Source organism: Rhamphochromis longiceps, linkage group LG15 (genome assembly GCF_057381845.1).
Source record: "Rhamphochromis longiceps isolate RC_006_pf linkage group LG15, R_longiceps_female_GT1.1, whole genome shotgun sequence".
In the NCBI taxonomy this organism is placed as follows: Eukaryota; Metazoa; Chordata; class Actinopteri; order Cichliformes; family Cichlidae; genus Rhamphochromis; species Rhamphochromis longiceps.
In genome coordinates this window covers 27,842,576-27,910,735 of record NC_140571.1, presented here as the reverse complement: position 1 = coordinate 27,910,735, position 68,160 = coordinate 27,842,576, and the positions used below count along the sequence as shown (strand labels likewise).

The window sequence follows — 68,160 nt, the reverse complement described above, 5'->3', positions numbered from 1 at the left end:
GTCCGGCCTTCGTCCCCTGTCTCCGCTGGAGGGTCCGAGGGACCGCTCCGGCCTTTGTTTCCTGTCTCCGCTGGAGGGTCCGAGGGACCGCTCCGGCCTTTGTTTCCTGTCTCCGCTGGAGGGTCCGAGGGACCGCTCCGGCCTTTGTTTCCTGTTTCCGCTGGAGGGTCCGAGGGACCGCTCCGGCCTTTGTCTCCAGTCTCCGCTGGGGGGCCCGAGGAGCCCGTTCAGCCACCTGTCTCAGCTGGAGGGCCCGAGGAGCCCGTCCAGCCTCATGCCACGTCAGCTGGAGGGCCCGAGGAGCCCGTCCAGCCTCATGCCTCGTCCGCTGGAGGGCCCGAGGAGCCCGTCCAGCAGCCTTCCTCGTCGGCTGGAGGGCCCGAGGGGCCCGTTCAGCCACCTGCTGCAGCTTCATCATCATCCTCGCCTGCTGCAGCATCATCATCATCCTCACCGGCTGCAGCATCATCATCATCATCCTCACCGGCTGCAGCATCATCATCATCATCCTCGCCTGCTGCAGCATCATCATCATCCTCACCGGCTGCAGCATTATCATCAGCCTCGTCTGGTCCAGCCTTGGAGCCTTCAGCCTCATCTGGTCCAGCCTCAGAGCCTTCAGCCTCGTCTGGTCCAGCCTCAGAGCCTTCAGCCTCGTCTGGTCCAGCTTCATCCGAGTCTTCGTCCTCGCCTGGTCCAGCTTCATCCGAGTCTTCATCCTCACCTGGTCCAGCTTCATCCGAGTCTTCATCCTCGCCTGGTCCAGCCTCTGCAGCCTCGCCTGGTCAGGATCACCATCGCCTGAGTGGCCGCCGTTGCCTTCCGCACAGCCGGCCCCCGGACCCTCTTCGCCTGAGTGGCCGCCGTTGCCTTCCGCACGGCCGGCACCCGGACCGTCATCGCCTGAGTGGCCGCCGTTGCCTTCCGCGCGGCCGGCCCCCGGACCAGCGCTGTCGTCGCCGCCGTTGCCGTCCGCACGGTCGGCCCCCTGAACTCTTTTTGTCTTGGACTCCTGTGCTGGCCGGCCCCCTGACCTCTTCTGTTTTGGACTCTGTTTTCCTGTGCTCTGGTGTGCTTTTCTTTTGGTTTTGGACTCGTGTTTTTGTTTTTGTTTTTGTCTTTTGACCTTCTGGTGCTCCTGTTTTGTTTTGCCCCGAGCCCTCCGTCCTGGACCCCGCCGCCCGCCCTGGTCGGGTTGTTTTCTGTTTTTTCTGGCTGTTTTTTGTTGGGCTGTCTGGAGCCAGCCTTTGAGGGGGGGGGGGGTCCTGTCATGGTCCAGAGTCTGCGACTCTGTGTTTATGTTTAGTCTATTAGTATTCTGTGGTTTTGGTTACCTTGGGTGTTTGTATTCTTCTGTTCATGTTCCTATGTTCTGTGTCCCCCAGTCTGTGTTTAGTTGGTGTGTTATGTCATTGCGTGTATGTGTTTCCTGTTTTATTGTGAAGGTCTGCGTCTTATGTGAGTGTTTTCAGTTTGCCTCCCTAGTCTCGTCACGATAATCACTCCCAGCTGTGTTCCCCACCTGCGTGTAATCTCCCTGTGTTCTCTGGGTGTATTTAAGTTGTGTCTTCTGTCATGGTAGTTGCTGGTTCGTCTGTGTTATTTCCCTTCCACCCTTCTGTGTTGATTCTCTGGTCATTCTCCCTGCATGTCACGTTCGTATTCCGCAGCCTGCAGTTTGGATCCATTATTATTCACACGGCTTGCCCCGGCAAACCGTGACAACGGAGGAGTTAAGAGCTCTGCCCACCTGGGGTAAGTCTTTTGACTTGTCCCCTTTTAATGAATGAAAGCTGCCTAAAAGAGTACTGACTGCCGCTGCCTCCCTTTCTTTAGCGCACCGGGGCCCAGAACGCGGAGAGGAAGGCGAGGACGCCGCCAGGTTTCCCTCCTGCACCGCTTCACTGGATTTTTAATTCTTAGTGACTCTTATACCGTGGCGGACGCCACTGGACTTTTAATGTTGTGTTTTATTGATTTTTACTGTGTTGTCCCCTGGCCAGGGTTGTTTTAATTCATTTTATATTTTTAACTATTTAAATATAATAAATTATATTTTAACTATACAGTTTTTATTCGTGTGCTTTCCCTTGGCGGCTCCACTGCTCTGTCCGTTTGGAGGAAGGTTTCCCTCCTTTAAAAAACACTGTGGAAATAAAATCACCTTCGCTCCATTACATTATGAGTACATCTGCATCTCTGTTTTCAGCTTCAGTGCAAAGACCATCAACAAGTGACATGTCTACAGCTTTCTTTTCACCTTCACTACCATCAGGCTGAAGATATTGCACATTGTACCAGTTTTTGTACTGCTCTTTTGCTTTCCCCGCTCTGCCTAATACTCTGGCTGTGTGTTGAACACTGTTGTCTCTACAAGTAAAAGTGATCAGCTGTCCTGCCCTTAACTTTACATCTGTAGAGGAGACAGGATCAGTGTATGTAGAGGGCTCATTTGCAGTTTGTGTGACAGACATGTTTTCTGTAGTGTTAGTTTCTCTGTCAAAAGTGATGTTTTCTTCCTCACTAATACTCTGTTCACCATCGGGTGCTTCTGTCTTATCATTTTTAACTGTCTTCGTTGTCAGTATCAAATCAAATCAAATCAAATGACTTTTATTGTCACATCACATGTGCAGGTACATTGGTACAGCACATGCGAGTGAAATTCTTGTGTGCGAGCTTCACAAGCAACAGAGTTGTGCAAAATACAATAACATAAACAGGCAAAATATACGAATGGCTAAATCTGAAACTAATAAATATATGTACAATATATAATAGTATATGCAAAAAAAAAAATTTTCTGGATGTGTATACTAAATGTTTTTCTACGTGTGTGTGTGTGTATACACATATTTTACAAATTAAATAGAGTCAATAAATAAAATATATAAAAATATACAGAGTTGAGACATGTGCAAAACGGTGGCATTACTGTACAGTATGGAGTGCATAATGTTGAAGTTCCAGTAGTGGAGGTGAGGTGTCTATGACGTGTTCAGCAGTCTGATGGCCTGGTGGAAGAAGCTGTCTCTCAGTCTGCTGGTACGGGACCGGATGCTGCAGAACCTCCTTCCTGATGGAAGCAGTCTGAACAGTTTATGGCTGGGGTGACTGGAGTCCTTGATGATCCTCCCCGCTTTCCTCAGGCAGCGCTTCCTGTAGATGTCTTGGAGGGAGGGAAGCTCACCTCCAATTATCCGTTCAGAGCACCGCACTACTCGCTGGAGAGCTTTGCAGTTGCAGGCGGTGCTGTTGCCGTACCAGGTGGTGATGCATCCAGTGAGGATGCTCTCAATGGCACAGTGATAGAAGGTCCTGAGGATGCGGGGGCTCATGCCAAATCTTTTCAGTCTCCTGAGAAAGAAGAGGCGCTGCTGCGCCTTCTTCACTGTTTTGTTTGTGTGTACTGACCACGTAAGATCCTCAGCCAGATGTACACCAAGGAACCGGAAGCTGCTCACTCTCTCCACAGCAGCGCCGTTGATGGTGATGGGGGTGTGTACTTCTCTGCACCTCCGGAAGTCCACTATCAACTCCTTTGTCTTTGCGACGTTGAGGGTGAGATGGTTGTCTTGACACCAGTGGGTCAGGGCGCTGACCTCCTCCCTGTAAGCCGTCTCATCACCGTTGGTGATAAGACCCACCACTGTAGTGTCGTCCGCAAACTTCACAATGATGTTGGAGTTGCTAGTGGCCATGCAGTCGTAGGTGTAGAGTGAGTACAGGAGAGGGCTCAGTACACACCCCTGTGGAGCACCAGTGTTCAGTGTGATGGGGGTCAGTTAATTGATGGTCAGAAGCTTCGTCCGGTGCGATGTCCGGCCTATCTATTGAGCAAAGTGGCTAAGAGCTATGGAAAGATTGCATATACGCTTATAATACATGTATCACATATAATCTAGAAACAGGCCTGAATAAAGACCTGAGTGTATTCAGCAACCTGCTGCGTTTGAGTTTGCTTGGTAACAGATGACTCAGAATAAGTCAGGAAGTGTACTTCTGAAATGTCTTTGTTTCCTCTGTAAAGTGTGCATTTTTTGGTGGTTATTTTGAGGAGCTGTCTGGATGAGGCTATTTGAATAACCAGGTTATTCATTGTTATCTTTTATTCTTTTATATTCTTTTATTAAGTTTTAAGTAGTATCATTTGATTAAAACATTTATTCAATATATTACACATATAGTTTCAGTTGTGTACGTGCTGGCCTTCGGTCTGGTGGAAAGGTTACAAGGTTTAGTTGGTGAGGTGAGAGGTGAAACTGAGTGCATTTCAGGTTGACACATACACACACACACCCACACACAGTAGATAGGCTCATTTATAGGTGAAAGTTTAATTATATTTTTCTTGTTACTGCAAAATTGTGCCTGCAAAAGAACAGTTTGTTGCAAAATGTGTGCCTGATGTTCCAGACAATAAGCGGGCGTCCGGCAGCGACAGGAAGCACCTGCCATGGAGACGGAGACAATGTTCTTTTTTAACTGTGTCACAAGTTGTCAACAGAACATTTGTGGTTTTGAAACTTATGCATGTGATGACGCATGAGGGGCGTTATAAATTTCCCTGATGATATAAAACAACTGATTGTGTATTGTTCGAGTGAGATCGATGCTTTCTGCATACAGTGTTCATCTCCCACACGTGTGTTCATTAAAATCCTCGTTTGACTCCACCCGGCTGGATCAGTGTTGTTATTTGGATTACCTCCTGTATCCCTCCTCAATATTTGAACCCTTAACAATCTTAATTGCTTAATTGCACTTTGGGGATAAATAAAGTCTCTCTGACTCTGACTCTGATTAGAAAGAAGGAACTTGACTTATTGATGAATGGAAAACCCACTGTAGGTGTTTAGTGGTTAGACGCCAATTGACTCTGGGCAGAGCAGACCCCAGCTGAGAAAGGGAGACTAGACACTGCTGGTGGAGTTGAGGGTGGCTTGAATGAAGCTTGAGTGCTGAGATTCGGAGATGGGGAGCAGGTGGATTGCACAAAGGAGTCTGCGAAGGAGAAAGACAAATGCAGATGAAATTTAAAGTACGAGGCATGAATGTTGATTGGCCTGGAGAAGGGCGGGAGAAGGTGATTGGACTAGACCGGTGATGACACCTTTTCTACTGTAACATTTACAACCACAAAGTTAGTTTCAGGTATGACATTAATACCATATAAAGTACTGTTGAAACACAATTATATACAGTAAATGCCTCCTGTAACTTGACTCTTATGGTTTTGGGAGGTGTTTGTTCATCTGTCTGTAAACCTGATAAACTGCATTCTGCCAAGGTAACAGCATTGGCATCATCAGCTTGCAGTCAGGTGAGATGTACAGGTTCCTTGTTTTTGAGTCAGATACAACACAGACACACCTGAGCGAGGATGTCCAATCTCTTTTTCACACTTTCTTTCCATCATTTTAAGGTGAAACAACAGTGACAGGTGAGTGAGAACAAACTCAGCAGGTTTTATTCCTGGGTATTTGTTTTTCTCATTTCTGACAAAATTAAAATTGCAGGGTACAAATGTTTATGTAATTAAAAGTGCTAAATTCAGAATCTTGTTAGTGTCAGAGTAAGGTGTTCTCATTCTGAAGAGCACGTTAAAAGTAGGAATACTGCAACTGTGTCTTTTTACTTCAGGTACGTGCTGTTGATTTTCAACAAATACAATTCACTTTCCTCCCTTAACATGTTTGTCCTTTTTAACTGGACATATGAGTGGTTCAGAGGTCAGACAAGTTTTTATCCAGCTATCATCATTATGGAAAGTAAATGAAGAAACACTTTCAGTCATGCGATCTGTCAACCAGTGGCTGAAGCTACATCATTAAGCCTTTTTCATGTTTCATTAATTTCCTTTGTGTGTGGATGAGTCGATCAGCCTCAGAAAGCTTTATTAATCTTTTCAGTGGAACAGACTATGGCAGGAGCAATGAAACAGAGCTCTGGGATTCGAAGTCTGTAGCCTCACCATCACTGAGTGAATGCAGTGAGCTGTGGTTTCAGGCTTAGCAGAGGGACCAACAACAGCTTAGACAAAGACTGCATTCCATTTAAGCAATTTTCTATTATTGTTCGTGCATGTTAATAATTTACTGGAACATAGAGATGAGTCATTGTCATGGTATTAATTCTACCTGTACATTTCCTGTTGTGACAGCTGAAATTCTTCCAGAGTAAGAGTTGTGACATTAAGCTGGCGTAACAGCAACTGGTCAAAAGAACAGTCATATTGATAACAACACTAATAAACACATTTACTAAATGAACTACAGTGGAACCCCGACTTACGAAAGTAATCCGTTCCCGAGGTAAGTCGAAGCACCCATCACGCCTTTTGAGTGAGGCGATGCTGGCTGGAGACGAAGTTCTCAGTGGCGGAGGCTGAAGAAAGCATACGTATGCATGCATACAGCACCACCACGGGGAAAACTGGCATAACATTACGGTGTAAAGTTCTTGATTTTTTTCATTCAAAGATTAATCAGGCTTTAAACATAAGGAGGTAGTGCAACAGACACTGAAGTGCATGTTAAAGACGAAAGAAAACATTATTTTTATTAACAAACATTTTTAATCCACCAACAGCCCTGGCATCTAAAAACACTACAAGTGAAAAAGAATGGCAACAAAAAACAATGTACTATTCATTCAGACATTTTTACACAATTATTAACACTTCAATTTTCTTTGTAATGTCTGCTTGTATTTTAAGAAGTATCACATCTGGGTAAAAATATTACCACTAACTCAAAATTAGAGGAATAAGTGTACATATGTGTCAGTTGTATGCATGCATGCATACATATGCTGCATGTATATAACATTCTAAACATTCTAAACATTCTAAAACATTAAAACTAAAACTTTCATATTTTTAAAACTTGTATTGTATAATTTTTTTAATTTTCTATTTTATAATTTTTTTTTATTTTATATTTTTGTGCATTTTTATGTTTTTTAACTAATCACTACTGCTACTTTCATCGCTTTTTTCACCTTCTAAGGCACACTTTCACCTGGTTGACTTGCTGCTAGCCTCTTTGTGAAAAGTTTATCTAACAACGTCTGTCTCTGTCTACTTTTCAAAATGGATATCAAGTGGGAGAGGCAGATGTCACTAAAATGCTCTATAGCACGAGTGGTAAAGTTCTTTTCAGGGTGATTTTTTTCGACAAAATCGGCCACCTTCTGAAAATCGCGGAGAATGTCCTTGATATCGCCCGATGGTATGACGGCCTCCTCCTCCTCGCCGAATTGTTGGTGTACTGATGAGTGCTGCATCGCTTCCAACTCTTGCAGCTCTGTCGTTGACAACTCCTCTTGATGTTCAAGCACAAGGTCGTTTATATTCTCCTCCTTGACCTCAAGTCCCAGGGCGGTGCCAAGATTTATGATCTCCTCAACTTTGACTTCAGGTTGAGGTTCCCCCTCCTTCCCCTCAAAGCCTTCAAAATCTCAAGGGGCAACAGCATCAGGCCACAGCTTCCTCCAAGCAGAATTTAGCGTTCAACGACTCACCTCCCGCCATGCCAATGAAATCAACTTGAGTCATGCAACGATGTCGAAATTATTTTTCCAAAACTCCCTGAGGGTGAGCTGCGTACTCTCTGTTATGTCGGAACACCGTTCGAACATGTGTTTCGTGTACAGTTTCTTAAAATTAGAGATGACTTGCTGATCCATGGGCTGGGGGAGAGGGGTTGTGTAGGGAGGGAGGAAGAGAACCTTAATGAACGAGAACTCCTCCAGGATGTCGTCCTCGAGGCCAGAGGGGTGGGCGGGGGCGTTATCGATGCTCAGCAGGCACTTCATGGGGAGATCGTTCTCCTCAAGGAACTTCTTGACAGCAGGGCCAAAGACCAAGTTGACCCATTCGACAAAGAACTGTCGGGTCACCCAGGCCTTGGGGTTGGACCTCCACATAACCTCAAGCCTCTCCTTTAAAATTTTGTGTTTCTTGAAGGCACGCGGGTTTTCTGAGTGGTACACTAGGAGTGGCTTGACCTTACAGTCCCCACTGGCATTAGCACACAGGGCGAGGGTAAGACGGTCTGTCATGGGCTTGTGGCCTGGCATCTTTTGTTCCTCCGCGGTGATGTGCATACGCTGCGGCATTTTATTCCAGAAGAGGCCGGTCTCATCACAGTTAGTACCTGCTGGGGGGGTGTAGCCTTCTTGGTTTATGAGTTCCTCAAATTTTCTAACAAATTCTTCGGCAGCCTTGTGATCGGAACTTGCTGCCTCGCCGTGACGCACAACAGAGTGGATGCCAGTCCTCTTCTTGAACCGATCAAACCACCCATGCGACGCCCTAAACTCTGGGGAGGATGGGGGTGCCTCCTGCAAGGACGTCGATGCTGTTGGCTGCTCATTGGAAGGTGCCTTGCTTACTAAATCATTATAAATTGAGGACGCCTTCTCGCAAATGATCGTCTCGGTGAGTGTATCGCCAGCCTTTCCCTTGTCTTTAATCCAAACAAGGAGAAACCTTTCCATCTCATCGTGTATGTGGCTCCTCCTTTTGGACATGATGGTGGTGCCCGTTGAAGGTTTACCTGCTTTGATGACTTCTTTTTGTTTTAGAATTATTCCTATGGTCAAAGGATTTCGGCCATTCTCACGTGCAATAGCACTAAGTTTCACACCTCACTCATATTTATGAATAATTTCTCTCTTTGTTGTCATCGAGAGCACTTTACGCTTCTTCTTTTCACTCGAATCGCTTGCAGGCCTCATTGTGAATGAACAATAGGCTATTGGCTAATTGCTAACTGCAACATCAACACAATACGAAAGCCAAGGTGGTTGGCACATAATTCGGAAGGCATTCTAGGCATTCTGGGCATTCTGGGCTCGGCCAATCAGAGCCTGCTGATTTCGGAACACAGGCATTTTGCCGTAACACGGGCAGAAATATTGCCGTTCAGTGCCTTCATAACTTGAATTTTCCGTTTAACGGGGTATTTGTAAGTCGGGGTTCCACTGTATATTTGCATTATAAATTATGTGATGGGAAATTATACTGAGCGAGTACATGATCAAGAATTTTGACTTTGTTAGGGAAACAGGGGGAGTTGTTTGAAACACTGACTTCAGTTACAAGTTGTTATTATTGTTACATTAAAACTATGTGGTGTGTATATCAAGAGTTAAACTAGATATTATTTTGACCATATGATCCATGAGCAGGCATTTCTATGCTATTACAAGGGCACTCTACTAATATACTGTACTAATGTGTCAGATCATGTTTTTCTACCAACTCTGTCTTGATCTAAACTACATTCCCTGTTAAGTGTTTGTGGCATTAAGATGCTGACAAAAGGTGTCCACAGGTACATACAGACACATCTGCCAAAGTGCTGAAAACTCCTTCGTTGTACTTCCTGTTAGAGCATGCATCCATTGGACTACATTTTACATTATGACACAACACAATACCAGCTATATTTCTTAACAGATCCGTTAGGATTTGTGGTACTACACTGTACTTTAAATATGCAAGGCATTAACAATTCATGATTGACATACTGAGTACGTAACAGTAAAGTTCAGGAAACACATACAGGTGATCACACCCACAAACTACACCCTTTTTGGCTTCTACCTCAAAGCACACTGTGTTCTGTTGATCTTATGTGCTGCACAATAATGTTTAACATTTAGTATTTACTGTCATATTCCCATATATCATTGTGATGTTGTTTATTCTATTACTCTTGTTCTCTTCTGCTTGTTTTCTTTTTTCTTTCTCAGCAGGTGATCCAGGTGATTGATATATGCATTTTTTATTTCTTTTTTTTTTTCTGCTCATTCTGTTGGTTTTTGTTTTTTGCCCTTCTCCCCCGTCCCTCTTCTCAGCTGTTTCTCTTTCCCTCTTTCTTTCTCCCCTTCTTTCCCCCAGTCAAGTCTGTCCCGTATTCAGTAAATGAAAATAAAATAAACAATAAAAGGTGAATCAAATGGACCATTACGGCAAGGCTGGGATGGTCAATTTGGTAAAGCAAATCCGTTGGGCATCTTTCTTTGCCTTTAGACAACAATTCTGATGGCAAAAGAGCCAAACGGGACAGGCAAAAAAAAAAAAAAAAAAAAAAAAGGAAACACATCCTAGCTGTGTCTCTGCTATACTGCCTTGACTTGAAGTACTAATCGCATTTTGCCCTCCAGCTCTCTTCTAATAAATCATGTTCTGTAACTAATAATATTCATGTTATGAAAGTTAAATTATACTCAATGTTTTTTTTGAGAATTTAAATCTTGCAGATTAAAAATGTAAGTCAGTTGAACGATAAAAACCTTTTTGAGCAGTAATGCGCTCACAAGGTAATGTTCAAACATGCAAGACATGTGTCACCTGTACACCTTGAACAGTTATCTTTCAAGGTGCACACACAATAACTACAATTGTAGTTGTGAACCAAGAGATCAAGATCAGAACTAGTGATGGGAAGTTCGGCTCTTTTCAGAGAGACAACTCTTGTGGCACGACTCCCAAGGAAGAGCTGGCTCTTTTGGCTCCCAAATGGCTTCTAATTTATTATCTTCAACAGCATAATATTTTAGCCTTACTTGGCAAATATGAATGCTTCGTGTGTTGATAAACCATTTTGTATTTAGTGTTTTTATGAGCAGCCTTATAACTGCCTAATTTTGTGTATTTCTTCTGTTTCAAAAGCAGGCATTCTTACTTAATTTTAATATTTTAATCAAATGTTTAATTTTAATTTGACACAAAAACAAATGAACAAAACTCTGTAAACAAATCCGCAGAGCAGGAACAGAACCAAACTCAGTAACCAAACAGTATGTCTGGAGAGCAGTTTCTCCTCTGAGTTATTATCTTTTCTGTTTTTGAGAAGACTCTTTCCGAAGGTGCAGCTGTAATGCATAGTCTCCCCTCCATCACCTTCACCAGGTGTGGAAAACTGTGACCTTGGCCTGCCACCAGCTCAGGGGGTCTTCTCCATGTTGAAAAGATAACATTTCATCTCTCAAGATAGCATTGCATCTCCAGTAGAGCATCAGCTCTTTGCAGCATCTCCTGTAGCTCTTTCGTTAAAGAGTCTCCACACAGCAGAAGTTTGTGGCTCCTCCTCCAATTGGCCCTCTAATGATGGAGCTGGGTGGCTGCTGGGGGTGCATTTTGCTGCTGAGGCAGTTATTCTCTGAAGTGCTTCATCAACAGCTCTGTTGTCACTTAATTAAGGCTTTTTAAACCTGCGATCCAGTAATGCAGTTTCTGAGAGGGTAGTGTTGAACTCCATATGCAGAAATGTTTGGTCCATGGCTGAATAAAGAGGTGCAACCAATTCCAACCAATCATGCTGTGTGTGATGTATGTGGGAGGACAGTGGCAACACAATAAACCTTGTTTAAAAAAATTGGGGAGCCGGCTCTCACTTGATGGAAGTTGGCTCTTAGAGTCGATGCTTTTGCACATGACACATCACTATTCAGAACTAATCTTATCTGTTCCACGGTCTAAATTTGGTAGGGACAGAGCCTTTCTGTGGCAAGTCCCAGACTCTGGAGTAGTCGGCCTCTAAATATTAGGTCTGCACAAATGCTGGAACATTTTCAGTCTTTACTGAAGACAAATACTTTTGACTGGCTTTTAGCACACGTCGATGCACTTTTTGCAGCATGAGATGTTTGAAATTTGCAATACAAATAAACTTGACATTGACCTTGACAATAGCTACCGTAACTACAGTTATTGTGTTCCAGTGAGTCCTGTAGACTGACAGAGTTACAGAGTTTGTCTCTCAGCTGGTTCTTTGGATGCTTTTAACCCCAGTAAGGACTCAAGACTCTCAGTGTTGGTAGTGAAATTTGTTTCTTTGATAATTGTGTGTTTTTACAGTCCATTCCACCCCCCTCCTCGGCAGCGGCGCCACGGACTACACCTCCGTCACAGTGTTGTTCTGTGTTCATCTGCAACCCAGACTACAAATCTCTCTGTAAGTCTTTCAGACCGATAGATGTCAGTGACTTTGTTCCTCAGCTCTTTCTTTAGTTGGTTGTGTGATGTGCTGCTGTTTGAGATCTGCTCCACTTTGTTACACAGCCTGAAAGTTACATGTCTGGAAGTAGTCAGGCCTGGGTGTGACAGTGAAAGTCAGCTTTCAAAAAGTTGCGGTTAAGCACAGTTAACTCATAATTTAATGGCTCTGCATGTGAGGACCCAGGAGAGCTCTATCCCTATCTCTGATGTCCAAACTTAGCCCAACATTACTCAGGTTGAGCCTTCACAATGAAACCAAAACAGACCAATCAAAACACAAAAAGTGAATATCCTGCACTAAATGCCAGCAACCGAGACAGTTTTCTTATTCTGTGTTATTCTATCCATTTTCTTCCGCTTATCCTGTGCCAGGTCACTGTGGCAGCAGCCTAAGCAGAGAAGCCCAGACCTCCCTCTCCCCAACCACCTCCTCCAGCTTGTCTGAAGGGAACACCAAGGTGTTTCCAGGCCAGCTGAGAGATATAATCTCTCCAGTGTGTCCTGGGTCTGCCCCGGGGCCTCCCCCCAGTGGGACTTTCCCAGAACAACTTACCCGTACAACGATTGTATTAGTAGGGTGGCTGCAGCTCAGGTGTCAGAGCAGGTCACTTACTAAACGGAAGGTTGGGAGTTTAATCCCATTCTGCTCCTGTCTGCATGCCAAATATCCTTGGGCAAGATACTAACCCCATGTTGCTCTCCGATGCATTCATCAGAATACGAATGCGTGTGAGTGTTAAATAGGATTGAATGGCCTCTAGCAATGGGCCAAAAACCCCATATTCCCGAAGCACCTCCCACACTCCGAAGGACAGTATTAAATGCCTTCTCCAAGTCCACAAAACACATGTAGACTAGTTCGGCAAACTCCCATGCACCCTCAAGTATCCAGTGTTCAGTGTTTCACGACCAGGACAAAAACAGCATTGTTCCTCTTTTACCCGAGGTTCGACTAACGGATGGACTCTCCTTTCCAGCATCCTGGCATAGACTTTTCCAGGGAGGGGTGTGATCCCCGTATAGTTGAAACACACCCTCTGGTCCCCCTTCTTAAAGATGGGAATCACCACCCCTGTCTGCCAATCCAGAGGTACTGCCCGTGATCTCTCCGCAACACTGCAGAGAAGTGTCAACCAAGACAGCCCTCAGGGCGGACCTCATCCACCCCAGAGCCTCTGCCACCAAGGAGTTATTTAACTGCCTCAGTCACCTCAACCCACAGCATGTCTTTATCTTGTTTTCCTTCTCTCACCCCAACCGGTCACAGCAGATGGCCGCCCCTCCCTGAGCCTGGCTCTGCCGGAGGTTTCTTCCTGTTAAAAGGGAGTTTTTCCTTCCCACTGTCGCCAAAGTGCTTGCTCATAGGGGGGTCATATGATTGTTGGGTTTTTCTCTGTATCTATTATTGTACGATCTACTGTACAGTATAAAGCACCTTGAGGCGACTGTTGTTGTGATTTGGTGCTATATAAATAAAATTGAATTGAATTGAATTGAACCCAGAGATAGGTGAGCTGTCCTCTAGCCGTCCACAGGGGATTAAGGAGGTCCTCGACGTATTCCTTCTATCAGGGCCTCAGTGCCTGCCCGCTGCGCGGCACACAATGCACCCAACCCCTACGGCGCCTCCTGCAGGTGGTGGGCCAGCAGGAGGATGGGCCTATGTCCCTTTTCTGGGCTGTGCCTGGCCGGGCCCCATGGACTAAGCCCTGGCCACCAAAAGCTCACCCTCGGGCAGCCTCCCCACTGTCCCTGATCCCTGGGACACACAAACCCCTCCAAAATGGAGGTAGTGGTAGTGATTTGCGGAGTGGTGCTGTATGTAATGTGTAATTTTAAATGTAATAAATGTCATTTTTACCTTCCAGTGTAAAGCACCTTGAGGTGGCTGTTGTTGTGATTCAGAGCTATATGAATAAAACTGAATCGATTTTGCAAATCTTCTTTTGACTGATTTATGAAATATTCCAACAAAGTATAATAAAATATTACTGAAATGTTTTACTTCACAGGAAAGTTTACTGTTACAGATTTATTGAGACCATCTAGTGTATGTGAGTTCCATTTATACTCTTTGCATGGTAACTGTGAGGTGTTTGTGCCGCAGACTGAACCTGGACCAAGAGACTAAGAATCAGGCCAACAGCTTCTCAGCTGAAGGATGCAGAGAGGACACTTTCCATCAGGACAAACCAGGATCAGAGAACCCGTGACACTCATCTCTCTTTGAAACTATGGCCGCTGCAGATCCCTCAGCTGACTCTGAACTCGAGTATTTATGTTTAGCTCATCTGAACATATGTGGTCTTAGGAATAAGCATCCTGACGTTGAGAAAATATTAACAGATTCTAACATTCATGTGCTGGCGTTAACTGAAACTCATTTAGACAACAGTGTTAAAAACTCTGAACTACATATAGAGAAATTCAGGTTTTACAGGAAGGATAGAAACAGTAATGGAGGTGGTGTCTGTTTCTATATTCACGATCACATGACAGTTATTCAGCGGTATGACTTGGATCACAAAGATCTCGAGATGATCTGGGTTGAGATTTACCTTCCAGATACCAGACCAGTGTTAGTGGGATGTTGTTACAGACCATCAGGCAGCAAAATAGATTATTTAATTAAAATCTGCAGAAAAATAGAAATGGTGTCAAATGAAGACAAAGACATTTTCCTTCTGGGAGACTTTAACTTTGACTGGTCGAAAGAGTCTACAAAAAAGACAAGGATTGATTTTGTCTCCTCTGTGTGTGGACTGACCCAGATCGTAAAAAAGCCTGCCAGGGCGCACGTGACAAATTCACGATCCACATCAAAATATATTGATCACATCTACACAAATATTCCAGCGCTCTGCTCAGAACCAGACGGTCACCAAGTTAAATCAATCAGTAATCATAAGCTCATCACTGCCACTGTACGAAGAAGAGTCCCCAGAAACAGAAACTCAGAAACAGATCCCCTCAGTGAACCCTTAAAGTCTCCTCCTGTTCTTTCTGAAGTGTCTCCATCAGAGTTTCTTATTAAAAAGAAGATCATGGAAAACAAACACTGTTCTCTTGAGTTTAGGAAAGTTGAGGATAAGGAAGTTGAGAGGTTGATGTCCGACGTTGATGCTTATGTTCTACAAGCTGCAGCTCCATCCATCTCTGCTCCCATATGTCACATCCTGAACTCGTGCATCCACCGCGGCAAGTTCCCATCAGAGAATCTTGAGAGCTGCGTATTCCGTCCTGATCCGATCCTGGAGAAAGTACTCCTCCAGCAGATGCAGGGATACTTTTATAACAATGAACTTTTCACTCATCATCAAACTCTTGGTGACATAACTGATCACTGGCTCACAGAACTGAAAAAAAAAAGAAAAGTTGGAGTTGTATTCATAGATTTCAGTTCGTCCTCTGATGTCATCAGTCCTAATCTGCTGCTTCCCAAACTGAAGTCTTACCATTTCTCAGATTCGGCCATTTCTATAATGAGAAGTTTTCTCTCTGATGGAAACAGCTGCTCATGTCGCTGGACAGACACTCACTGTGAGATGCCACGAGGAAGCTGCATGACTCACTTCCTGTTCTCTGTTTATACAAACGATCTGAAAGTTGCTTTAAAAAGTGCTCATGTTGTTGTGAGTAACAGTAAGCTGATGATGTATCACTCAGAAAAAAAGCACCAGGATTTACAGGAATTGTTGAGAGATGAATCAGAAATTGTGCGTGGCTGGCTCAGAGAAAACAGCATGGTTTTAAAGACGTTCACATCAACAGTAATCAGAACCACGACGCAGGTGAAGAAAATACAAACACTCCTCAGAGCCACACTCAGTGTAAATGTGCAAGAGTTTAACTGGATCGGAATATTAGGAGTTTTACTGCACGATGCTCCTCATCTGGTTTGGACATCTTAATGAAATCTTTCTGAAAGAAAAGCTTTGGTTTGAAAAGGAAGTGCTGTACAGTTTGCTCCTCCCCCTTTTCAATGTAAATATTTATTCTCTCATTTGAGTCTCTTCAGAAGTGGAGAATTTTGTACTCTACCAGTCTGCACCCTGGAAGTCTGTCTGGTGAGATATTTAATTATAGAGGTGATTTATTAGATTATTAAGAATGAGAAAATATTGAAAGGTTGTTGACTTTCAAAGCCAGTGTGTTTTAACTACTCTCTTCATATTTTAATGGTCATTTTATCACTTAATGTGCTTTTCTGTGGTTACATAATTTTATCACTTTCTTTATTTGTGCGCTTCGAAGAAGCAGTGACCAGCAGAGTGTGTGTGTGTGTGTGTGTGTGTGTGTGTGTGTGTGTGTGTGTGTGTGTGTGTGTGTGTGTGTGTGTGTGTGTGTGTGTGTGTGCACAGAGAATGAAATAAAATAGGAAAATGGACATTTTGGGATGGATGTGATTTTTACTGCAGTAGTCTGTTAGGGTCAGGGGTCACTGCCTCTGTTGAATCATGTTCCTTGTTTTTGTAAAAAAAAATATATGTGCTCATAAAAAATAAAAAAAAAAACAACTCCTCAAAACTTCTTCTTTTTATTGTTGTGGGTCTTCACCTTACAATTTAAACCGTCTAGGCATTATATCAATAAAATTAAATTCTTCTTCTCCCAGCCGTTCACTCCAGAGCAGGATGCTCTTCTGCAAGTGCTCAGAGCATCCTGCTCACTGAAAATCTGAACACCAGACTGTGTTGAAGAATGAAGATTTGTACAAACTTTGTTTTTGCCTCATGTGCTGTATTTACATGATGTTAGCATGTTTCAATAAACCACTGCACCTATTTCCCGCTCAACACTTTTGCATAGTACTGTATATCCATTAGTCAGGTTCATGGTCCCTGGGTATAACATGGAAGTACTCAGTAGAGAAGTGAAAACTGGAGATCAGCCTTCTGTTACTACAGTAACATCACAGCAGCCCCGTTATTGGTCACATGATGTCATTAAAATGCTCAAAAGGCCAATAGCACAGACAGGGTCCAGAGGTCCAGTTCAGCTGAAGCTAGCAGACAGATAGTAGCTACAGCTGCCTGTGTCACCATCCACGTGTCAGTCACAGAGGCCACGCCCCTAATAATGAAAAACAGTCAGAGGTTTTACAGAGAGGTGGAGGAGGCGGTGTTTTTGATTAGAGGGCAGGTTGTAAATAAATTTAAACCTGTTCATTTATTAGTGACTTTATGTTGTTTTCATGTTTAGAGTGAAATCAAACTTTGGCTGTCACAGCTTTATTTTACAGAAGTAAACAAACCCATTCATTCTTTCACATCCGAAGCGTGTCAGGTGTTTTTAAATGTATGTGCTTTAAATGATCGTGGAATCACTGAAGCCAGCGGAGATGATCTAACTAAAACATGGAAAAGAAACCGAAACCAGAGACTGAAAATCCAGAAATATCAGAGTGAGGGTTCTACATGTGACGTGAATCCAGTGTGAACACATGTGTCTGAGCTACACCACCTCCACCATTCACAGCAGCTTCGTGAGCCAACACGAAGGTGGAGGAGGGGCTACTATAATTAACTGCGGGAGTAAGAACAACTGAGCACAGCTATTGATGAGGCAGCTAACTCCCAACCCCTGACCCTTCCTGACGGTGCCGTTCTGCTGCCGCTCGTGAGCACTGTGTGTAGGAGCATACCACAGCTGGAGCTGTGTGTCAGGCCCAGATGTTTCCAGTTAATGTCTTTAAATCTCAAACAGACGGGGAAAGAAGGAGGCGCAATCATAATTGGACATTTCAGACTCATTCAAAGGACAAATGTCCTGGAGAATCATTGGAGGTGGGGGTCAGGGTGTTGGCTGGAAGGTGGAAGATGATTAAAGTTGACCTTGAGCCTGAGGGAGAGAAAACTAAGATGGATGGATGAGAACTAATGACAGAGGACCAGACAAAAGGAAATCAATAACCAGCAGATCAATAGCAGCTTAATTTTTTAAAAGCCCTGAAGGTCTGAGGTCATCTGGGTGTCACAGTTTGTACACTGTCCACTTCTTACTGGCCAGAGTTGCAGTGAATGGTATGGGTCGACCCCACAGACGGAGGCGGCTGATTCCTCCGTCCGGAGCGATGATAAGTCGGACGTGGGTGACAGGATGGCTCAGTTTCAGCTCCATCTTGCCGTAGTGATGAATGTGATGAGGGCGGAGCTGCAGAGAGGTAGGAGGCGGTGAGGAAGAGGATGAGAGGGTGAAAATGATTTAACAGGTGACAAAGGTTACCTTCTGAGGAGGGAGAAGGACCCTCCATTTCCCAGAATTCCACCTACTGCCGATACACTGAGCCTTCTCCTCAGGGGTCAAAGTGCATGCCTCGATCCTGCATGAGTCTGGGAAGTTTCCTGGAGAGGAAAGTGTCAGGCTGAAGAGCTAAGTTTGTTTTTAAAGGAAAGAAAAGCAGCACTGACGTGTCTCCACCTTTGAAGTGGTTGGTGTCGACCTCAACGCTGCTGATCAGTCCGGGATGACCGAGACGAAACACCGCCCACTCCCAGCCGGGAACCTGCAGGATCCCACGCTGGTCTGCCTGCAAGATTTGCAGCAGGGAAGCATTTAACCCACATCTATAATGTAATAATATTTATGTTCACGGTTGGAGAAACAAGAAGTTAATAATATTATATCATTATAGTACAATGAATTGTGACACTGAGGACAGCTTGAAAAGAAAGTGGAAACCTTTCTAATGAAATGAAACATTTTAGAGAGAGAGAGGACTCTCTGACAAGCAAGGAAACTGTTGGTAGTAAATGAAGTCAATCAGAAATTGATGTTTTTCACTGTGTAGACACTGCTGGAGGACATTTTGTCTTTTTTGCTATGTGAAGAGTTTTTATAAAGGTGTCAGGAGAGTGCACCACTTTTACTTCTGTGGGATTTAACCTTTATAAATGTGTAAAGGTTAGAAACTTTAAAGACTTTTCCTTATTTCCTCTCATGTTCCTCCAGTTCAGTGGTTTCACAGTTTTTTCTGCTCTTGGATCTTTATGATGTCGGAGAAACGTGCTGTCAAAAATCCTTTGGGCCAGCCAATCAGAATAAAGCTGGCTGTGAATCATGTACAGCTGCTTTAACGTATAGAGCCGGAGATGTGACATTAGTGTTGTCAGCGTGCACACCTGCAGTTTTTTGGGTCGGTCCAGTCTGCGGGCCGTTTCCCATCCATCGGCCATGTTGGCAGCTCGACCAAGTCCTGCAAACACAGCACACCAGTTTGACCAGAGCTCCCAGCTCACTCACAACAGAGACATTCAACCCAATATTATCAATATATATATTATATTGAAATACAGATTATTGTACTATCTGATGTTAACCAATCATATTGCGTGGATGCCCAAAGTGGGCGTCACTGTAGCCGAGGCAGACTCCTCCATTGGTCAGAGCCACTAGGTCAACATCCTGATTAGTGGAGACAGATGACCAGTCCCTCAGCCCAACACCGTACACCCGCAGTCTGGCTATGCCTCCATCTGAAACACAGTATATTGTAGATGCATATAAAGTTGCACAGAGCATATGTGTGTGTGTGTGTGTGTGTGTGTGTGTGTGTGTGTGTACCTGGGTACATGTTGAGGCGCAGGTGTGTCACTCTCCTGCTGAAGCTGACTTTGAAGTAGTTATGGCAGCAGTCCGAGTATCCAGGCTGCAGCTGCGACACACTAACCAGCTCTGGCCACACCTCTGATCCCAGCTGTCAATCAAACATAGTAAATGACATCATTCAGTGAACGTCCAGGTCAGACACGCCCACATGGCACAGGTGTTCACCTAATCAGCAGCCACACCAGGGGCGATTTTAGCCCATTTTTGAATCAATGAATCAAAGCACCCCCAAAGATTATTTACTGTTTGTGTGACACACTACTAAAAATATAAAAAGCATTCAGTACTTGTTTGAGACATAACATTTTAACAACAAAAGTATAGATAACACCCCCCAAATGGTTTGTTCCAGCTCTCCCCTCTAGCGCCCTGATGGTGGCTGAGACACAGCGGAGCGGAGGTGTAAGTGCCTGGCTTAAAACAGGACATATTAGCTGCATTTAACCTTCAGTTACTCTTTATATAGTTAGGTAGGAGTCAGACCATGTTTCTTTTTAGCTGAAAAACATTACACCAGGTAGCCTGCAGTGTTGGAAATGTGTTTTCCAACGATGTTTGCTACCCTACAATCCGTCCTGCTCTGTAGTAAAATCAGCGGCATTTGACTGTCCTGTTGCTCCCATTGAAATTTATATAGCCTATTTAAAATCTAAAACTTAAAATTATCTGTAGTCTACTGTTGTTGCCACTGTCCTGTTTGAAATGGAGAAGTTGGTTATTTTGTCATATGTGCATGTGCCAAGATTAAACCCAGGAGCAACATTCAGGTAAAAGTGTAAGATCAAAAGATCCGTCAATCAAGAATAATGTTGGATCAGTGTTTCAATATTTATATCTTTTATTAGATGTTCATGTGGTTTGGTTATTTGCCTTTTGGTTGAAAGTACACTGAGAGAGGACTTTTTTTTTATTAGTGGTCTTAATAGTATTTGTTTTTTAATATTAATGTAATTTTTTACATCTAATTAATACAATCTATTTGTGTATGATTGTCAGTCCAAAGAGGGAGAGAAGAAAGAGGGGAACGTGAGAAGAAAGTACAAGGTCAGGAAGAACCAGATAAGAAAACAGACAGGGAACAGTGACAGGCAAAACAGAAACTGTTAAACTGCTTGAGAGAGTTAATGACAAAAAGTGATAGACAGATTTGCCAACCTCAAGGTGAGGCGACATAGGTTAAAATAAAACAAAAAATCTGCAGAGCCTGCAGTAAAGATCTTTTCATACATTGAATACATTGTACCATAGGCAAAGTTGCCTCCATTTTTATAATTTTATTTATCAATATTTTGTACATTTGTACATTTCAAGGACTCTATTTTTGGAGTGTATTTTTATGTATCTGTATTATATTATACATACACATTAAAAGTGAATCTCTGTCCAAAAAATGCACTCTGTTTACATCTTACTCACTATGATCATCATTCATCATTTTCCCCCAGTAATTAAGGTTAGGATATGTTTTTTTTTTATTCCAATCTATTCTTCGTTTGCAGCATTTAAATAACCTTTATCTGATTTGATGATTTTGTTACTGACTTTTAAAATAGTGTTTTGCTTTTCTTTCTCAAAAATGGGGATTCAATTGTGTTAAAATGTACAAAACAGTGATGTCATGTTTTGTGACGAGGACCCAGGCACAGGGAGACTTGATGAATTTAAGAATCTTATGATTTAATAAAGAAATTTGCAGACTTACTCAGAGATGGTAAAATTATGATGACTGATAACGGAGACGAAGACAACAGACGATGAGGACAGGGAGGAACAGGGGTTTAAATGCACCAAGGAGACAGTCATAGAGAACTTGGGACAACTGGAGACATTTAAGGATGCAGGGACTGACAGACACGGGGAAGACGTCTCATCGTGACGAGTAAAGTCTATCTTGCCTGGCTGGGCAGCTCTCTAGGTGCTCAGCACCCCCAAAGCTCTGATCCTAGAATCGCCCCTGAGCCATACATATAGTCATGTGAAAAAGACATTCTACTCAGGTCTTTATGGTATCCTGACGATGAATTAATGACTGATTGACGATTAGGAGCTCTCCGCTTTTCACATGGCTGCAGATAAACCGACCATAGCTGTCAATTCAGCACATCACTCTTGTTTTAAATATTTGTTCAGCTGGGGCTGACTACAGTGTCGGTGATCACATGAAGCGCCTTGAGGCGACTTTTGTTGTGATTTGGCGCTATATAAATAAAATTGAATTGAATTGAATTGAATCACATGAAGGTCACTGTTACCTTGGCAACAGCTGCCATCTGACTATCGGAGGCAGCCATGCCAGTTCGGTCTCCTTCCAGGGTGAAAGGAGACTCCTGGTCTGGGAGAACAACAGGAAGTGTTTCATTGAAGCTATTTAGATATGGAAAAGTTTAAAGTACGTTATTGGGCAATGCGATGATGATGACGATGATGACATACCCAGACAGCCGGCCTGGATGGAGATGTAGGGTGAGTGGTTTCCTGTGAAGAAGGACGTGTCGACATCAAAGCCATGGATCAAACCTGGGACTCCCAGCTGGATAATGCACCAGTCGTGACCTTCAACCAAGCAACAAGCAAACACAATGATGATTGGTTCACTTCTCAGTAAAAAAGGAAAAAAGGAAAAGAATGGATGGATGAAACACAGACACAAATAACAGGGGGAAATGATTGAGGAAGATGAGACGGGAAATACAGAGGGAACAGTTAAACTCTAACACAATCACAGATCAAACTAAGAAAACTAAAATAAACAAAATGTTAAAAGTAAAAAAAACAAAAACAAAACCCAAGTGTAAGAAATGTTGGAGCTTAGGCTCAGAAAACCCAGAAGAGAGTAAAAGAAAGCACCGCGTCAGAAAACGGGTCCGCTTGTGAAAATTCAGGGTACTAACCAGGTGTTCTCTTCCTCCTCGTCTCCCATCCGTCCATCCACTTTCCAAACTCGGTGAAGGCAGATGTGATGAACTGTGGCGGCTCTCTCTGTACACTCAAAAAATGAATGAGGTGGATTGTTCAGTGTATATTAATTATTTATTTTCATTTTACTTAAAATATATGTTTTTGTTAAGTTAAAATATGTTTTTTTAATCAAGTCTACGTAATTTTGTCTATTATTGTCTGTACAGAATACTAACGTGTTACTTGATGGCATAACATTTAAGTTAATTAGGATCAATATACTTCGTATATTCACAAGGTGGCAGTAATGCAAAAACAGTTGTAATAAAACCGCGAAGAACAACAAGGTTTCACGGCAAGACTTCAAATTTAACTTAAAAACATTGTTTTTGGCGGCAAGCTGCTGTTTCTTTTTTGAGATGTAAGACCACGTTTTTCTTTGACTATGTTGTGTAGTATCTACATGTTGAGCGTGGTTATATTTTGCGTTTGTCTTACAAGAGATGTTATATAGTTTGCGTGCCCCAGTTTTACTGGGTCCTGGATAAGTTAGATATGTCTGCTTTCATCCTGCCAAGCCTTGTTATTGTAACACGGAACCGTGAGACCACTGGGCAGGTGGTGTGTATAGGTTTACATGGTAACAGATGAAGTATCCCCCTCACAGAGCAAACCTGGGCTTAAGATGAAATATAATATTACAAGGGATGAAATTTAGTGTGCCTGTTTATCTCAGGCTATTGCAAACAACTATATTAACTGCTTACATGTTAACATGTTATTTTGTGTGTATTTTAGCTGATGATGGTTGTATAGTGTATAATATAAAGACAGCATAAACAGTGTACTGTCAGTGTAGAGATTAAATCAGGCAGGACAACTCAGGAAACATTTGCTCACATCAGGTTGAATCCACATGTATACATCCACAAAGAGCAGCAGGCCAGCTGATCACAGCCCGTACACTAAGAAAATCTGGTGAAGCTTTCAATAGAAATTATTGAGAGATATGATGATTTTCCCCACACTGAGATCCCCCCACCGCTCCTCCCCTGGCCACTTCCACGCCACCTCCACTTTAACCCCTGACTGTACAAATTTTCCTGTTTAGAGGTAGAGGTAAAGTCACCCTCTACAATGAAGGAAACAGAAAATAGAAATATATTTTTCTTTTCCTTCTGATTCATGATTTAATTCAATTAGGATTAAAGGTTAGAGTAAAGTCTGTTTTTCCATCTACTGATATTATTTTATTATTATATTAATATAGCACAGTTCAGTTAGCTTTGCACAAAAATAGAAACGTCCTTCAAAGAGCTGCTTTTACTTTCTTACTTTGAGTGTATTTCAGAGCCAGTACTTTTTAATTTTACTTGGGTAAAGAGGCTGAATCAGTACTTTTACTGCAGTATTTTTAACAATAGTATCTGTACTTCTACTTTAGTACAGAATGTGTGTACTTTTGCCACCTCTGAATGCCTTTAAAAGCTTTAAAAAATATTTAAAGATAACTCTGTTAATGTCTTATAATTATCCAGCTCATTTTGAGTCACCTGCATAAAGAACTTTATCATTAGAAAGAATCGTGCCATACACCTGCTGCTATGTCCAGTTCATCACTGTGTGAATATGCTGTCCTCCATCCTAATGTGGATTCTTCCACTGCTAAAAATAGTGCCTTAGAAACTGTTTTCTAAACATTTTAGACTGGAAAGAACAGGCATAAGCTGTTAAACAAATATTCAACTCTTTTAAATAAAGCTGGGTGTGAGGTGTTTTTAATGATGTGAAATATGAATCACTGGGCTCAGAGCTTCAGGCAGGGGAAGAAACAGTGGACTGCTCCTTTAACGTGAATGTCACTGATGCTGATGAGTGGAGTTATTTTACCTTCAGCAGGTTTTTCGCTGGGGCAAACCATTCGTCTGTGGCAAAAATTACCTGAAAGAAAAAAATTGTTTTGCTAACACAAACAGCTTCAATGTGATAACACAGAGAACTGAACAGAGTTAAAGCGGTGATTAAACATTACGCTAACAGAAACTGAGTGAACAGCTAGCTGGCCTCTTTCCTGAGCAGCAGGAGAGAAAATATTTAGACGGTTAACTGAGTTAAAGTCAATGTACGTAAAAATTATTTTAAAAAATGCATTAGACCTGTTTGTGATCATTTTATGTATTTTTGTGTTTTAAGGCCATTAAAACTCTTTTTGTGTCTTCTTCTATGTCTGTTGTCATATTATACTGAACAAATGTTAGGAGCCCTGATTTTATTCACAATTTATTAATTTACTATAAATTACATACTATAATGAAAGATTACAAACTGCAATATAATTCATGTGTTTTCATTGTGTCTTTCGCTTTCGTATATTATATTACTGACTTTACATTGTTTTCATATCAGGCTGTGGTTTCAAACAGTTGTAATGAGTGGAGTGAGTGAACCTGCCCACAGCAGCAGCGTGAACATACTCGTGGTGACTCACCTTCCCTCCGACCGTCTCACAGCCCAGATCGTTGAACTGCAGGAAGTCGGGCTCTGCACACGCCTTTCTTGCCATCCTCCTCTCCGCCATACTGACCTTTCCTTGACTTTCCACTAAGACAAGAACACAAAACTTGATGCAGCCGCTGTCTGCCAACCTACTTGCGCAGCCGCTGCCCTGCAGCACAAAGTTCAGCGTTTGCTCGGCCAGACAGCAGCTGTTTGCTCACACTGTCACTCATTTACCTGCATATCTACAGCTTTGTTAACTCACCTGAAACAGACACAGTTTGACCAGTGCAGTCAGTTTGGCCGACACAAACACACAACTACAGGTGAACAGAAACCTATAAAGACAAATTCCTACCTACAAAATCATGAGCAAAACACACTGCAGCAGTTCTCCAATCACACTGGAGCTGATAAAGTAAAGAGAGCTGACCCAGGAGTTTGTGGAAGTGCCTCCAGATCGGTGCTGGGGAAACCAAAGGACTGGTGGTGAACTTCCACAACGGTGATCAATCTCAAACAGTGTTGGTCAAGTTACTTGAAAAAAGTAATCAGTAACTAATTACTGATTACTTCCCCAAAAAAGTAATCCCGTTACTTTACTGATTACTTATTTTCAAAAGTAATTAATTACTTAGTTACTTAGTTACTTTTTAAAAACACGATTTACAACCTGAAGAGGTGATAAAGCGATAGATCTTTCAGCCCAATTCTACTTTTTCTACATAATCTATCATACAAAATGTAATCAAATGGAAAAGTCTATTTTTTTAACTTGTTTTATTAGTTTTAATCTTTTAACTTTATGCATCAAGCAAAAATTTAATTATATGCAACATTCTCTGACTTGAATAAATTAGTTTAACATTTAAACCTATTTTCTACACATTCCAGCACATAAAATAAAATATTTTTTGTGTTTACACTCACTCTTTCAAATAGATGCAAGTAAAACACAGCAGAAAATAAATAAAGTCAAAGACTCAGCGGTCCTGTTGCTCTATTTTCACCTGTAAAGCAGGAGTGGGGTAGGCGGAGGTTTACCCTGGTGCAGGTGTGCCGCGGTCAGTTGAAGAATCCGCGACTTTCTCTGTGAGTTTCCCATTACGTCGTTGCGCACTCGGTGCTTGCTTGGAAGTTTAGGGGTTTTTTTCGCTGTAAAAAGAAGTTTTCTTCCCACGCACAATGGACGCTAATGTTTTTGTCACTTTTTATGGAATCAAACTCAAAGTAAGGTCAGTACTTCCACGCTTTAAACGCTGCACGCTGCACTCTCTCCCACAATCGATATGTGATTCATTGTTGATCTGCACACAGCACGACTCCAGATACTATAGCTCCTCTGAAAAAGAGACCCTCAAATCAGAAGTACTTGGTAACCTATATCTGTAATCTGTTGAAAAAATAGATTGTGTACTGTAGTGGTACAATACACAGTGAAGACAACATTCCTCCAAGACCATAGTGCTTCATATAACAGACATATAACAGGGCTAAACAGAAACCTAGGGTTGTTCCTCTTCAGCACTGTTCCTCTTCAGAACTTCAGGTTCTGTCAAGTCAGGTTCTGTCAAGTCATATTTTGTCCACCCAACCACAAAGACTGTAAAAACTGTTCGTCAAGGTGGCAAAGGGCTTAAATCTATTTTTGCTGACACTGTTTTTTCAGAGACTGTTCCTCTGCCTCTCTGTGCCCCCTGTTCTCAGGGTGACTGCGGTCCAGACATCCCCTGCACTTGTATCAGTTTCTCGAGTGAGGGGGCCCAGGGCCCGGTTGGTTCCTGCTCCGGTTTCCAGGCCAGCTGAGGCTCTGCTAGTCTCTACACCTGTACCAGCTGGGGACAGCAGCTGCGCAGCCATTGCCAGTGCCTGTTCCGGCTCCCAGGGTGAGGGTGGCCATTAACCAGTTACCTCCTGCACCCATAACCACCCCTCGGGTGGCAGTGACTGGTGCCCAGTTTGCCCCGGCACCCATACAGGTCCCCAGGGTGAGGCCAACCAGGAAACAGCCCACCTCTGCACCAGTACCTGCTCCTCGGGTGGGAGCAGCTGGTGTCCAGCAGGTGCCTGCACCCATTCCGGCCGTTTCCTTTGTTTTCTTAGGAGAACAAGTAAAGCCGCCTGCTAATCCACCACTTCATCCACCATTACACCCTCTACTTCTGTCACTAGTTCAGTCGCTAGGTCAGTTATTAGCCCAGTCATCTGCTCAGACACCTGCTCAGCTGTCTGGTCAGCCAGAAGTCTGCACCTGCTGGTCCTGCATCTGTTCCAGCTGGGGCCTCTGGAGAGCCGCGCCAGCCATCTGTGCCCGCTGGCGGCTCTGAAGAGTTCATCCAGCTGTCCAATGTTTTGACGCCATCTGCTGGCGACTCTCTGCAGTGTCTACCCAGCTGACTCTGGGGAGTCTGCCCAGCTGTCGTTTGCCTCTGCTGAGGACTCTGGAGAGTCTGTCCAGCCATCAGCTCCACCAACTACTCAACCATCAGATCCACCATCTGCAACAGCCATGATGCCAGCCATCCAACCGCCTATGGCTGCTACGCCGCCATCTGGTCTTGTGCCTTCTGGTCCTGCTCATCCACGGCCTGCACGGCCTGCTCGTCCACGTCCAGCACTACACTGTTGACGGCCACTTTCCAGGCCATTGGCTGAGCATCTTTGCTGTCATTCGCAGCCTCCTTAACTATGTTGCCACCCCCGTTTCCCAAGCGGTGGGCATCTGGACTTCACCTGCCGCTGCTTTACTCACGGCCAGCACCCTGGACTGTCTCATCACTGCCGCTGCCTCCGCAGTCGGCCTTCAGAACTGCTTCGTTGCCACCAATGGCTCCTGAACTGTGTCTGCTTTCCGCGCAGTTGGCACCCTTTATTGTATAGGCCTGGATTCCTGTAATGTCGACAGACAGTGGCACTTGTAGGTTGCTTTGCTTTCACTCTTCTGTCCAGTTCATCCCAAACCAGCTTGATGGGGTTTAAGTCTGGAGACTGTGCTGGCCACTCCATGTTTTCAAGGTTACCATCTTGCTCTTTTTTTCCTGGGGTATCCTGGCATAGCTTGGACTTATGTTTTGGGTCATAATCTTGAAACCCTGACCAACTAGATGCATACAAGAGGGTATTGCATGGCACTACAGAATGCTGGAGTAGCTATTTTGGTTCAGGCCCTGGATACAGCAAAACAGCCCCAGACCATCACACATCCTTCTCTATGTTTGACTGTTGATCCAACAAACCTACTCGATGGCGTGCAAAGATCCTGCATGAACCAAAGATTTCAAATTTGGATTCATCAGTCCATGATACCTTCTTCCAGTCTCCAGTAGTCCAGTGGTGGTGTTTCACGGCCCAGGCAGGCCTCTTTGTCTTATTCTGATGTTTTAGCAATGGCTTTCCTGTCAAACCTGCAGCTCGAAGTCTTCTCTTAACAGTTGAAACTGAGAGTTGCTTACTATGACCACTATTAAACTGTGCTTGAAGCTGTTGTCCTGCGAGCCGCCTATCACGCAAGCTGTTAACTTTCAGTAACTTGTCCTGTGATTCAGTTGTGGTTTTGGGTATGCCAGACCTCTTCCTGTCAGAGTTTGCCCCAGTTTCTGAGTGCCTTTTGATGGTGAAGGAAACTGTACTCACTGACACCTGGACTTTCTTTGCAATTTCTCTGTAGGAGAGACCTACACCTATTTTATAGAGCTATTTTTAAGTGCTATGATGGCCTGTCTGTCTTCCATTGTTAATTGCTTTTTCCTCCCCATTTTTGTAGCAACACACTACTTTCTGCAGTACAATACTGTTCAACTGATGCTCACAAGGGTATGGCACCACAGTGTGTTCCAGCACTGCTTTTATGCAGACAGAGGGGGTGGTATGTAATCCAGAAAAGTTGGAACACCTGTAGGATTTAGTAGCTCCAGCTTTCAAGTCTTGATCAACTTCCATTGCTGCAGAGCAGCTTTAAATTGTTAACCCATGTTGTGTTCTCTGAAAAAGGCCTTTTTGTTTAGTTCTGAAATGTAAATAATTTTTCACTTTTGGGTAACCTTTTTCTACCCTCTGGCAGTTCACCACTTACCTTTGTACCATTTGAACTATTCATTGGACGTGAACAACTTGACTTGCAATAAATAACTGGAAAAATTGGGGTATTCTAAAACTTTTGACTGATAGTGTATGTAATTTAAAAAAAAAACTCTCATCGCTGCTGGTGGTCTATCCTTCAAGCTGAAGGAATATAATATATATAAGAGCTTGCTCTACTTCTTAGGCACCTTTTTGATTGCCCCTTCCTGCAGCTCCGATCATTGGCTAACTTCCTTCCATGCTACTTTGACCTTGGCCTCTAGTCTCCTTCGCCATGGAAGGTACTGCTCCTTGTGGCTGTTTATCTTGTAGTCAAGCATCTCACTGATCACTGCTGATCGGTGATCAGTGAAAAACATTAATACATGACATCTCACAAGTCAGGTTATACGGTCATTTATTGTACATGTTGCCGTGTTTCACATCTTGGCAAATTAAAGCAGAAATAATAAAAACTTTCTTTTAAAAAAATTCAGAGTAAAAATATTGCAGAAAATGAAAATGATGTTGGTGACTGAAGAACAGAACAGTGAAAATATGGGGAAGCTTTCTTTTTTCTTTTTTGTCCTGAAGTGGTACGCACTTTCAAATGCAACCTGTGTTCATTTTAAAACTTTTAGCCAAGTTTAAATGGATAATAACCTTTGACAGAAGAAGAAATATTTTCAAGGGTAAGGACTACTAAGAAAATGAACTTGATGAACGTAAGGAAATGCATTGTCTTTACATGTATGCAGTTGCCATTGACTGGTTTTAGGATTTAAGGGTAGGGGAAGGGTTTGGTTCACATCTACCCTTTTTTATGTAATCTTGACCTACACCCTAATAAGATCTGCTAAAGGAAGAACTATAAATGCATTTAAGAGACTTCATTTGAAAGATAATATTTTCTAGTACTGAAAACATGGCAAAAATGCAATCTTATTCTAATCCTAGTAGGACAAACAATGGATGTATGGAAGCAGATTATTATGTTCTTTAGAATCAGTTGCCATATTCTATACTTTAAGTTAGGAGTTGAAAAACTGCCATTAAAGTTTGATAATCCATGTAGTATGTTTTACTGCATTCTAGAAGGCGGTTGGCCAAAAAGAGCAGTAATCCTCAGAGCCAAACTAGCAATATATAAAAACTTTCAGATCACATCTCTTACTGTATATTAAAGCAGAAAGGAAATGTAATATGTTGTTTGCTTATCCAGAAATCTTGCTAGAACTTGTTCTGAAATGCCATATCATATTTTCATTGTGAATGTTACTCAGATGCAGACTGATGTATGCAATTATTTGTCCTATACTGAACACAGAGACACAGAGGAGTCAATTGACAGCATCAAAGACTCAACGCCCAACCCAAACACAAAACCGAACCCAGCATACAGAGGTTCAGTGAATGTGGTTTCGAAGGTGTGGATTTGGATCATTTTGTCAGAGGAGACTCTGTAGAAGGACAGACTGCCAGCAGGATAATCCACATACACTGCTACTCTGTTAGAGACCGAAGAGGGAGGGACTGATCTGATTTTGTTATCATGGCAGACGGAGAAGCCACCATCAGAGCATCGCAGACACCACGACTGATCATTCATTCCAAACTTGCAGTCTTCACTGTTTCCTTTCCGTTTTATTCCTCTGTAACTTACGGCTATGTCAACTTCTCCTCTCCACTCCACCTCCCAGTAACAGCGACCAGTCAGACGATTACTGCACAAGAGCTGCTCCCTACGGTCAAATCTGTCTGGGTGATTGGGATAAGTCTGCTCCTTCTCTCCTACCAGCATTACTTTTCTGTCGTTTTCAGAAAGTTTCAGCTTTCTGTGTGCTGTGTTTCTGTCCAGTGTAAGTTCACAGGCGTCTGCCAGAAGAAAGAAGACACAGCTTTAAAATAAAGGACATAAAGAATATTCAAATACAAGGTTTCAAAATATCATAAATTCCTATTAACAAAGTACATGCTTACATTTTCTCAGACCGGGTTTTAACCTTTGCTCTCCACAGTTTTCCACCCTGGGGAAAAAAACAACCCAGTTAACTGATATGTTGTCTTTCATTATGAAAAGTGGAAGACATGCTCTAAAATATAAGCTAATGTAGGACTATTAGCAGCCACCAACCAATCAACCACACATGCTCTCAAAACTGAAACTGAAAATGCTAACTTTTTTCCCAGCTTCACTGACAGTGTTAAATCTATAACAGTATTGTAGAGAAGGGCTAAATAGTGTAAATTAGACTTAATACATGTTGTCAAGTTTCACAATGGCTTAAATGCATGCTTGTATTTAAGGCAAAGAGCCTCCATGGCAAGTATTTTTTTTTAATTATTATAGTTTTTTACAAAAATCATCGGTGTCTTCATGAATCATACTTCAGAATGTCCAGTCTCCAGAGTGGATTTTTCAGTCCAGTGGACAGCAGTCCCACTCCTGAATCTCCTGGATGATTGTAACTTAGGTCTAGCTTTCTAAGATGGGAGGGGTTAGATCTCAGAGCTGCAGCCAGAGAAGCACAGCCGTCATATCTGATTAGACAACCTGAGAGGCTGAAATTATTAAAAGAAATTGTATTTAAAACAGTGTTATAGGTAAGTTTAAGACATTGGTCGGGATATACAAAAGAATCTGCAGGACACAGTCTTTAGAAAAAGAGAAGTAAACATCTGATTTCTTACCTAAGAGTTTCAAGTTTACAGTGTGGGCTCTCCAGTCCAGCTAACAACCCTCTTACGCCAGAATCCTGCAAGTCATTGTTACTCAGATCCAGCTCTCTCAGGCTACAGGACTCAGAGCAGAGAACTGTGGACAGGGCTTCACTGCTTCTCCACGACAGTTTGCACACAGCCATCCTTTAGAGTTAAGGTTGGAGATGTGTTTTAAACACACTTCATATTCGGTGTTACTGAATTAGCTTTCTGGTTGGACAAATCTAGATCACTGCAAATGTTAATACAAAAACACAAAAATGCCACCACCCTAAATTAATTAAGAAATTATGTCCCAATTCTATTTAATAGAAATTAATTTGACAATTTAAACATTACTGTTGCCAAATTTGAAGTGTAATACTTTGCAATGGATTCCTAACCTGAGAATCTCCAGTTTACAGTGTGCACTCTTCAGTCCCACAGATAGCTGCAGCATTCCTGAATCTTGCAGGTCATTGTTACTCAGGTCCAGCTCTTTCAGACTAGAAAATTGGAGAATTGAGGAAAGATCTTTCCAGGTTCCCCCTGACAGGTGACAACCACCTAGCCTAAGCAGGAAATAGTAATTACAAATGTTTAATGTGTTCAGTTATATTATTATATTATATATATCATGTCAATGCATCCACTTAACTTAACACACTGGTTACTGCTACAACTACACGTTTCTTTTCCAGCTATTTATTAATGAGTATTAATTTATTAATGAGTATATATATATATATATATATATATATATATATATATATATATATATATATATATATATATATATAGTACTATGCTATTCTTAGTTAGTTCTTAGTTAGCGTATTGTCTGTCTTGTCTTAATGTTGGTTTATGTTGGTTTATAATGGAGCACTGTAACAAAAAAATAATTTCCCCCAGGGATCAATAAAGTATTCTGATTCTGATTCATCCACTTACAGAGCTCTGTTGGAGGCTTTGACCACTGGGAGTAGCCTTAGAAGAGCTTCTTCTGAAGCAGAGTATTTCTTCAAGTCAAATATGTCCAGATCTTCATCTGATGACAGTAAGATGAAGACCAGAGCTGACCACTGAGCAGAAGACAATTTATCTGTAGAGAGACTTCCTGAACTCAGGAACTGTTGAATCTCCTCCACTAGAGAACAATCATTCAGTTCATTCAGACAGTGGAACAGATTGATGTTTTGCTCAGTAGCCTCATTTTCGCTGATCTTTTTCTTTATATACTTGGCTGTTTTCTGATTGCACTCTGAACCTACTGTTTTCTGGAGTCCTCTTAAGAGATTCTGACTGTTCAGCAGTGATAGCCCAAGGAGGAAGCGGAGGAACAAGTCCAGGTGTCCATTTGGACTCTGTAAGGCCTTGTCCACAGCAATCTGATGAAGGAGTTTTAGACTACATTTGTTTTTAAAGACCTTAGGCTTCTTAGAAGCAATTTGATCTTCCAGCATGTTGACCCCAGAGTTGCTAAATATAAGATGGACATGAAGAGCAGCCAGAAACTCCTGAACACTCAGATGGATAAAGCAGAACACCTTGTTCTGGTACAGTCCTCTCTCCTCTTTAAAGATCTGTGTGAACACTCCTGAGTACACTGAGGCTGCCCTGATGTCAATGCCACACTCTGTCAGGTCTGATTCATAGAAGATCAGGTTTCCTTTCTGCAGCTGATCAAAAGCCAGTTTTCCCAGACACTCGATCATCTTCCTGCTCTCTGGACTCCAGTGCTGATCTGTTTCAGTTCCCTCGTCATACTTGACCTTCTTCATTTTGGCCTGAACCACCAGGAAGTGAATGTACATCTCAGTCAGGGTCTTGGGCAGCTGTCCTCCCTCTCTGGTTTTCAGCACATCTTCCAGAACTGTAGCAGTGATCCAGCAGAAGACTGGGATGTGGCACATGATGTGGAGGCTTCGTGATTTCTTGATGTGGGAGATAATCCTGTTGGCCTGCTCCTTTTCTTTGAATCTCTTTCTGAAGTACTCCTCCTTCTGTGGGTCAGTGAACCCTCTTACCTCTGTCACCCTGTGAACACACTGGGAAAGAATCTGATTGGCTGCTGCAGGTCTTGTGGTTATCCAGAGGCGAGCAGAAGGAAGCAGCTTTCCCCTGATGAGATTTGTCAGTAGCACATCCACTGAGGTGGACTTTCTAGGGTCAGTGATGATTTTAGTTTTGTGGAAGTCCAGAGGAAGTCGACACTCATCCAGACCATCAAAGATGAACACAACCTGGAAGTCTTCAAAGCTCCAGATTCCTGCTTCTTTGGTTTCAGTAAAGAAGTGATGAACAAGTTCCACCAAGGTGAACTTTTTCTCTTTCAGCACATTCAGCTCTCTGAAAGTGAATGGAAACATGAACTGGATGTCCTGGTTGGCTTTGTCTTCAGCCCAGTCCAGAGTGAACTTCTGTGTTAGGACTGTTTTCCCAATGCCAGCCACTCCCTTTGTCAGCACTGTTCTGATTGGCTTGTCTTTAACAGGTGAGGCTTTAAAGATGTCTTCTTGTCTGATTGTTGCTTCTGGTCTGTCTGGTTTCCTGGATGCTGTTTCAATCTGTCTGATCTCATGTTCATCACTGGCCTCTGCAGTCCCTCCCTCTGTGACGTAGAGCTCTGTGTAGATCTGATTCAGAAGGGTTGGGTTTCCTGCTTTAGCGATCCCCTCAAACACACACTCGAATTTTGTCTTTAGGCTAGACTTCAGCTTATATTGACACACAGTATTATGAGTTCCTGAATAAAAAACAAAGAGAAATTAAAACCTGTTAAATCTCACAAACACAAAAAGCTCAACACCAAGTAGCTTAAGAAATATGCAGCTACTGAAAATCCCGTAAACACAATGTGTTTAAACAAGTACGTGCACCAGGTTGAAAGGCAGCTTGTCCTTGTAGCACACATATTGTTCTAGTGTGTTTAACACCATTCAAGCCTGCATTTTGAGACACGATCTCAAAATGGGAGTTCATTCCACCTTCACTTCGTAGATACATAACTAGCCAAAGGGACGGCCACAGTTAAACTGTGAGGCTGTGTTTCTGAGTGAGTGGTGAGCATCATTTAATTCAGGGAACTGTTCTGGCTGTTTCCCCCAACAACGGGGTGAGACTGACATAATGACTTTAAGGCCTGTAACTAAAAATCACTAACACAGTCGAGCTGGAGGTGTTAGAGAAGGCGTTTATTACAGCAAAAATGCCTGACAAAACATACCATCACCCATCTTAAATACCAATACTGTGCTGAGAATGTGGCTGGATTTGAAAGTGAAGTTAATACAAAAAGAGGCATCTAAAAAACCAGAGTGTCGATCGTGTATTGGCGACTTTGCGCTGTCACTCTGTCACTTTGGGGCAGAAACTTGAAAAATATGTATATAGTGAGGTAAGTAGTAGAATATTGGACCTGTAAGGCACCCAGTTGACTCCCAGGACCCATGGAGTCACCAAGAATCACCTTCCTTGCTCTTCCACTGGCAACAGAAAAGATCATTTACCATTTTGGGAAACTAAGGCTTCCTAAGGCATCCACAGAAGAAAAGGGTAGTGCTGCTCTCCAGGTTGGATGGTTAAACATTTCAAGGAGAATGAGCGCTTTCCTTGCCTTAGCGACATTATTGACGGACATGTTATAACAGATGCTGACATAACAGCAGAAACAAGTGACCTTCCCAGCAGATGAGGATCATGAGATAACTTTACCACCAAGATAAATGTCAGAATTGTCACCACCACAGGTTCAAAGCCTATGCCCTGTACGAGGCAGTAGGTAAGTGACATCACATCGACATTACTGAAATACTCGTACTGCTCTGGAGATGGTCGGCCAGCTCCTTCTCTTTCATTCTTCTCAAGAAGTAAAGTGTGATTTTCAGAAATGATTCTCTGCTGCTCCTCCTCTCCTCCACATCTTCAACATCCTCTCTCTCACTCTCCAATCCGACTGAGTCATCTGGGCTCAGAATCCTCTGAAATTTTTTCAGCTCATCCTTCACAAAACTGATGATGCTCTTCTCGAGTTTCTGGAACAGAAATATTAATGCATGTAGCCTGAAGGTTGTTCCAACCAGAATACCTATCACTGATGACGATAAGTGCAGTGGGTGAACATTTACACACAGTGAAGATGGAGTCGAGGTCTTTTTGATTCTGCTGGGCATGCTGAACTCTAGAGAGACACATAAAATATTTATGTTTATTTTAGTTATCATGTGAGTTGCTTAAGGATAACAGGTTCAAAATAAAGCTTTTACAGGACTGTGCAGTCCAGTAAAAACGTAAATAACTCCTCCAACCTTCCACCCCCTCACTGTTTGTCTGATAGATAGTGAAAAGTATCCCACATAAAGCCGGCTGTATTTTGTTGAGAGCAGTTTTACTTTTGCTAAAGAGCTGTGAGAATAAAAATCTACATCATAGCTCTTTATTAGCGATGCGTTCGATTTTAGACTAATAGAAAGATAATGCTGATACAAACAGAAAGATATTTCAGTTAGATAACATGCTTTATGAACTAGATTAGTATTAGTTAGTACAAGTATATTAATCCTCCTGCTGTAATGGCTGCACCAATCTTAAAAAAAATTAAGGTACTTTCTCAGATACATCTGCACACTTTCAGCTCCTACCCCAGATCATCAGGCCTCTGTTCATGTTTAAAGTCAACATGTGGACCCTTGGACCGCTCACTCTGCATGGACACACTGCTGGATACAGAAGAGTGCTGCTGCCATTGTCTGATCTTCCTACAATCACAGGAGGATATTTCAGTTACCCAGCACATGGTGTGAACCACAGTGATAAAATACGAATAATACAAAGCACCATGCTAGAGATAATCATAAATGAATAAAAATAATAAGCCATGTTAAAATCCTTGATTAGACCAGCATGTTTAAAATGCAATGCTAAAACTTAATATACCGTATTGTTCCATATTTTTTGGACTATAAGGCGCACTTAAAATCCTTTAATTTTCTCAAAAATCAATAGTGTGCCTTATAATCTGGTGCCCCTTATGTATGAATTCTGGTTGTGCTTTCTGACCTTGAAACTTTGGTAAGCTACGAAGCCACACCGCTTGTCGATGCTCCGATTATCGGAGCATTACGGCTACTGTAGTCAGGAGCCTTGCGCAGTAATCTGTGTCCAAACTCTGCTTCAGGTTCCAAAGTCAAAAGCACACTGCGCCATCACTGAGAGTTAAAAACTAACTCTCTAAATTCTTTCATCTTTAACAAAATTTGCTGCTTTAAAAGGTGTAACAATAAAGTTTAACATCCAGACATCCATGAAAACAGAATTTATTAAATTTAACGGAGTTAGAAGTTAACAGGAACTTAGCTTGCTAGTTTCCACCTAAACATGATATAGCATGTTCTGACTGACAGATTTCTGAAAAAAAATTAAACACACAGCTCTCCTATCACTTCAGACAGAAATGAAGACAGAAAACTAAACAGCAGTGACTTTTGTAGGGTTACTGAAGTTGGACTAGCCGGTATAGTATATAATGATGTGCTACGTGATTGCTAGCGACACAGCTATGTTAGCATAACTTAAACAGTGAAGCTGAAGGAAGAATGCTAACTTTTTTCTACTCAATAAAAGTTAACGCGAGCATTCCCGATGGTTAGGGGCAAATGCAAACGCATCGTAGGACGGTGTAAACGGACCAAACTTCAGTGAGGAGAACAACTAAGAGAATCCATCCACAATACAAGGTTAGTCATTAATATACTGCAACAACATGGGAATAGAGCAGCTGCGAGAGAATTCAACATTAATGAATCAAGGGTACAGAAGTGGAGAAAGCAAGAAGAATGAGTTGAGTAAAGTCTGGCTTACTCAACTCTGACTGGACTGTTTTGTTTCCCTTATTGCGTCTTATAATCCAGTGTGCATTATGTATGAAAACAGACCTGTTCATCGACAGTGCGTCTTATAATCCGGGGCGCTTTATGGTCTGATAGATTTATTAGGATATAAAATTGATAGTTAAAATATGTGCAGTACTCTGTATCAGATAACTCATGCACCTTTGAGTCCTTACCCTTGGTCAGACTTCTGTTCATGTTTAAAGTCAACATGTGGACCCTTGGACCGCTCGCTCTGCATGGACACACTGCTAGATACAGGAGAGCGCTGCTGTTGTCTGACCTTCCTACAATCACAGGGGGAGAGATTTCAGTTAGCAAGCACACTGGGTGAACCCAGTGGCAAAAGACACAAAGTGCTGTGATAGTTGCAGCAAGTATAAAGAATCGAATGGGACTGGACATGTTATAAGTGGTGGGAACAAGTTGGCATTTGCAAATGCAATAATAAAACATAACCTATTCAGTCTTCTTACTGATCAATACATTCATCCTGATCTATATGTTGATAAAAACCTGATTCTAAAATATGTGTAATGTCTGTTTCAGATAAGTCCTGAATCGACCCTGTTGCGCTCTTACCTTGCATCATCAGGGCTCTGTTCATGTTTAAAGTCGACATGTGGACCCTTGGACCGATCGCTCTTCATGGACACACTGCTGAATACAGAAGAGTGTGGTCTCTGCTGTAGGATCTTCCTTTAAATATAGGAACGCATTTATGTTAGACACCATCCTATGTGACTTGTCTTAGTACATGACAGTTAGAATGAGTAAGTAAATCCTCCTGCTAAAAAAACATAAAGCCATGAAATGGTTGGAGCGTGCTATAAAGAATTTAAACCGTGTTAAATAAAGTGGATGAAAATGGTATTGCTAAATGCAGTGCTAAAACAGCCATCCATCCATCCATTTTCTGCCCCTCTGAAACTGTAAAAAGCTGCACCTTCAGTTTGCAGTCCTTACCCAAGGTCAGACCTCTGTTCATGTTTAAAGTCGACATGTGGACCCTTGGACCACTCACTCTGCATGGACACGCTGCTGGATACAGGCGAGTGTGGTCTCTGCTGCAGGCTCCTCCTGCAAACACAAGGACTCGTTTATCCTGAATAAGAACTCATTAATAACCTGAAACAGTGATCACATGAAGAAAACTCTGAACGCTTTTGAATTTTTGCTCTTCTAAACTTTTTTCTAAATATTAAGATAATTAAATAAATAATAATCAATATTTCTTTCAACATTGTTAAGAAATCATTTTGTCTAACAAATCTGTTTTAGTTCCTTTGACTTCTTACCTTGGATCAGCAGGGTGATGTCCATCTTTGAAGTTAACATGTTCGCCCTTGGACCAATCGCTCTCCATGGAGACACAACTGGGTACAGGCGAGTCCCGTTTGTGGTGTTTGATCTTCCTATTATATATAATAATTTAACTTGAGTGCTTAACTAGAGATAAGATGATGTGTCATGGGCGGTTGGTCATCTCACCTCTGCAGTTTGGTTCGACTCTCATGTTCCCCGCACTGATCCATAGCAGATCCCAAACCTTCACACAACATCACAGGACACATTTGTTCTGACTGCTGTCAAACAATTACAAAAAGTTTGGATTCGTTTTGATATTCAAAATGTAAACTGGTCTTTGTTAACATAATACCAGTATATCTTGATACCGTAACATAAAACAAACAAAGATAAGAAACACTTTACAGAAAATACCACGTGTTTGATCGTGTTTGTAAAATCAAAATTAGTGCATCTAATAACTGTTTTATTTGATTTCCTTTCATGTTGTTTTATCTTGGCGGTGGGGTTTTAATCACATTGAGCAATAAGGTTATCAGGAACCTTTTTGTGATTTTTATACCTCAGAAAAATAAAACCTTGAACTTTGATTTTGTATGATATGAATTACAGCTGCTGATTGGTGTGATAGCATTCTGTTTGTTGTAAAAACTGTAAATGTCATTACATCAAAGGACATTTATTTATAGGTAAAAAGTTGTGTTGTTTGTTTGTTTCAAATTTCTACATGCCATCTGGTTACTGAAGCTTCCTGTTGTGTCAAGGTCAAATTTGACTTATTAAGGATTATGTAAATGATAGAAACAGAAAAAAAACCAAGTAACAAGTCTCATGTTTTTTTAAATCTGGAGTGAGGTTGATCATAATACTGCCAATAACCCTTTTGATAAGTCCCCCCAGTACTCAAGACCAATTAATGAAACTAATGGCTGGAAACAAAATATCTCTCCATCACAGAGGTGGTTGTAATGTGAAGGTCCCCACTCTGAAAAAAACGTTTTCCAAAAATAATCATAAGGGTTGACATTTGGACGTGTTGTAGAAGACAGTTTGAACTGAAAGCTTTTTAAAACAAATGAAATAGACTGATGGGTTGTGATAGCCCAACATAAACCAGTGAAAAGGTAATTTAGTCATCTGAATATCAGTTCTTGCAGACCAGCCTGAACTTCCATTAGCATAACGATTTTCTAACAGAGAGCATCCTGAGATGGTCACATGAATGAAAATGCATGAACAGACAAAAATGCCCATGAACACACTTCTGCAGCAACATACAACAAAATCCTACAAAGACTTGGAAGCTTTTTGGACATACCTGCTGACAGTGAAGAGGCAGGAAGCAGTTTGCGTTACTGTTTGATGGAAGAAATAATCTGTGTGAAATTAATCTTAATCAACCACTTCTAATGTAAAGCAACTAAAAGCAAGGCTAAACAGGAGCTTGCTGGTCTGCAGATTCAATCTAATCTCCACATTCAGTTCTCCACAGTTTTTATTATTTAAGGTCATACAATAACCACATGCCACTGAACTTTGAACCTGCTCTTGTGGAACATTAACAGACAGTAAGACAAGCTTACAGTGGAACTTAGAATTCTTCTGGGCCTTGTCCAGAAGGCAGGTTTTACACAATCTGAGTATGTTTCTTTGTTTTTCTTACAGGTGCAGCAGTTGTCAATACATTGTGCATTTCTATTTGTATTTTATTATATTTTCTCCACCTTTCCCATGCAAAAGCTGACAGACAGGATGAAAAAAAAAGGACCAGATACATGATCAGAGGAATCGGTACTCAAGATCGGTGGTGCTGTTTATTTCTAACATTACAGCAACATTAGAGTTCTGAAATAATAAACTTGATGTATTTAAAATTGGTTAGTCACTGTATACCCACAGGAAATTGACCATGATCAATTTTCTTATCTATTCAGTTCCCAATGAATCCATCTGTGTAAAACAGACTTAGTGGTGTTAGAGGCAAGCATAAAAACTAGCGTAATCAAGCATAAAAACAGCATTAATCTTGTTAACGACGTTAACGCCATAACTGCATTAATGTGGCAAATCTCTGTTAACAAGTTACCGCGGATCGTCCCATTCATGGGGCTGACCGGCGTCAACACGTTAGCGCGTTGATTAACGCTGACAGCACTAATAAAAACATTAGTGCATTTTCTACATCACCAAAATCGATGTACGCCCCTCTGATCAGAGTTAGCTCTGTGAGCTCTGAGTATGTTCACCCTGAGTTAAATGACCTTGTGGGTAATGAAAAGAGCCAAAGTAGTTATAGTAGGTCAGATACCGTGACTCATCATAAAGAGCAGAGCCTCCACTTTGATTCAGTGGATCAAAGAAGATGAATCCATGTGGGTGTGCACGATGATCAGCTTCAAGACTGCAATCATCATTCCAGAAGATGGGTTGAGCCTGTGTGGGTGTAATTAACACATAATTGCTCCAGAAAACAAAACAAAGGTCCCTTTGTTGCCTAATCTCTGGTTTATCAGCCTGGGCGCTACAGTTCACAGCAGTGATGGCCCGCTTGAAGCCGACACTCTGGCAGGTGTGTCAAAAGAAACCAACACACTGCTTCAGAAGCACTGTGTCGAGACTTGATTCTTTTGGCCAGAGTCACATGATCAATGACGTCTGAAGCTTCATTTAACTGCTTCAGTATCTGAGTCAGTGGTTTATAGGAAAGTGATTAGTCATTCGCAGGACTTGTGGAGTGTTTTGATGGTGAGAAATAGCAAACCACTGATCATTCTAATGAGTGATATGGAGCCAGCGAGGAAGAGAGGAGGTTTTGTCATGTGGGAGTAATTTGAGTTGATTTTGGTCAATCAGGTGGGTTTGCCAGCTTTCTGTTCTTGTTGCTTGCCTTTGTTTTGGGTGTATTTATTTTATCTGAAATTTGAAAAACTTAAAATGTCTTAACAAAACATCTGCTTTTCATAATATACATATCATTAAAGAATTTCATTGTTAAAATAATCTTAAAATGTTATTCTACAAAATGTGCAGCAATTTACTTTGTTTACTCTTTTTCGGTGATAGTTTGTGGGACCCAGGAAGATCATATACCTGCATCCCCACCAACTTGCATTGCAGTTTCTATGCAATGCAACCTTTTCTGTTTCATGTGAGAGGATTTTCTCTAAGCAGGAGAAATTATCTCCAAGCAAACAAAGAGACTCGGCCATCGCACAGTGGAACAAATTCTCTTCTTAAATAAAAACCAAATAGGATAACCTTAAATGCATCATGTTTTTACTTTACAAGTTCACACCCTGTTAAGGCCATCTTCTCTTTCTAACATGTTTCACTTTTCACCACTTTTACTTCACTCGCTGGTCAGCTTTAGGCTCTAAATCCACTTGGTTACATTTCTGAAAAGATGTCCCCTTGTAAACATGGACAGTAAAAAACCTACAAGTGGTGTGTGTCCTGTCTCAGTGATGAGATTAAAGGTACACTAAGAACACAGAGAAAGTAAAGATTCAGATGACCAGAACCCAAATCCAAACCCAACATACAGAGATTCAGTCAATGTGATGTTAAAGGTGTGGAGGTGGATCAGAGTGTCAGAGGAGACTCTGTAGAAGGACAGAGTGCCAGCAGGACAGTCCACATACACTGCTACTCTGTCAGAGACCGAGGATGAAGAGGAGTGGGAGGAGATGAATGTTTCTCTGTTATTGTGCCACACAGAGTAACCACCATCAGAGCAGCTCAGACTCCAGGACTGATCATTTCCTCCAAACCAACACTCATCACTCTTTTTTTTCCTTTGGATTCTTCTGTAACTCACTGCTATATAAACTTCTCCTTCCCACTCCAACTCCCAGTAACAGCGGCCAGTCAGACCATTTCTACACAGCAGCTGAGGCCAGCAGTCAAATCTGTCTGGATGATCAGGATATGGATGGTCCTGTTTCACACGTGTCACCTTCCTGTTGCTGTCAGATAGTCTGAGGTTTCTGTTCACTGTGTTGGTGTCCACTGTGAGTTCACATGAATCTGGTAAGAAAAAGATGGAGCTGCAGTTGATAATCTGACATATTTGATGCTTTATTCTTTCTTTACTTGCTGATATGTTGCTCAGTCATAGAAAGTTTAATGATGATACTTTCTGAATGAATATATACAGGACTGTATATAAAAGATGCCTGTAGCCACTGTGAAGCTGTAGTTTTGAAGGTTTGACATAAACATTTAGTTATCATTTCTGAGACTTACACTTCAGTAGTCCAGGTTTTAGCCACTGCTCTCCACAATGGTCCACTCTGGAGGGAGAAAAACATAATGAGTTTTATCTATAATGTGTACATACTGCTATTCAACATGAAGCACCAATTCCTGATTGATATAGAAACATGCTGAAACACAGCCAGTTTTAAATATATTCTCTTCTCAGCAGTTTCAGTTTCAGTTTTATTTGTCATATGCAAGTTAGCACAGGGTCAACATTGCAATGAAATGTGTATGACGAGCAGCAGTCACTCAGCACCATGATACAGTAGGAGAAAATAAAATAAAATAAAATAATAAAGAAAATAGAAAAATAGTAAGGAGCAAAATATTAGAGACACATGGTAAAAGAGAAAAGATGACTAAATATATATGTATCTATAAATATAAATATATGTACACTAGTGATTAAATAAGAAAATCTTGAAAAGAAATATGACGGGAGGGCAGATGGGATATTGCACAGGAATGAGCAGCAGAAAATTACAGTATTGCACTTTTAAATATAAATATCAATGACAATAAAGTGGAATGACCAGTGCAGATTAAACAGAGTACTTGTGAAGCTGCAGGGTCATGAGACTGCTATGGGTCATGCTTTCATGAAGCTAAAAAAGGGTAAAAGTGTATTCTTAAAAACCTGTGTGTGTTTGTCAGTCCCATTCAGAACTGAAAGCTAAAGAAGCTAACAAGCTAAAGAAGAGCCCAGCCACACCTTGGAGGAAACTCATGTCCACCGTTAGTATCTGCAGTCTCATTCTTTCAGTCGCGACCTGGATCTGGTAGCCATAGGGGTGGATGCAAACACAGATTGGCCGGTAAATTGATACCTTTGCTTTCATGCCCTGCTGTGTCTTCAAAACAGAGCAGAACAGAGTCTCCTCTCCAGTACTCTCGGACAGACCTTCTTAGTGAGGCTGAGTAGTGGGATACCTCTATAATTGGAACACTGCTTTCAGTTCCCCTTCTTAAAGACAGGAACCATCACCTGACCCTGCCAACCCCGATGATCTACCCCAGACAAACAACATTACAGAGACGTGTCAACCATGACAGCCCCACCACATCCAGAACCTTAAGAAACTTAAGGGGAAATCTCATCCACCAAAAATTCCCTGCCACCAAGGACTTATTTAAGACCATTAGTGAACTCAGCCTAGTGATGCCTAAGTTGTCCCCTTTAATTCCTAGACACTGCTTTCTCTAAGGATGGATATTGGAAGAATTGAGGAGGTGCCTAAGGTATTGGATTCACTGGCTGACTATATCCTCAACTGAAGTCAGAAACAACCAATGATGAGAATAACAGCATTATAAGTAACAGCGTTACTTTTTTCAGTAATGAGAAATCTAACTAATTACTATTTTTATCGTTACAAGACCGTTACCGTTACTAACAAGAAAATGCAGTGCGGTCGCATTACTATTTTTCAACAAACAGATGGTTGAAGCTGCCTTCAGCTTACCGCACTTTATATCAGTTGCACCGAAGTAGCTGTCTACGTAAGTAATCTGGGCACTGCCGCTTTAGGTAACTTCTACTTACTCAAAGTTACTAGTAACTTCGAGTAACTAGAAGTTGACTGAAGGTTTGCCAGAAATGCTTGAGAAGAATCTCAGTCTAAAGGTGAGTTTTTGCACAGCTACTGTAAGAATACAGTCTTCTTGGGCTGCAGTACCTGTAAGTTGTCTCAGGAGTCCAGCAGGCTAACTAAGGACTTTTTCCAGTTTGATGGCTCTGGTCACTTTTAGTGTCCACCATCTGATTTTGAAATTAATATTATGACACATGCCAACCACCATGAGGCCACAGCTTTATACAGACTCCTCAGCCAAGGAGTTCTATGACATCGTCCTTTTGGACTTAGTATCCCCTGTTTATCTTACGGAAGGCTTTCAAAGCTCTGTCAAAGGTGAGAATTTAAGGTTTTGCAGACCAGGGCCTCAGACATTACCAGTGCACCAATAGGACCATAGAGTTCCCTGATAGGGCATCCTCTAGCACCCACACTGTTGTTCGGTATATAAGCACAAACAACAGTCAGGACTTGTTCCATGACTCCTCTGGGGTCTGCACATTTCTTTACATAGAATCACTTTATATCTTTCCCATAAACAGAAAAAAGGAAAAAGCAAAAAGGCTAAAAAAAAAACCCAAGTTAGATAAACCAACGCCATGTGAACTCTTGTTCATACCTTAGATTGTCCAGTCTCCACTGAGTATTCTTCACTCCCTTAGAAAGCTCCTCCACATGAGAGTCTCCTGGATGATTGTAGCTCAAATCAAGATTTCTCAGATGGGAGGGGTTAGACCTCAAAGCCAAGACCAAAGATTCACCTCCATCTTTTGTGATCAGACAACCCGAGAGACTAAAGTTTTGAAAGAAGAAAAAAGTCCAGGATGAGCATGCATAAATAATAATACTGCAATACTTGCTCTTGGGGACTTTAACAAAGCCAATCTGAGCCATGAGCTTCCGAAATATAAGCAGTATATTAAATGCCCGACCAGAGAGGAGAGGACATTAGACCACTGCTACAGCACGATCAGCGGGGCCTATCGCGCGGTGCCCCGCGCTTCACTCGGACTTTCTGACCACGTCATGATCCACCTAATCCCCGCGTACAGACAGAGGCTGAAGCTCTCCAAACCTGTCGTGAGGACTAAAAAACTGTGGAGCAACGAGGCTGTGGAGGAGCTTCGCACGTGTTTGGAGACCACAGACTGGGACACATTGAAGGCTGCTTCTAACAGCTTGGACGAGTTTACGGACACTGTCACCTCCTATATCCACTTCTGTGAGGACAGCATTGTGCCATCACGCACCAGGGTGAGTTATAACAATGACAAACCCTGGTTTACTCCTAAACTCAAAAAGCTGTGGCTGGAAAAGAGAAAGGCGTTCAGAAGCGGAGACAGGGACTGCTACAGAGAGGCCAAGTACAGGTTCACTAAAGAAGTGGACATTGCTAAACATCAGCACTCTGAGAAGATGCAGCAGCAGATCTCAGAGAATGATTCGGCCTCTGTGTGGAAAGGTTTTAGGAATATCACAAACTACAAGCCTAAAAACCCCCACTCCACTGATGACTTGCTCTTAGCCAACACCCTTAACGACTTTTACTGCCGTTTTGACGAGCCATCGGGCAGCCTTCACACCTCCAACGGCCCCAACAATAGAGGCACTTTGGACACAAATTCCCCCACCTCTCCCCCCTCCATAGAGCCATCACCACCTTCAAACTGTTCACCTACAACACCCCCCTCCTCACCCCACACAAAAGAGGATTTCACACCACCTCCTCCCACCACAACTCTTCATATTCATGAAGCAGATGTGAGGAAGCAGTTTAAGAATTTGAATGCTCGGAAAGCTCCCGGCCCAGACGGCGTGTCTCCTGCCACCCTCAGACACTGTGCAAACAAGCTGGCCCCAGTGTTTTCTGGCATTTTCAACTCCTCACTGCAGGCATGTCATGTGCCTGCCTGCTTCAAGTCCTCCACCATAATCCCTGTCCCCAAGAAACCTAGGATCACTGGACTAAATGACTACAGACCCGTGGCTCTGACATCTGTGGTCATGAAGTCATTTGAGCGCCTAGTTCTCTCCCATCTCAAGACCCTCACGGCCCCCCTCCTGGACCCCCTGCAGTTTGCATATAGAGCCAACAGGTCTGTAGACGACGCCATCAACATGGCCCTACACTTCATCCTGCAGCATCTGGACTCCCCAGGAACCTACGCCAGGATCCTGTTTGTGGACTTCAGCTCTGCCTTCAACACCATCCTTCCAGACCATCTCCGAGGCAAGCTTTCCCAGATGAATGTGCCTGATCCCATCTGTCGGTGGATCACTGACTTCCTGACGGACAGGAAGCAGCATGTGAGGCTGAGAAAGAATGTCTCGGACTCCCGGACCATCAGCACCGGCTCCCCTCAGGGCTGTGTTCTTTCTCCTCTGCTCTTCTCCCTGTACACCAACTGCTGCACCTCCACCCACCAGTCTGTCAAGCTAATCAAGTTTGCAGATGACACCACCGTTATTGGGCTCATCTCGGACGGGGATGAGTCTGCCTACAGGAGGGAGGTTGAACGTCTGGTGTCCTGGTGCAGCCACAACAACCTGGTGCTGAATGCCCAGAAGACAGTGGAGATTATTGTGGACTTCAGGAAGCACACAGCCCCACTCCCCCCCATCATCCTGACTGACACCCCCATCACCTCTGTGGACTCATTCTGCTTCCTGGGTACCACCATCACCCAGGACCTGAAGTGGGAGCCCACCATCACCTCCGTCATCAAGAAGGCCCAGCAGAGGATGTACTTCCTGAGGCAGCTGAAGAAATTCAACCTGCCAACACGGACGATGATGCAGTTCTACACTGCAATCATCGAGTCCATCCTCACCTCCTCCATCACCGTGTGGTACGCTGGAGCCACTATCAGGGACAAACAGAGACTGCAGCGTGTTGTGCGCTCTGCTGAGAAGGTGATTGGCTGCAGACTCCCATCTCTGCAGGACCTGTACACCTCCAGGACATTGCGGCGTGCAACTCGGATCTCAGCTGACCCTTCTCACCCTGGACACAGTCTGTTTGACCTGCTCCCCTCAGGCAGGAGGCTCCGGTCCATCCGCACCAGAACCTCTCGCCATAAGAACAGTTTCTTCCCCTCTGCTGTTGGACACATGAACAATAACCGTATGACTGTCCCCGCCACTAACACATGACCCTACGCTGTGTCACTGCATCATTCCATGTTTGGCACTGATCACCACCTGCACGCATATCTTTCTACGTAGCACTCTTAATTCTTATTCTCATGTATATAGCTCATGTATATCTCATGCACATATCTTTCTACGTAGCACTTTAATTCTTATTCTACTTTTATTTTTTCATGTCTATTTAAGTGCTATTTATGACACTATGTTTGCACTGAAGCACCGCAGCAATTTCCTAATGTTGTAAACCTGCTCAACATTTGGCAATAAACCCCTTTCTGATTCTGATTCTGATTCTGCAATTTAAAATAACACGTAAATCTCTCTCTCTCTCTCTCCCTCTCTCTCTCTCTCTCACACACACACACACACACACACACACACACACACACACACACACTGAATCATAACACCTCGCTGTCCTGTTCACTGGTACCATCCTGTTTCAAAGCAGCAACCATCGTTCCCATCCCAAAACAGTCAAATGTCACATGTCTGAACGATTTCAGACCTGTGGCACTCACCCCCATTCCCGCCAAATGCCTGGAGAGACTGGTCATTAAACACATCAGAGCTGCTTTTCCACCATCCCTGGACTCGCACCAGTTTGCATACAGGGAGAACCGGTCAACCGAGGATGCGATCGCCACAGTGCTGCACACATTACTGAAGCACTTGGAACACAGGAACACCTATGCACGGCTCCTCTTTGTAGACTACAGCTCGGCTTTTAATACCATCCGGCCATACAAACTCCGTCCCAAACTCCACCAACTGGGACTTAACTCCTCTCTGTGCAACTGGATTGTGGACTTCCTCACTAACCGTAGACAGAGTGTCAGAGTGGGTAAGAACACCTCTTCCACCCTTGTGGTCAACACCGGTGCCCCTCAGGGGTGTGTTCTGAGCCCTCTGCTATACACTCTCTTCACCCATGACTGTATTTCCTCCTGCGCGTCCAATCTCATTGTTAAGTTTGCAGATGACACCACAGTGCTCGGACTTATATCCAACAATGATGAGACAAACTATAGGACAGAGGTGCAACAACTAGAGTCATGGTGCCACGACAATAACTTGGTCTTAAACACCAAAAAGACCAAGGAGATCATTGTAGATTTCCGGAAGAGGGGTCATAACAACCATCTGCCTCTCTTCATTGGCAGTGAGGCGGTGGAGAGGGTGAGCAGTTTTAAATTCTTGGGGGTAACTGTGACCGAGGACCTGTCCTGGGGTAACCATATCACCTCAGTTGTACGGAAGGCCCAACAGCGCCTCTACTACCTGAGGAGACTGCGGAGCGCACACATTCCCAGATCTCTGATGTTGAACTTCTACAACTGTGCCATCAGCAGCGTTCTGACGTATGGATTTCTAGTGTGGTTCCCCAGCTGCACCAAGGCCGATCAGCAAGCACTCCAGCGGGTGGTGAAAGAAGCTGGCAGAATTATTGGAACAAGTCTGCCAGAGATCAGTAATATCTTCCCCACTCGCTGTCTGAGGAGGGTGCACAGTATCCTGCGGGACCAACATCACCCTGCGCGCCACCTTTTCCATCTGCTGCCCTCAGGGAGAAGGTACAGGTCTATACAGGCCAGAACATCCAGACTGGCCAACAGCCTGTATCCACAGGCTGTGAGGCTCCTGAACTCTCTGCCCCCCTCTCACGGACAATAACCATATCCAACTTCTTAATAGCAATGAACTGGTCTGCATTGGTGCATCATATCTTTATTCTCTTCCCCCTCCTGCCCCCCCCCCCTCTTTCTTAAATAGATAACTATCATATCTGATATCATATCTCACAGTACAATAATATTGAATGGGTTGCATTGTTGTATTTTGTCATGTTTCTCAGGTCTTTGTCTGAATTTCTACGAACATTATTGCTAAGGATTGTCTTATTGCATTGGAGTCACACTGGGTTAAATATGTACACTTGGGTTTTAAGGGGTATTTATTATTTTCTTCTTTTTTTTTTTTTTGGGTTGTATGGAAGCCCCAAACGCAATTTCATTGTTCTTGACAATAACAATAAATAAATAAATACTAAATACTACCTTAGAGTTTCAAGTTTACAGTGTACACTTTTTAGTCCACCAGACAGCAGCTTCACGCCAGAATCTTGCAGGTCATTGTTACTCAGGTCCAGCTCTCTCAAACTAGAAGACTCGGAGCTGAGAACTGATGAAAGAGCTTTGCAGCTTCTCCACGACAAGTTACAACAGCTCAGCCTGAGAGAAAGAATTATTAATGAAGATAACAATCAAGAATGTAAAAACATTTATAATGGTTCATAAATCGACTTACAGAGCTTTCTTGGAGGCTTTGACCACTGGCAGAAGCCTCAGAAGAGCATCCTCAGAAGCAGAGTATTTCTTCAGTTCAAATGAATCAAGATCTTCCTTTGATGACAATAAGATGAAGACCAGAGCTGACCACTGAGCAGGAGACAGTTTATCTGTAGAGAGACTTCCCGAAGTCAGAGACTGTTGGATCTCCTCCACTAGAGAACGATCATTCAGTTCATTCAGACAGTGAAACAGATTGATGCTTTTCTCTGCAGACTGATTATCACTGATCTTCTTCTTGATGTACTGGACTGTTTCCACATCAGTATTTGAACTACTTCCTGTCTGTGTCAGTAGACCTTTTAGGAGAGTCTGATTAGACTGCAGTGAAAGCCCAAGGAGGAAGCGGAGGAACAAGTCCAGATGACCATTTGAACTCTCTAAGGCCTTGTCCACGGCACTCTGGTGGAGATGTTTTAAAGAATACTGATCTTTTTTTTGCCGTTTCTCCAGCAGGTTGACTTCAGAGTTGATGAAGGTCAGATGGACATGAAGAGCAGCCATAAACTCCTGAATACTCAGATGGATGAAGCAGAACACCTTGTTCTGGTACAGTCCTCTCTCCTCTTTAAAGATCTGTGTGAACACTCCTGAGTACACTGAGGCATCCTTGATAATTACTTCAAAATCTGTCAGGTCTGATTCATAGAAGATCAGGTTTCCTTTCTGCAGCTGATCAAAAGCCAGTTTTCCCAGACACTCGATCATCTTCCTGCTCTCTGGACTCCAGTGCTGATCGGTTTCAGTTCCCTCATCATACTTGACCTTCTTCATTTTGGCCTGAACCACCAGGAAGTGAATGTACATCTCAGTCAGGGTCTTGGGCAGCTGTCCCCCCTCTCTAGTTTTCAGCACATCTTCCAGAACTGTAGCAGTGATCCAGCAGAAGACTGGGATGTGGCACATGATGTGGAGGCTTCGTGATTTCTTGATGTGGGAGATAATCCTGTTGGTCTGCTCCTTTTCTTTGAATCTCTTTCTGAAGTACTCCTCCTTCTGTGGGTCAGTGAACCCTCTTACCTCTGTCACCCTGTGAACACACTGGGAAAGAATCTGATTGGCTGCTGCAGGTCTTGTGGTTATCCAGAGGCGAGCAGAAGGAAGCAGCTTTCCCCTGATGAGATTTGTCAGTAGCACATCCACTGAGGTGGACTTTCTAGGGTCAGTGATGATTTTAGTTTTGTGGAAGTCCAGAGGAAGTCGACACTCATCCAGACCATCAAAGATGAACACAACCTGGAAGTCTTCAAAGCTCCAGATTCCTGCTTCTTTGGTTTCAGTAAAGAAGTAATGAACAAGTTCCACCAAGCTGAACTTTTTCTCTTTCAGCACATTCAGCTCTCTGAAAGTGAATGGAAACATGAACTGGATGTCCTGGTTGGCTTTGTCTTCAGCCCAGTCCAGAGTGAACTTCTGTGTTAGGACTGTTTTCCCAATGCCAGCCACTCCCTTTGTCAGCACTGTTCTGATTGGCTTGTCTTTAACAGGTGAGGCTTTAAAGATGTCTTCTTGTCTGATTGCAGTTTCTGGTCTGTTCAATTTCCTGGATACGGTTTCAATCTGTCTGATCTCATGTTCATCATTGACCCCTGCAGTCCCTCCCTCTGTGATGTAGAGCTCTGTGTAGATCTGATTCAGAAGGGTTGAGCTTCCAGCTTTAGCGATCCCCTCAAACACACACTTGAACTTCTTTTTCAGATTAGACTTCAGGTTTTTTTGGCACTTTGCAGCACGAGTTCCTAAATTAATAATTAAAAAACAAACAAACATTAGAATTGATTAGAATATTTGCCGTGGTGTTTCCTTTATTTAAGAACTGACAGGATTACCTTGGATTCCCTCAGCTCTCTGTAATTCACCTACCCTCTGCCTATCACCTACACTGAACAAAAATATAAACGCAACACCTTTGTTACTGCTCCCATTCCCCATGGGATGGATGTAGAGACCTAAAATTCATTCCAGATACACAATATAACCATCCCTCCCAAACAGTGGTCACAAATCAGTCCAAATGTGTGGTAGTGGGCACATCTGCTATATTGAGATAATCCATCCCACCTCACAGGTGTGCCACATCAGGATGCTGATCTGACATCATGAGTAGTGCACAGGTGTACCTCAGACTGCCCACAACAAAAGGCCACCCTGGAATGTGCAGTTTTGTCTCACAGCAAAATGCCACAGATGCCACAAGCAATGAGGGAGCGTGCAATTGCCATGCTGACAGCAGGAATGTCAACCAGATCTGTCGCCCGTGCATTGAATGTTCATTTCTCAACCATAAGCCGTCTCCACAGGCGTTTCAGAGAATATGGCAGCACATCCAACCGGCCTCACAACCGCAGACCTCGTGTAACCACACCAGCCCAGGACCTCCACATCCAGCAGGTTCACCTCCAAGATCGTCTGAGACCAGCCACCCAGACAGCTGCTGGAACAATTGGTTTGCACAACCAAACAATTTCTGCACAAACTGTCAGAAACCGTCTCAGGGACGCTCAACTGCATGCCCGTCGTCCTCATCGGGGTCTTGACCTGACTCCAGCTCGTCGCCGTAACAGACTTGTGTGGGCAAATGCTCACATTCGATGGCGTCTGGCACGTTGGAGAGGTGTGCGCTTCACGGATGAATCATGGTTCACATTGTTCAGGGCAGATGGCAGCTGAGAATGTCCCAGTTCTTGCATGGCCAGCATACTCACCGGATATGTCACTCATTGAGCATGTTCGGGATGTGCTTGACCAGCGTATACGACAGCGTGTACCAGTTCCCACGAATATCCAACAACCTCGCACAGCCATTGAAGTGGAGTGGACCAACATTCCACAGGCCACAATTGACAATCTGATAGACTCCATGCGACGATGTGTTGCACTGCATGAGGCAAATGGTGGTCACACCAGATACTGACCGGTTCTGGGTCCCCAGACCCCCAATAGCGCAAAAAACTGCACATTCCAGGGTGGCCTTTTGTTGTGGGCAGTCTGAGGTACACCTGTGCACTACTCATGATGTCAGATCAGCATCCTGATGTGGCACACCTGTGAGGTGGGATGGATTATCTCAATATAGCAGATGTGCCCACTACCACACATTTGGACTGATTTGTGACCACTGTTTGGGAGGGATGGTTATATTGTGTATCTGGAATGAATTTTAGGTCTCTACGTCCATCCCATGGGGAATGGGAGCAAAAACAAAAGTGTTGCGTTTATATTTTTGTTCAGTGTACTTTAGCCATTGATTTATGGGCTTTCCTGATGTAATCAACCATCTATAATGTAGTATGTCTGACCACAAAAGTTATAGATAAACAAATAGAAACATAAAAACAAAAGATGCATAAATGTTTATGTCTCTGTCATGCACCAGGGTGTTGTGTTAATCATGGTGCACATCATTTATGTTTCGATAAAGAAAAATTTATAGATCCAACAGAGTGTTTCTCAGACTGTGGGGCATAGAACAGCTGGGGTTGTAGACAAACTTGAGGAAATGCTGTGCATGTGTTCAAATCCTCTTACTGCTCTGCAGACACTCAGCCAGCTTCTCCTGCTTCATTTTCCTAAGGAATTGCAGCGTGATCTTCAAAAATGACTCTCTACTGCTCCTCCTCTGTTCTTCATCCTCAGCCTTCAGCACCTCCTCATCCTCCCTCTGACACTCTAACCATTCTGGATAGTCTGAAAGCACGACCTTCCTCATCTTCTTCAGCTCATTCTTTAAAAAACTGAACATGTTGTCCTCCAGCGTCTGGAAAAGGGATACATTTAGAACTTTAAACTTATTTTCAGTCATTTTCAGTTTCATCTATTAAGGTTTTGACAGAATTAGGACCATATATTCCACATTATAACCTTCATAATGTTTTTAACTAAATGAATCTAGTAATTCTCTCACTGAGTCTCATGTTTAAGGAGAGATGGAAACTAAATTACTTTTTCCTCATTGATGTGATATTAAACTGTTGACTCTTGAATCTTCTCACCATAAATATGGAGTCCAGATCAGACTGACCACTGAGAGTCTCTGAGCTCTGCAAAACACTGCAAAAACGCTCAACGTTAGCATATGTGCAGTTTGTTAAAGGTGTTGCTCTCTGTAATGATGAGTCTTGGTATGAACACAAAGTGATCACTAATGCAAGTGCTGGTCTTGCTGTTGGACATGACGTTTTTAAAGAAGAAACACAATCAACAGTTTCAGTTCTCACCCTGTATCAAAAGACCGCTCTCTGTTTGAAAAGGTTATTGGTTGAATCATAGATCGGTCACTCTTCATTGACACACAGCTCAGTGAAGTAGACAACGGTGTCTCCTTATTGATTCTGAAATGAGAAAATAAAGAATATCACACGTGTGTTATTTAAGGTATTCACAGCAAACGTTGGTATTCTAATGAAACAGATAAGATTGCATGTGTACAGGTCTGTTAAGAATTAAAAATAATTCACTCGACTCTCGTTAGCACAAAATCTTTGGTTCTCCGAGACTATTTGTTTTATAGAATGATTTTAAAACTTTATCGATTAAGCTGTTCATAGCTACAAACTATGATTCGGAGTGGGGTTTGATATTTGGGGGAACCTTAAGGTTCAGTACCTAAGAATAGGTCCCCAACTGATTTCCACTGTAAGCTCAAATAGATTTTACTCCCGTCTTCCTCAGATGGCCATCCCTCCCTGAGCCTGATTCTGCTAGAGGTTTCTTCCTTTTCAAAGGGAGTTTTTCCATCCCACTGTCACCAAGTGCTTGCTCATTGGGGCTCCCTTAATACTGGTGTTTTTTCTGTGTTGTAGAATTTTTACCTCATATCTTGTTGTGTGTGTTTGGCACTGAATTGAACTGGAAAAGCTCCTTTGTATTGGAGGTGCAGAACATGGTCCACTCAGTCAGAAAATTGGAATAGTACTGAATTTCTGCCAGAGGTGGGAACTGAACATCCCTGTGCACTCTGTATGTTTGGCTATACCAGCTCTGTCCAGGATCCTACCCCACCACCTAATCCAGCTCAGGTGACAGCTGTTTCTCTCCTCACCTGAGTATTTAACTTATGTGGCTGCAGGAATGATCATTTAATTATTTTTCATATCAGGAAGTCCGTTCCTCCCAATCACCCCTTTAGGTCTTTGTCACATGTCTCCTCATTTTGTTAAATAACTTGTTCACCTTTGGCCTTCCATGCCAGTGTTCTTCATGTTTCTTTTACACACAGAGCAATTTTCAGTTCTCCGTACAAAAGGTCTTTGGGATGTGTCCATAATCCGCTCTTATGGCATGGCCAACTCAGCACATTCGTCTTTGTTTGAGGATGGTGTAGATGGCTGGTAGTCCTGTTGTTGCAAGTATCTCTGTGTTGGTGACCTTGTCTTTCCATGGTATGCCAAACATAGAACTTTGGTCTTTCCTTCAAACTAAGCAGATTCCTTCAGTGCTGTCTTTAAACACATGATTTAAAAGTAAGGAAAAGAAAAATGTTGAAAAATGTTGGGACATGCACACATCCTTCTTTGACACCAAGGCAAGGGGGTTGGACAAGGGTCTGTCAATAAATGCTATAAGTAAACTGTTACTCTGCATTTGTCTTGACGTTGTCACAATGAGAAAATCATATCAGCTGATCTTTTTGGTGTGAAGCTGCACTGGGAGTCTGGATAAACTCTGGCAGCCAGTTTTTTGCAGTTTTTCTGGTGCAATGCACAAAAACAACTTTCCAACAATACTCAACAACAAAATTCCGCAAAAGTGTCTGCTTCTGTCTCCTGTTTGGTTGATGGTACCGTCTGTCATATGTTATGGAACAGCTGCTTCTTTCCAACATTAACAGAGTGAAGAGGGTCTAAAAGGGTTTGTGCATCAATCACATGTAACATCAAGACAACCTTGTCTTATTATCACAGGGTTTAAACTCTAGAATGATTTGCAGACTCACTAAATCACTCGCTCTGTTTAAATCTCTTGTTAAAATTCGTGGAGCCTCATTGAGCCTCTGAATAACTGTAATGATTTTCTTTAACGTGTTATTTATTGTCATCACAGAACAAAAATCAATTAAAATTTTGTAAGTGAAGAATGTGCGTGTTTGTCTTCATCTTTGAATATAATGGGTTGAATCATAGATCGATTACTCTTGAAGGACACACCGGTGGATGAAGGAGGGGCTTGTGTTTTCTGATAGAAACTGATAGAAAAAAAACAGGGACTACATAGTGAGCACAGTAGCACAGTGAGTTTGGATTCAAAGCATCTGCAACAATTTCCAGTAACCAACTGAAAAACACAAAAAAAAAACCAAAACTGTAGAACCAAAATTTATAGCAACCAATCCATTGTGTATTTTCTACCTGGTGTGTAAGTAGATGACACGGTAAAAAACAGATTGTGCTGTTTTGTGAGACTAAACACAGGAACACAGCAGCAGAAATAAGTTTGTGTACTGGCAGCAATTTGATGTTTGTCTCTCTCAAGTTTTAAAACTCTGACTTATTTTTGTTTTTTTAACTGAGGTTGTTGCATTAAGAAAAGGTGATGACCACACAATGTAGTGACTGCAGAGAGTTCACATGTCAGAGAGTTAAACAGTTGGTTCGTTTGATTTCTGTGTCTCTGACCAGGACCTGGAGAAGGGTCCTGACAGCTAGAGACAGTCCTCTCACCTCTGAGCTTTGGTCTTGCTGTCATGTTCCCCACACAGAGTGGATTTAGAGGGAGGGACTCCCTCCTCTCTGTGCTCACACTGATCCATAGCAGAAGCCACACCTTTACACAGACACAGCAACATTAATATCACAACATATATTAGTTCACACACACACACACACACACACACACACACACACAAGGATTTAAACATCTATAATATTTTGTCTGAAAACAGAATCCAAACATCTTCTCCTGTGTGCCTTCAGTCGGTCTTCAGCAGTATTGGGGAGTAACGGAATTCATGTACCGCCGTTACGTATTTAAAATACAAAATATGAGTAACTGTATTCCGTTACATTACAGTTTAAAAAGGTGGTATTCAGAATACAGTTACTTTGTTGAAATAAAGGGATTACACGGCGGTCAGGAACAGGAAAAGATCTTTTCCTGTTTCATATGTTAGGCTATGCCCTCTCTATTTATGGTAATTCCACGCCGGTGGAAACCCAAACAAAACACGCATTAAGAGGCTCAAATGGCTGTGTCTCAATCTAGCGTCTCATAATGACGTGAAGAAATATTTTTATTTATTTAATATGAAGGCAATAGACAGAGTGTTACAGGCATTGCCCTAGCCCAGGGGTGGGCAATCTCACTCCACGAGGGCCGGTGTCCCTGCAGGTTTTAGATGTGTCCTCGAACCAACCCAGCTGATTTAAATGGCTAAATTAGCTCCTCAACATGTCCTGAAGTTCTCCAGAGGCCTGGTGACGAACTAATCATGTGATTCAGGTGTGTTGACCCAAGGTGAGATCTAAAACCTGCAGGGACACCAGCCCTCGTGGCCTGAGATTGCCCACCCCTGCCCTAGCCTCATGGGCAGTGTAGTCCGTGCTGCAGGGAGAATGGACTGCAATACCCGCTGTGTGTCTGTGAGCGAGGGAGGGAGAAAAAGGAGAGTCAAAAAGCACGAGTTCTCACCGAGCAGAAACGGGAGCTGGAAGCATGTAAATATAATAATAACCACTGCAGCCAAAAAGAGTGCCTGACGAGCCCAGTTGTAAGTAAGCTATTAAGACTCGGCTCTACACTTTTTTCGTGTTTTCCTCAGAAACAATGAGTTCAGTTGGAGCAGCCTTTCAACCCCTCTCTCTGTCTCTCGCTACCAAAGTTGACACAGACAACAAAGTAAAGCAAGTTTTCGGTTACGAGCCCTACATGGAACCAGATGTATTAGCCAGAGGTCCCTTTACTACGCTTCGGAGCCGCGGACCTGTTTTATATACACGCGGAATAGTTTTCTATACAACCTTACCTAATGTCCACCCTACTGTTACTCATTTTATATTAAGATTTAAGACTCTAGTTGGTATTGGTATGGTGAGTAGCCTTCAGTAATAGTAATAAATCACACAGCAATAGTACATTCATGTAGTTGTAAAAAGGCATGATAATATATTAAGTAATCCAATGTATCCAGAATACGTTACTCGCTTTGAGTAACGTAACGGAATATGTTACAAAATACATTTTGGGGCATGTACTCTGTAATCTGTAGTGGAATACATTTTAAAAGTAACCTTCCCAACACTGGTCTTCAGTGTTACCTGATGGTTTGAACACTTAAAAGTAAATGAATCACTGTAAAGTTATTGTTCCTAAACTCAGAGAGAAATTCTTTTTTCTCTTCATGTTTTATACCAACAAACAGCAAACAGCCAATCAGCATCATGAAACAGCCTTCTCTGGAAAGACTCACCTGCTGAGCTCACTTCACACCCTTTCCACCTTCATGTGTGGAAGAAATATTTTGAGAAAAGAAGCTGCTCAGTCTCTTCGTCAGTCCTGGTGTCTGAGCAATCGATCTAAGGACTCCGTCACAAGCTCACAACAACAGATAAAAAAAAACAACCCCAAAGACATCCGACCAGCCTCACCTGTGGAAAGAAACCCAGTCAGTGTCAGAGAAAACACATAGGGGATTATGGACTTAGACATGATCTTGACCATGTCTACATTCCTAAATGCACTGAGTACATACAGCAAGCAGCAGTTCTCCCTAACACAAAGCCTGTCAGAGGTCAGAAGAGAATGGGCAGACAGCTGTGAGCTGACAGGAAGGCAACAGTAGGCAACAGTAAGTAAAATAACCACACACTACAACCAAGGTATGCAGAAGAGCATGCCTGAACACACACTACCTTACAGCAGATGAGCTACAGCAGCAGAAGAGCACACAATAGAAAATTGGAAAACCATTTCCATGTCCTAAACACCAACACCGTAGGGGGAGCAGAAGGGAACATAAGGAGATACGAGGACATCTCTCCTTTACTCTCAAAAACACTTTTTTAATGGCTGTTTCAGATAAACAAGCTAGAGGGCTGAAATTTGATCTGCACATGCTCAGTAGGATTCTCTCTGTGTGGAAAAAGAGCAGGATCATCTCAGCGTAGCAGAAGTTTTTTTAAAAACTAAATTAAAAAACTTTTTCATTATTTATAGATGGGTAGGTGTGTGTGTGTGTACACATATATTGCCTTTGCTCAATAGAACAGCGGTCCCCAACCTTTTTTGCGCCACGGGCTGGTTTATGCCCGACAATATTTTCATGGACCGGCCTTTAAGGTGTCGCGGATAAATACAACAAAATAAAACTAGTACTGGTACTGAAAAAAAGAAAATTTATTCATAACACACGTGAAAAGACCAAGGAAAACTGAGTAAACGATAAAAACGATAACAAAATAACGCTGAAAACCGATAAAAACCCTGAAAACTATACATTTCACACCTAAGCCTAAACTCTCGCGGCCCGGTGCCAAACAACTCACGGATGGGAACCGGTCCGAGGGCCGTGGGTTGGGGACCGCTGCAATAGAATACAAGATGTATTCATGGCTGCAGGATCATAAGCACTCTGAGTTTGCTGACAATCAGAAAATCAGCACAATTACATTTTCAAAGGGGTTATTAAACGTGTTGTTCTAAAAGCAGCTCATCTATAAAATCTGTTATCTGTGTTCTGTCAGAGCTGATTTACAGCAGCCTGGTGTCTTAAAAGGTAGAACAGCTCTCTGATATGACAGCTGATATCCAAAACATTTTTAAACATATACAAAAAAAGCTAAACAAAAGTCACATGTACAGCAGTAATCTGATTTATTAGATGAACAGTAATATGACTAAATTTTTTCAGGGTTACACTTTGTGTTGTTAGTGCATAGGCTATATCAGACTGGTAGCTGCACATATGTCTTACATCTAAATGTAAATGCTGGATTTCAAGCATTGTGAATTATGAAGAAAAACATAGAAATGCTCCGGCCTCGACCTACTTCTACTTCAACAATCAAAACAACTTTATTGTCCACGTTTGGAGGACAAAATGCCTCACAGCACATCTCACGTGACCAAACAGACCCTGAGATGCAGCTACTTAAACATTTGTCGATAAAATATTAAACATAAAAACGTTCATAATAATGTTATGTTAGTTTAAGAAATAAAATGCTGGATTTATTCGGCACTGCGTGGACTTCGGGTCCACACTGACGTCACATAAATGACTGCAGTCACTGACGCCGCGGCGGACACACACCGACCTGTTTGATCTTAACAGATACTCAAAGGGTCTCGATTTCTGACGTTTCTATGGTAACACGGTTACAGCAGTAATCTGACAGCACGAGCAGAACCTCGGAGACAAACACCGGCACGCGGACCTCACTCACCTACACAGATAGGAAAGACGCTCCGCGGAACAGCAGCCGGACAAAGTGAAAGTAAACCGAGCAGGAAGTAGAGGGAGAAGAGGGAGGGTTCCCTTCTACAACGTCACATTTAAACAGCTGGAGACAGCACGGTCTGCTACAGTATTCACTGTGACTCGGTTTAATCTGAAACCTAACAGATCAAACATGGAGTCATTCTCCTCACCGATGTATCAAAATAAATGGTAAATGGCCTGTATTTATATAGCGCTTTACTAGTCCCTAAGGACCCCAAAGCGCTTTACATATCCAGTCATCCACACACTGGTGATGGCAAGCTACATTGTAGCCACAGCCACCCTGGGGAGCACTGACAGAGGCGAGGCTGCCGGACACTGGCGCCACCGGGCCCTCTGACCACCACCAGTAGGCAACGGGTGAAGTGTCTTGCCCAAGGACACAACAACCGAGACTGTCCAAGCCGGGGCTCGAACCGGCAACCTTCCGATTACAAGGCGAACTCCCAACTCTTGAGCCACGATCGCCCCAAATAAAGGCTGAAAGAGACCGCTCGTCTCATTTAAACATACAAACGTTTCTGTGAGTCCTGACGGTTTGAATAGATCCCTCCTCACAGCAAGTTTAAAGAGAAATATATCACACTTCATAGAAAGTCACACGCATTTAGGTAAAATCACGATGATAAAAATTCACTGTACATCAGACATGCCTGCATATAACAGCCTTAGAGAAAAAATATGTAAAATCACATAATCGCAACAGGATTCAGTTTTACCTGAACTGTAAGGTTTGAGTTTAATTTGTGGCGGAGATGTGATGCTTGTATTCCAGTGGTCTGGAAAAATCTGCCAGGCAACCTGAGCTGTCCCAGTTCTCTGAATCCTAAGGAAAAGAGCATCAATGCTTCCTTTATTGCCTTCTTTAGAAAAGGACACACTGCACCACCCTTTATGATCATATTATTTATGAATATATAAGTAGACGTCACATGTGCCAAATATGGCTGCTCTCCAACCTCAGACAGAATAAAGGTGGAATTATGGAGGTGCTTGATTATCTTAATCATTTTTTTACACTTTATATTTATTATTTTTTATTAAAAAAAATTTAATTATTTAAAACCCTCTTATACTGACAGTCTTCATCATGGTAGACAGTTACAAGCCATCTCTCTCTCTCTCTCTCTCTAGTATGACAAATGACTGCACAACAACCTAAAAATGAAAAACGTTTTTATGCCTGATCACCTGTGTTATTGCTGACAGTTTACCTACATACAGTGGGCTTTGATCAGTGGTTGTTGATCAATGGTCATGACAATTTGCATAATTACGATTAAGGAACTGACCTCCCAGCCCATTGTTCCTCCAGTGGGCTGGTTTCAGTCATGCAAATGTACTGTTTATAAGATTGGGGAAACCTGCAGTCAGCTGAGACTGAAGAAGTCACTTGGATGAGTGACGAAACGTTTCTCCCACTGAAAACGCTACGTCCAGATGAACAGAATCAACTTTTGGAGATTTACCTGGATGATTGAGCATGCTTTTCAAGTGCCATTTTCAAGTGCCCTCATCATTTCAAATGTTAATAACTAAAGACAGTATTTTGGCTGTTGTGTAGACTCACAACTTAGGAATAAGCAAAGTGCATACAGCATACATAAATTAAATGTTTTAAAAATTAAATTTATTCAAAACCGACGTCGGGATTTGGGTTGTGAGAGCATCTGTGTTGAATTTAGAAGCCATGCCCAAAGTTCACTCTGACGCCTCTGTCTAAATGGAAGGACCATAACTGTGTGTGTATATGCAAGCGTGTAAAAACTGCAAATAATAAGATTAACAGCAACAGTATTTTGTCTCTATCTGCCATTGTAGAAATTCATCTCATGTAAACAATGGGGGTGTCCAAATTCATAGGCTTGCAACCTCCTGAGGATGCGGTCTTTGTGGGCTGGGTCCTCCAAAGGCCAGGAAGACCAGAAGTGAGTGGCTGTGAAATTGGACGGTCTAGCCTTCAGATGAACTTTTGCAAGTTTATCTTGATTTTTTTCTCTCCAGTGTCCCTTGCGGGCCTCAGTAATTATCTAAAATGTAACAGGACACTGGCGTAAATTCTCGAACATTTCACACTTCTGTTTAATCAATTTTCAGTTTGACGTTTATTCAGCTGTAATCTCAGGGAAACCAGTTTACTCACGAACAAATAAAACACTGAAAAAGTCAAACAATAACATTTTTAAGTTATCTAAGTGACTTATATATCACCTTTAATCTGAGTAGCGACAGATCGCAGGGGGTTTGAAAATGATGTGCCGGGAGTTCGCTGTTCTGCTAGCTATCGAGCAGGTGGGTAACAGACGTCTCTGAAAACTTTGGAGCACTTTTGCAAATATGTGATGTCTTGACAAACCGAGCAGATATTTGAAGTTTACACAGCTACATTCTGAAATTTGAACATTACCTAATAAGACTGATTCAGGACAGACAATTAGTTCTATTAAACTTTTCTAGCAGTCCTTCACAAACAGGGAACAGTCTGTCTCTCCATCTGTCAGCTGCTGCTGGCTCTTCCTCCTCCTCTTCCTCACACACTGCTGAGTTTGTCCTGGTGGATCATCAGGGGTGCAAAGCCTCACAGATGATGAGCAGCAGTGGGTCCCTCAGTCTGTCCTCACTCTGGACACTTGCAGTTGTCACACATGGAAATCAAATGTGTGATAAGCTGCAGAATTCAAACACAAGTGTAACTTATAAATACATGTTCAGACTTTTATTCCACAATCAGAGAGAAAGAAACAGAGAGAGAGAGTGCAGGACAGACAGAGAGGTGACAGTCTCAGGTGTATACACTGCTACAAAACAGCACAAGAGAAGGAGGATTTAGTGTTTGTGTTATTACAAGTGCTAAACAAGAAGAGTTCCCAGATGGTACAGTGGACACATGTGTGACTCCTGTGATTAAAGCATCTTTCTTTCAGCTTAACGAGTGAACCGTCAGCTCTTTCAAACACACGTTAAAATCCTTTTGGCTCGACACCACCGAACAGAGGCAGCAATATAACATAGCGAACATTAACAGTGCAGTGGATCCTGCTTGTGCTGTGATATTCAGGACTGCAAACCGAGCAGCATCACTGACTTTCTGCTTGTTGTGTTTATGGATATATTGCTGACTTTAATTATCCATAAAATCATGGCATTCTCTCTAAGATTAAAGTCAACTATTGAACGGAGTATATTTTAAAGTAAAGGCTTTAAAGCCAAGTTAGTACAAACATTGCTAATGTCACATAACTTTGCCGACATGTGGCCAACAGTAATGTTTTAATGTTCTTTGTTATTAAGCATTTGCACATAAATAAGTGACATAATATTCAGTACTTACTTTTAAGAGTTTACTCTTTGGCTGCCCCGCTTCAGCCGTCCTCTGTTTTTTTTTCTGGCAAAATTATCCAACACCAGTGTTTTAGCTAGCAAAGCGGCGTGGCTGATGTGGAGCCACGCACACGCACTAACACATCCTCCAACCACACACACCCATATTTTGCTCCATTGCGGTTTATTTCACACCTCAAACATTTAGTAAACAATTAAGCAAGTACAAGTAACCTCCAATAAATGACAGTTAGTAATAAAATAAACTACTAACTCTTTTACGCTACGTCCGCACCTACATGGGTATTTTTGAAAACGCATCCACACGTAAACGGCGTTTCGAATCACTGAAAACGGAGAATTTTTAAAACACCTTTTTTTTGCGGATGAGGAATACAGAGTTTGTCTGGCAACGTCAAAGGAATGTGCCTCTTTTCACGTCAGGCTGGGCGCCACGTTATTGTTTACATGAGATGAATTGCAGAATGGGACATAGAGATGAAATACTGTTACTGTTATTCTGACTGTCTTCAGGTTTTACACGCAGTTACTGTCCCTCCATTTACAAAGGCAGAAGCTTCACGGTGTGATTATTTTACATGTAGTTGTTTTTTTTCTTCTGTGTAATAATATTCAACATTGCTATCAATACATTTTTCAAAAAATGCCTCTCTGTGCAAAATGGGTTTAAAAACATAAACAGCTGTGGGATACTGTTAGTCCGTGATTTGAACCGGGGGACAAATCCTGGCAGGATCAACCTGATATTATTTTTATCCCGCTGTAACTTTACTGTATACAGAGCTAACATCTCCAAAATGTCAGGAGTAGTTAGTCATTACAACAAGTGTTTGTGAACTAAAAATCAAGAATGTGGGATACTGTTTGTCCGTGATTTGAACAGCCCAGCGCATGCTCCCGACAAAGGGAAAACCAATTCTGCAGGGGAGACCTACCTTGGCACTTGTGCAGATGAAACCAAAGGGAAGATATGCTTCACCATATTTTCTAGTCTTTGGCTTAGAATGAAGTTGGTTTGGAAACTTATTCAGCGATGCTTCATCTCCTGCTTTGCGTTTCTGTGGGCGCCTGTGCTAGCAGTGTCCAAGCGTTTTGTTTTTTTCCTTTTCATACTGCCAGTCTAATGGAAACACCTAAAATCAAACTGATTTTAGGTGTTTCCATCAGCATAACCGGCTTCCTGAAATAGGGCCCAGGGCCGGTTTAGAAAACTCAGAGTGAAAAACGATACTCAGGGTTGAGTAACCCCGAACTGTCCAACTTGGAATATTCGGTTTCAGAAAGGCTGATAACAATTAGTTCAGTCAACGCGGAGTTGCTTTAACCCCAAGTTAAGCGCGCGCACGAGGATACATAAAGCCCTGATTAGTGGAGCACAGATTAAGCGAGTCACCATGGAGACGGAGGGAAAGAAGGCGCGGTCAATGTATTTTACAGCGCTTGAGGCCGAAATTCTGATGGCAGCATATGCCGATAACATGCAAATTCCGCGGAAAAAAAGTAACACAGCCTCAGCTGCAAAAGAAAGGGAGCATGCATGGCAAAACATAGCCGACAGAGTCAATGCGTGAGTGTTAATTTAAACATTGAACTAGGGATTTCCACCCATTTAACACGTTATTTTATTCTATTTTATTTTATTTTTTATTTTATACATTTTATTTTGTGATGTGATTTGAGCGCAGGTGCAACCCAACAGGCCCCAAACGTTCCTGGCAGCAAGTAAAAATGAAACATAAAAATATAGTCCAAACAGGTAAGGTGTAATTGTATTATGAGCCATAGTGCTTGGTCTGTTTGTCCGATGTAAATCAATTGCAGTTAGATTCTACATGAATTTTCTTTCTGTAAGCACTTATTGAAATTATCTGAGCACATTACAAGTACATATTTGCTTACTCTGTATGCTCAAATGTGACCCGCTATAGCCAACAGAAAAAAAGCGGAGGCCCGAAAAACAGGTGGGGGTCCTCCACCACCACCACTCACAGAGGCTGAGCAGTTGGCTTCCACATTTGTGATAATGTTGGCAGCATCACATATGATCTTCACAGTGCAGAGAACACAAATTAGCATCCATTACTATAATGAAATAATTTGTTAGTTTGAAATGCTACAGGGAACTATGTACCTGTACATTAATGCTGTGGAAAGACTTCCTGTTCACATAGTCTCCTTCATTTACTAAAGGAGCAATGATTGGAATGTGAGTGCCATCTATACAGCCAATCACGCCTGGGAACCGTGAGAATAAATGTAAAATTTAAGTAGTAGTTAAAATATCACCACATCATGAATTAAGTTTCGTTCATCCTGATACCTGCAATTTTGTGGCATCCCTCTTTGATAAATGTTGTAGGTCTATGACCGGGGAACACCACAAACGAGTACAGGAGACATTTCAGTGCAACTGTAACATTCCTGACTGCCCGACAGACGGTAGCCTTGGAAACGTGCTCAGCGTCACCAATATTATACAGAAAGCTCCCGTTTGCAAAAAACCGAAGTGCAATACAAATAATATGTACAGAACTGAGAGGATGTCCGCGATGTGTCACATGAGCAATCAGGGATTGTAATATCTAGTCCTTTTACTGAATCTGATTCATTGTATGAGCTGTTTTAAACTCCTTAATCTCGAAAGCACAAATGCAATCATACAAAACCCCATAGCCACAAAACCAAAGTACTCAGCTGGATGGATCATAAAAGGTCTCAGGTACCTCCACAGGTTTACATATTGAAAAAACTAAAATGTGACATAAACGGGAGTCTAACTGCAGTGGAAGCAAAGTAGAATTTTTAAATCCAAGAAATCTGAACCCCCGAAGACACATCTGAGGAAGTGCTGCATAATTAGAAGAGCAATAAGACAAAAGAAGAATTAATTCACAAATTAAACATTTAAAGAGAGCGAAAATAGAAAATCTGTAATGGTTTAATGATATGAGAACTCCTCAATTGGTTTTTGTAATGTTCAAAAATAATTTCAGATATTCTACCTGAACATAACAATAAAACTCAACAAGATAACACAATATTTTCTACTAGCTCAACTATTATAAGAGCTGTTTAACAGCAACACCCACTCACACTAAAATGATTTAAGATTAGGTTTACTTTTGGATGGTGGAAATAAGAGAAAGTCAAATTATTCATCCAACAATGAGACTGACCAAAGAGGATAAACATGTAACTCACACCATTCAAGGTTTTTAAGTGTGTTAGCTCTTAACTCTTCAAATTCAGGGGCTGCCTTAAGGAAATCTGATAACAGAGCTGCACTAACAGTCACATGATGACCCTTGAACTCTTTAAACTCATTAAACATTAACTGTATAAATCTTTATGTCAGATCATAACTCTCTGAATTTGCAGTTGGGAATTGATAAGAACTTATTGATATCAACTTATCAATTCTCTGTTGTGCTCTGAGAGTACCGTAAAAGAGTCTCAGTTTTATTCTGGGAGGAGACACAAACCCTGCCTCACTGGGTCACTCAAGTGTACTTACAGGCAGTGTCAAGCCCAGATAAACAGGAAACCTGCAAGAAGGGTGCTGTTGTGATCCTTCTGCAAATAAGCAAACACTGAAGGTACCTTGCCTCCCAGTAGTGGTATCCACTACCAGCCTAAAGTAGCCATTAAAGAAGGGCAGCTGTGGTTCTCCTGTATCCCACTGGTCATCCTGCTGAAGGTGTGTGGTTAACTTAAGAGCAGGTGTAAAAAAGTTCCATCAGACTTGCCAACAGGGTAGTTGATGATGGCGATACATCAAACCTGTTTCTTCCTCTAAACTCTTACTGTGTTCATGTCAGCGGTCGTGTTTTAAATGGGTTTTAACATTTTGTCTTTTTTTATTTACAGAAGCAAGTCATTAAAAAGATTCAGCCCATCAGCCCTATCATAACGACACAGATAATATTATGAGTAATACAATAAAATAAATACATATCTAAATTTAAGAAAGTAACAAGAGGATCCTGTAGAGAGTCTATGTCTCTCCTCTTGGTAAACCAAATGTGTTTGACACAAAAAAAAAGCAGAATAATAAATTTTAAAAACTCAGTTTAACTATTAA

The 68,160-nt window shown here is 42.3% G+C and overlaps 3 protein-coding genes across 6 annotated transcripts; all 3 read right to left on the bottom strand.

Annotated features, from left to right (window-relative positions):
- Positions 1-16,542: 16,542 nt before the first annotated feature.
- Positions 16,543-25,179, bottom strand: allc (allantoicase). Its single transcript, XM_085383057.1, has 11 exons — positions 25,008-25,179; positions 24,410-24,460; positions 22,513-22,600; positions 22,055-22,174; positions 21,874-21,953; positions 19,577-19,709; positions 19,333-19,488; positions 19,135-19,208; positions 18,434-18,542; positions 18,239-18,357; positions 16,543-18,166 (listed from the first exon to the last, which is right to left on the bottom strand). Exons 1-11 carry the CDS (start codon positions 25,095-25,097, stop codon positions 17,987-17,989), a joined length of 1,200 nt encoding a protein of 399 aa, XP_085239183.1. The 5' UTR covers positions 25,098-25,179; the 3' UTR covers positions 16,543-17,986.
- Positions 25,180-29,489: 4,310 nt separating this feature from the next.
- LOC146652838 (NACHT, LRR and PYD domains-containing protein 3-like) lies at positions 29,490-39,748 on the bottom strand. Its single transcript, XM_085381497.1, has 14 exons — positions 39,154-39,748; positions 38,961-39,077; positions 38,629-38,742; positions 38,245-38,361; positions 37,839-37,949; positions 36,415-36,531; positions 35,906-35,954; positions 35,595-35,808; positions 32,726-34,520; positions 32,179-32,346; positions 31,766-31,939; positions 31,463-31,636; positions 31,055-31,101; positions 29,490-30,949 (listed from the first exon to the last, which is right to left on the bottom strand). The coding sequence occupies exons 1-14, from the start codon at positions 39,234-39,236 to the stop codon at positions 30,387-30,389; spliced, it is 3,843 nt and encodes a 1,280-aa protein (XP_085237623.1). The 5' UTR covers positions 39,237-39,748; the 3' UTR covers positions 29,490-30,386.
- Positions 39,749-40,461: 713 nt separating this feature from the next.
- LOC146652837 (protein NLRC3-like) lies at positions 40,462-60,737 on the bottom strand. Of its 4 annotated transcripts, XM_085381476.1 has the most exons (11): positions 60,682-60,737; positions 58,707-58,884; positions 56,962-57,064; positions 54,520-54,633; positions 54,295-54,352; positions 53,831-54,059; positions 50,262-52,041; positions 50,012-50,185; positions 45,424-45,597; positions 43,216-43,262; positions 40,465-42,996 (listed from the first exon to the last, which is right to left on the bottom strand). In XM_085381476.1, exons 3-11 carry the CDS (start codon positions 57,048-57,050, stop codon positions 42,452-42,454), a joined length of 3,210 nt encoding a protein of 1,069 aa, XP_085237602.1. In that variant the 5' UTR covers positions 57,051-57,064; positions 58,707-58,884; positions 60,682-60,737; the 3' UTR covers positions 40,465-42,451. The 4 variants fall into 4 exon arrangements, with proteins under 4 accessions (XP_085237603.1, XP_085237602.1, XP_085237604.1 ...); XM_085381477.1 differs by lacking the exon at positions 45,424-45,597 and having other exon boundaries at positions 40,462-42,996; XM_085381478.1 differs by lacking the exons at positions 40,465-42,996; positions 43,216-43,262; positions 45,424-45,597 and having other exon boundaries at positions 50,008-50,185.
- Between the last annotated feature and the right edge of the window lie 7,423 nt (positions 60,738-68,160).

What these genes read in the sequence shown, in the direction of transcription:
- allc (XM_085383057.1), bottom strand. Translation starts at nt 25,097, where the DNA reads ATGGCGGAGAGGAGGATGGCAAGAAAGGCGTGTGCAGAGCCCGACTTC. An exon ending in CATCCAGGCCGGCTGTCTGG is followed by an intron (nt 21,954 to 22,054) that starts GTATGTCATCAT and finishes TTGTTCTCCCAG; the next exon opens with ACCAGGAGTCTCCTTTCACC. An exon ending in TCCTTCTCCCTCCTCAGAAG is followed by an intron (nt 18,167 to 18,238) that starts GTAACCTTTGTC and finishes ACCTCTCTGCAG; the next exon opens with CTCCGCCCTCATCACATTCA.
- LOC146652838 (XM_085381497.1), bottom strand. Translation starts at nt 39,236, where the DNA reads ATGTGTCCTGTGATGTTGTGTGAAGGTTTGGGATCTGCTATGGATCAG. An exon ending in CAGAGGCCTGATGATCTGGG is followed by an intron (nt 35,955 to 36,414) that starts GTAGGAGCTGAA and finishes GTGTCTCTCTAG; the next exon opens with AGTTCAGCATGCCCAGCAGA. An exon ending in TGGAGACTGGACATTCTGAA is followed by an intron (nt 31,102 to 31,462) that starts GTATGATTCATG and finishes TTTTTTCCCCAG; the next exon opens with GGTGGAAAACTGTGGAGAGC.
- LOC146652837 (XM_085381476.1), bottom strand. Translation starts at nt 57,050, where the DNA reads ATGGATCAGTGTGAGCACAGAGAGGAGGGAGTCCCTCCCTCTAAATCC. An exon ending in GAGCGGTCTTTTGATACAGG is followed by an intron (nt 54,353 to 54,519) that starts GTGAGAACTGAA and finishes GCGTTTTTGCAG; the next exon opens with TGTTTTGCAGAGCTCAGAGA. An exon ending in AAAACCTGGACTACTGAAGT is followed by an intron (nt 42,997 to 43,215) that starts GTAAGTCTCAGA and finishes TTTTCTTACCAG; the next exon opens with ATTCATGTGAACTCACAGTG.